This window comes from Eschrichtius robustus, chromosome 10 (genome assembly GCF_028021215.1).
Source record: "Eschrichtius robustus isolate mEscRob2 chromosome 10, mEscRob2.pri, whole genome shotgun sequence".
NCBI classification, from domain to species: domain Eukaryota; kingdom Metazoa; phylum Chordata; class Mammalia; order Artiodactyla; family Eschrichtiidae; genus Eschrichtius; species Eschrichtius robustus.
Genome location: NC_090833.1, coordinates 56,607,485 through 56,679,573, shown reverse-complemented (window position 1 = coordinate 56,679,573; position 72,089 = coordinate 56,607,485). Strand labels below are relative to the sequence as shown.

At 37.5% G+C, this 72,089-nt stretch overlaps 1 protein-coding gene across 1 annotated transcript; it reads right to left on the bottom strand.

The window, feature by feature from the left end:
• Window positions 1-25,517: 25,517 nt before the first annotated feature.
• IL33 (interleukin 33) lies at window positions 25,518-70,271 on the bottom strand. The gene is made up of 7 exons (XM_068552891.1): window positions 70,243-70,271; window positions 31,624-31,749; window positions 30,928-31,068; window positions 29,678-29,785; window positions 28,712-28,762; window positions 27,720-27,817; window positions 25,518-26,336 (listed from the first exon to the last, which is right to left on the bottom strand). The coding sequence occupies exons 2-7, from the start codon at window positions 31,715-31,717 to the stop codon at window positions 26,130-26,132; spliced, it is 699 nt and encodes a 232-aa protein (XP_068408992.1). The 5' UTR covers window positions 31,718-31,749; window positions 70,243-70,271; the 3' UTR covers window positions 25,518-26,129.
• Between the last annotated feature and the right edge of the window lie 1,818 nt (window positions 70,272-72,089).

The following is a 72,089-nucleotide window of genomic DNA, read 5'->3' as shown; positions in this document are numbered from 1 at the left end:
TTCCTAATTCTCTATTCCATATGGTCTGCTCTATTTCCAGTGCTTTCTAATGCATTCTTCATCACATTTACTGAGTTGTTGAGCTCCAGAATTTTTCAGAATTTTGATCTATTTGGTAAAGTATTTGTTCTATTCATTAATTTTATTCCTAAGCCCATTGAACTGCCTTTCTGAGTTTTCTTGTAGCTCATTGAGTTTCTTCATGACAGCCATTTTGAATTCTCTATCACTTAGAGTACAGTCTTTTTTATTCTTTTCTCAATGGAGGAAAGAAGAATTTTATTTTATTTTATTTTATTTTTGTGATGCTGACAGTATATTAAAAAAATATATTTTAATTAAAAAAACTTTTATTGAAGTATAGTTGATTTACAATATTATATAAGTTTCAGGTGTACAGCACAATGATTCAGTTATACATCTATATACACACATATATACACATATATACATATATACACATATATATGTATATATATATTCTTTTTCAGATTCTTTTTCCTTATTGGTTATTACATAATATTGAGTATAGTTCCCTGTGCTATATAGTAGATCCTTGTTGGTTATCTGTTTTATACATAGTAGTATGTGTATGTTAATCCCAGTCAGCTAAGTTATCCCTCCCCCACCCCCTTTTACCTATGGTAACTGTAAGCTTGTTTTTTGTGTCTGTGAGTCTCTTTCTGTTAAAGAGAGAGACACAAATGAACATATTTCGAAAACACTTGTGTCTCTCTCTTTTTTTGAGATTCCACATATAAGTGATATCATATGATATTTGTCTTTGTCTGGCTTACTTCACTTAGTATGATAATATCTAGGTCCATCCATATTGCTGCAAATGGCATTCTTGCATTCTTTTTATGGCTAAGTAGTATTCCATTGCATATTTATACCATATCTTCTTTATCCCTTCATCTGTCAATGGACATTTAGCTTGTTTCTATGTCTTGGCTATTGTAAATAGTGCTGCTATGAATATTGGGGTGCATGTATCTTTTCAAATTATGGATTTCTCCAGATACATGCCCAGGAGTGGGATTGCAGGGTCATATGGTAGCTCTGCATTTAGTTTTGAGGAACCTTCATACTGTTCTGCATAGTGGCTGCCCCAATTTGCATAGCCACCAACAGTGGATGAAGAGTTCCTTTTTCTCCACACCCTCTCCAGCATTTATTATTTATTTTTAATATTTATTTATTTATTTATTTATTTATTTATTTATTTATTTATTTTTGGCTGCGTTGGGTCTTTGTTGCTGTGCATGGGCTTTCTCTAGTTGCGATGAGCAGGGGCTACTCTTCGTTGCAGTGCACAGGCCTCTCATTGCAGTGGCTTCTCTTGTTGCAGAGCACAGGTTCTAGGCACCCGGGCTTCAGAAGTTGTGGCTCATGGGCTCTGCAGAGCAGGCTCAGTAGTTGTGGCACATGGGCTTAGTTGCTCTGTGGCATGTGGGATCTTCCCGGACCAGGTCTCGAACCCGTGTCCCCTGCATTGGCAGGTGGATTCTTAAACACTGCGCCACCAGGGAAGCCCAGCATTTATTATATTTGTAGACTTTTTGATGATGGCCATTCTGACCAGTGTGAGGTGATACCTCACTGTAGTTTTTATTTGCATTTCTCTAATAATTAGTGATGTTGAGCATATTTTCACATGCTTTTTAGCCATCTGTATGTCTTCTTTGGAGAAATGTCTATTTAGATCTTCTGCCTATTTTTTGATTGGGTTGTTTGTTTTTTTGATTTGAGCTGCATGAGCTGTTTTTATGTTTTGGAGATTAATCCCTTGTCAGTCTCAGTGTGTGCAAAATTTTTCTCCCATTCTGTAGGTAGTCTTTTTGTTTTGTTTATGGTTTCCTTTGGTGTGTAATAGCTTTTAAGTTTAATTAGGTCCCATTTGTTTATTTTTGTTTTTATTTTCATTCCTCTAGGAGGTGGATTCAAAAAGATATTGCTCCGACTTATGTCAAAGAGTCTCTTGACTATGCTTTCCTCTAGGAGTTTTATAGTTATCTGGTCTTACATTTAGAACTTTAATCCATTTTGAGTTTATTTTTGTGTATGGTGTTAGTAAATGTTCTAATTTCATTCTTTACATGTAGCTGTCTGGTTTTCCCAGCACCACTTATGGAGGAGACTGTCTTTTCTCTATTGTATGTTCTTGCCTTGATCATAGATTAATTGACCATAGGTACATCGGTTTATTTCTGGGCTTTCTATCCTGTTCCACTGATCTTATTTCTGTTTTTGTGCCAGTACCATACTGTTCTGATGACTGTAACTCTGTAGTATAGTTTGAAGCTGGGTAGCCTGATTCTTCCAGCTCCGTTTTTCTTTCTCAAGATTGCTTTGGCTATTTGGGGTCTTCGGTGTTTCCATACAAATTAAAAATTTGTTTGTTTTAGTTCTGGGAAATATGCCATTGGTAATTTGATAGGGATTGCATTGAATCTGTAGATTGCCTTGGGTGGTATAATCATTTTGACAATATTGCTTCTTCCAATCTAAGAACATGGTATATCTTTTCATCTGTTTGTGGCTTTGATTTCTTTCATCAGCATCTTATAGTTTTCAGAGTACAGTTCTTTTGCCTCCTTAGGTAGGTTTATTCCTAGGTATTTTATTGTTCTTGGTGTGATGGTAAATGGGATTGTTTTCTTGATTTCTCTTTCTGACCTTTTGTTGTTAGTGTATAGAAATGTAACAGATTTCTGGGTATTAATTTTGTATCCTGCAACTTTACCAAATTCATTGATGCGCTCTAGTACTTTTTGAGCAGCATCTTTAGGATTTTCTACGTATAGATCATGTCACCTGCAAACAGTGACAATTTTACTTCTTTTCCAATTTGGATCCCTTTTATTTCTTTTAATTCTCTGATTGCTGTTTCTAGGACTTCCAAAACGATACTGAATAAAAGTGGTGAGAGTTGTTATCCTTGTCTTGTTCCTGACCTTAGAGCAGGGGTCCCCAACCCCCTGGACATGGACTGGTACCGGTCCACAGCCTTTAAGGAACTGGACCACACAGCAGGAGGTGAGAAGTGGGTGAGCGAGCAAAGCTTCATTTGCTGCTCCCCATCTCTCTCATTACCGCCTGAACCATCGTTTGCATTACCAGCTGAACCATCTCCCCATCGCTCACATTACCACTTAAACCATCTCCTCCATTGCTCAATTACCACCTGAATCATCCTCCTCACCCCCTGTCCATGGAAAAATTGTCCACAAATTTGTCCACAAAACTGGTCCCTGGTGCCAAAAAGGGTGGGGACTGCTGTCTTAGAGGAAATGCTCTCAGTTTTTCACTGTTGATTATGATGTTGGTTTTGGGTTTGTCATATATGGCCTTTATTATGTTGAGGTAGGTTCCCCCTATGCCCACTTTCTGGAGTTATTTTTTTTATCATAAATGGATGTTGAATTTTATCAAAAGCTTTTCTGCATCTATTGAGGTAATTATATAGTTTTTATTCTTTAATCACACTGATTGATTTGTGGATATTGAAAAACACTTGCATCCCTCGGATCAATCCCACTTGATCATGGTGTATGATCCTTTTAATATATTGTTGGATTCAGTTTGCTAGTTTTTTGCTGAGGATTTTTGTGTCTATGTTCATCAGTGATATTGGCCTATAACTTTCTTTCTTTGTGGTATCTTTGTCTGGTTTTGGTATCAGGGTGATGGTGGCCTCATTGAATGAGTTTGAAGTGTTCCTTCTTCTGCAATGTTTTGGAATAGTTTCGGAAGGATAGATGTTAATTCTTCTTTATTTTTTTTTAACAGCTTTATTGGGGTATAATTGCTTTACAATGGTGTGTTAGTTTCTGCTTTATAACAAAGTGAATCAGCTATACATATACATATATCCCCATATCTCCTCCCTCTTGTGTCTGCCTCCCACTCTCCCTATCCCACCCATCTAGGTGGTCACAGAGCACTGAACTGATCTCGCTGTGCTATGTGGCTGCTTCCCACTAGCTATCTATTTTACATTTGGTAGTATATATAAGTCTATGCCACTCTCTCACTTCATCCCAGCTTACCCTTCCCCCTCCCCGTGTCCTCAAGTCCATTCTCTACGTCTGCGTCCTTATTCCTGTCCTGCCCCTAGGTTCTTCAGAACCTTTCTTTTTTTTTTTTTGAGATTCCATGTATATGTGTTAGCATACGGTATTTGTTTTTCTCTTTCTGACTTACTTCACTCTGTATGACAGACTCTAGGTCGATCCACCTCACTACAAATAACTCAATTTCGTTTCTTTTTATGGCTGAGTAATATTCCATTGTATATATGTGCCACATCTTCTTTATGCATTCATCTGTCAATGGACACTTAGTTTGCTTCCATGTCCTGGCTATTGTAAATAGAGCTGCAATGAATATTGTGGTACATGACTCTTTTTGAAATATGGTTTTCTCAGGACATATGCCCAGTAGTGGGATTCCTGGGTCTTATGGTAGTTCTATTTTTGTTTTTTTAAGGAACCTCCATACTATTCTCCATAGTGAATGTATCAACTTACATTCCCACCAACAATGCAAGAGGGTTCCCTTTTCTCCACACCCTCTCCAGCATTTATTGTTTGTAGATTTTTTGATGATGGCCATTCTGACTGGTGTGAGATGATACCTCATTGTAGTTTTGATCTGCATTTCTCTAATGATTAGTGATGTTGAGCATCCTTTCATGTGTTTGTTGGTAATCTGTATATCTTCTGTGGAGAAATGTCTATTTAGGTCTTCTGCCCATTTTTGGATTGGGTTGTTTGTTTTTTTGATATTGAGCTGCATGAGCTGCTTATAAATTTTGGAGATTAATCCTTTGTCAGTTGCTTCATTGGCAAATATTTTCTCCCATTCTGAGGGTTGTCTTTTTGTCTTGTTTATGTTTTCCTTTGCTGTGCAAAAGCTTTTAAGTTTCATTAGGTCCCATTTGTCTATTTTTGTTTTTATTTCCATTTCTCTAGGAGGTGGGTCACAAAGGGTCTTGCTGTGATTTATGTCATATGGTGTTCTGCCTATGTTTTCCTCTAAGAGTTTGATAGTGTCTGGCCTTACATTTAGGTCTTTAATCCATTTTGAGTTTATTTTTGTGTATGATGTTAGGGAGTGTTCTAATTTCGTTCTTTTGCATGTAGCTCTCCAGTTTTCCCAGCACCACTTACTGAAAAGACTGTCTTTTCTCCATTGTATTTTCTTGCCTCCTTTATGAAAAATAAGGTGACCATATGTGCGTGGGTTTATCTCTGGGCTTTCTCTCTTCTTCCATTGATCTGTAGTTCTATTTTTGTGCCAGTACCATAATGTCTTGATTACTATAGCTCTGTAGTATAGTCTGAAGTCTGGGAGCCTGATTCCTCCAGCTCCGTTTTTCGTTCTCAAGATTGCTTTGGCTACTTGGGGTCTTTTGTGTTTCCATACAAATTGTGCAATTTTTTGTTCTAGTTCTGTGAAAAATGCCATTGGTAGTTTGATAGGGATTGCAATGAATCTGTAGATTGCTTTGGGTAGTAGAGTCATTTTCACAGTGTTGATTATTCCAATCCAAAAACATGGTATATCTCTCCATTTGTTTGTATCATCTTTAATTTCTTTCATCAGTGTCTTATAGTTTTCTGCATACAGGTCTTTTGTCTCCTTAGGTAGGTTTATTCCTAGGCATTTTATTCTTTTTGTTGCAATGGTAAATGGGAGTATTTCCTTATTTCTCTTTCAGATTTTCATCATTAGTGTATAGAAATGCAAGAGTTTTCTGTGCGTTAATTTTGTATCCTGCTACTTTACCTAATTCATTGATTAGCTCTAGTAGTTTTCTGGTGGCATCTTTAGGATTCTCTATGTATAGTATCCTGTCATCTGCAAACAGTGACAGCTTTACTTCTTCCTTTCTGATTTGAATTTCTTTTATTTCTTTTTCTTCTCTGGTTGCTGTGGCTAAAACTTCCAAAACTATGTTGAATGATAGTGGTGAGAGTGGGCAACCTTTTCTTGTTCCTGATCTTAGTGAAAATTGTTTCAGTTTTTCACCATTGAGAACAATGTTGGCTGTGGGTTTGTCACATATGGCCTTTATTATGTTGAGGTAAGTTCCCTCTATGCCTACTTTCTGGAGGGTTTTTAACATAAATGGGTGTTGAATTTTGTCGAAAGCTTTTTCTGCATCTATTGAGATGATCATATGGTTTTTATCCCTCATTTTGTTAATATGGTGGATCACATTGATTGATTTGCATGTATTGTAGAATCCTTGCATTCCTGGGATAAACCCCACTTGATCATTGTGCATCATCCTTTTAATGTGCTACTGGGTTCTCTTTGCTAGTATTTTGTTGAGGATTTTTGCATCTATGTTCCTCAGTGATATTGGCCTGTAGTTTTCTTTCTTTGTGACATCTTTGTCTGGTTTTGGTATAAGGGTGATGGTGGTCTCGTAGAATGAGTTTTGGAGTGTTCCTCCCTCTGCTATATTTTGGAAGAGTTTGAGAAGGATAAGTGTTAGCTCTTCTCTAAATGTTTGATAGAATTCGCCTGTGAAGCCATCTGGTCCTGGGCTTTTGTTTGTTGGAAGATTTTTAATCACAGTTTCAACTTCAGCGCTTGTGATTGGTCTGTTCATATTTTCTATTTCTTCCTGGTTCATTCTCAGAAGGTTGTGCTTTTCTAAGAATTTGTCCATTTCTTCAGGTTTTCCACTTTATTGGCATATAGTTGCTTGTAGTAATCTCTCATGATCCTTTGTATTTCTGCAGTGTCAGTTTTTACTTCTCCGTTTTCATTTCTAATTCTATGGATTTGAGTCTTCTCCCTTTATTTTCTTGATAAGTCTGGCTAATGGTTTATCAATTTTGTTTATCTTCTCAAAGAACCAGCTTTTAGTTTTATTGATCTTTGCTATTGTTTCCTTCATTTCTTTTTCATGTATTTCTGCTCTGATCTTTATGATTTCTTTCCTTCTGCTAACTTTGGGGGGTTTTTTTGTTTGTTTGTTTTTTGTTCTTCTTTCTCTAATTGCTTTAGGTGTAAGGTTAGGTTGTTTATTTGAGATTTTTCTTGTTTTCTGAGGTAGGATTGTATTGCTATGTACTTCCCTGTTAGAACTGCTTTTGCTGCGCCCCATAGGTTTTGGGTCATTGTGTTTTCATTGTCATTTGTTTATACGTATTTTTTGATTTCCTTTTGATTTCATCAGTGATCTCTTGGTTATTTTGTAGTGTATTGTTTAGCCTCCATGTGTTTGTATTTTTTACAGATTTTTCCTGTAATTGATATCTAGTCTCATAGTGTTGTGGTCAGAAAAGATACTTGATACGATTTCAATTTTCTTAAATTTACCAAGGCTTGATTTGTGACCCAAGATATGATCTGTCCTGGAGAATGTTCCATGAGCACTTGAGAAGAAAGTGTATTCTGTTGTTTTTGGGTGGATAGTCATATAAATATCAATTAACTCCATCTTGTTTAATGTGTCATTTAAAGCTTGTGTTTCCTTGTTTATTTTCATTTTGGATGATCTGTCCATTGGTGAAAGTGGGATGTTAAAGTCCCCTACTATGATTGTGTTGCGGTCGATTTCCCCTTTTATGGCTGTTAGTATTTGTCTTATATATTAAGGTGCTCCTATGTTGGGTTCATAAATATTTACAGTTTTTATATCTTCTTCTTGGATTAATCCCTTGATCATTGTGTAGTGTTCTTCTTTGTCTCTTGTAATAGTCTTTATTTTAAAGTCTATTTTGTCTGATATGAGAATTGCTAGTCCATCCTTCTTGTGATTTCCATTGGCATTGAATATCTTTTTTCCATCCCCTCACTTTCAGTCTGTATGTGTCCCTAGGTCTGAAGTAGGTCTGTTGTAGACAGCATATATGGGTCTTGTTTTTGTATCCATTCAGCCAGTCTATATCTTTTGGTTGGAGCATTTAATCCATTTACATTTAAGGTAATTATTGATATGTATGTTCCTATTACCATTTTCTTAATTGGTTTGGGTTTGTTATTGTAGTTCCCTTCCTTTATTTGTGTTTCCTGCCTAGAGAAGTTCCTTTAGCATTTGTTGTAAAGCTGGTTTGGTGTTGCTGAATTCTCTTAACTTTTGCTTGTTTGTAAAGGTTTTAATTTCTCCATCGAATCTGAATGAGATCCTTGCTGGGTGAAGTAATCTTGGTTGTAGGTTTTTCCCTTTCATCACTTTAAATATGTCCTGCCCTCCCTTCTGACTTGCAGAGTTTCTTCCGAAAGATCAACTGTTAACCTTATGGGGATTCCCTTGTATGTTTTTCCTTGCTTTTCCCTTGCTGCTTTTAATGTTTTTTCTTTGTATTTAATTTTTGGTAGTTTGTTTAATATGTGTCTTGGCGTGTTTCACATTGGATTTATCCTGTATGGGACTCTCTGCGCTTCCTGAACTTGACTCTTCCCTTTCCCATATTAGGGAAGTTTTCAACTATAATCTCTTCAAATATTTTCTCAGTCCCTTTCTTTTTCTCTTCTTCTTCTGGGATCCCTATATTTCGAATGTTGGTGCGTTTAATATTGTCCCAGAGGTCTCTGAGACTGTCCTCAATTCTTTTCATTCTTTTTTCTTTATTCTTCTCTGTGGTAGTTATTTCCACTATTTTATCTTCCAGGTCACTTATCCGTTCTTCTGCCTCAGTTATTCTGCTATTGACTCCTTCTAGAGAATTTTAAATTTCATTTATTGTGTTGTTCATCATTTTTGGTTTGCTCTTTAGTTCTTTTAGGTCCTTGTTAAACGTTTCTTGTATTTTCCCCATTCTGTTTCCAAGATTTTGGATCATGTTTACTATCATTACTCTGAATTCTTTTTCAGGTAGACTGCCTATTTCCTCTTCATTTGTTTGGTCTGGTAGGTTTTTACGTTGCTGCTTCATCTGCTGTGTGTTTCTCTGTCTTCTCATTTTGCTTAACTTACTGTGTTTGGGGGTCTCCTTTTCGCAGGCTGCAGGTTCATAGTTCCCATTGTTTTTGGTGTCTGCCTCCAGTGGCTAAGGTTGGTTCAGTGGGTTGTGAAGGCTTCCTGGTGGAGGGCACTGGTGCCTGTTTTCTGGTGGATGAGGCTGGATCTTGTCTTTCTGGTGGGCAGGACCATGTCTGGTGGTGTGTTTTGGGGTGTCTGTGACCTTATTATGCTTTTAGGCTGCCTCTCTGCTAATGGGTGGGGTTGTGTTCCTGTCTTGCTAGTTGTTTGACTTAGGGTTCCCAGCACTGTAGCCTGCTGGTCGTTGAGTAGAGCTGGGTCTTAGCGTTGAGATAGAGATCTCTGGGAGAGCTTTCTCCGTTTGATATTATGTGGAGCCAGGCGGTCTCTGGTGGACCAGTGTCCTGAACTCGGCTCTCTTACCTCAGAGGCACAGGCCTGACACCCGGCCAGAGCACCAAGACCCTGTCAGCCACACGGCTCAGAAGAAAAGGGAGAAAAAAAGAAAGAAAGAAAAAAAAAAGTAAAGTTATTAAAATAAAAAATTAAAAAATTAAAAAGTGATAAAAAAAAAAGAAAGAAAGAAGAGAGCAACCAAACCAAAAAACAAATCCACCAATGATAACAAGCACTAAAAAGTATACTAAAATAAGAAAAAAACAAAAAAACGGACAGACACAACCGTAGGACAAATGATAAAAGCGAAGCTATACAGACAAAATCACACAAAGAAGCATAAACATACACAGTCACAAAAAGAAGAAATATATGGTTGCTCCCGAAGTCCACTGCCTCAATTTTGGGATGATTCGTTGTCTATTCAGGTATTCCCCAGATACAATGTACATCAAGTTGATTGTGGAGATTTAATCCGCTGCTCCTGAGGCTGCTGGGAGATATTTCCCTTTCTCTTTGTTTGCACAGCTCCTGGGGTTCAGCTTTGGGTTTGGCCCCGCCTCTGCATGTAGGTTGCCTAAGGGCGTCCTTTCTTCGCTCAGACAGGATGGGGTTAAAGTAGCAGCTGATTAGGGGGGCTCTGGCTCACTCAGGCCGGGGGGAGGGAGCGGTGTGGAATGTGGGGTGAGCCTGTGGTGGCAGAGGCCAGCGTCACGTTGCAATAGGCTGAGGCATGCCGTGTGTTCTCCTGGGGAAGTTGTCCCTGGATCACGGGACCCTGGCAGTGGTGGGCTGCACAGGCTCCTGGGAGGGGAGGTGTGGATAGTGACCTGTGCTTGCACATAGGCTTCTTGGTGGCTGCAGCAGCAGCCTTAGCGTTTCATGCCTGTCTCTGTTGTCTGTGCTGATAGGCGTGGCTCATGCCCCTCTCAGGAGCTCGTTTAGGCGGTGCTCTGAATCCCCTCTCCTCACGCACCCCGAAACAATGGACTCTTGCCTCTTAGGTGGTTCCAGACTTTTTCCCGGACTCCCTCCTGGCTAGCTGTGGCACACTAGCCCCCTTCAGGCTTTGTTCACGCAGCCAACCCCAGTCTTCTCCCTGGGATCTGACCGAAGCCCGAGCCTCAGCTCCCAGCCCCCACCGGTCCTGGCTGGCGGGTGAGCAGACAAGCCTCTCGGGCTGGTGAGTGCTGGTAGCACCGATCCTCTGTGCGGGAATCTCTTAGCTTTGCCCTCTGCACCCCTGTTGCTACGCTGTCCTCCATGTCTCCGAAGCTTCCCCCCTGTCACCCCCGGTCTCTGCCAGTAAAGGGGTTTCCTAGTGTGTGGAAACTTTTCCTCCTTCACAGCTCCCTCCCAGTGGTGCTGGTCCCATACCTATTCTTTTGACCCTGTTTTTTCTTTTGCCCTACGTGGGGCAAAAGGTACATGGGGATTTTCTTGCCTTTTGGGAAGTCTGAGGTCTTCTGCCAGCATTCAGTAGGTGTTCTGTAGGAGTTGTTCCACATATAGATGTATTTCTGATGTATTTGTGGGGAGGAAGGTGATCTCCACGTCTTACTCTTCTGCCATCTTGAAGGTCTCTCCTCTTCTTTAAATGTTTGATAGAACTCGCCTGTGAGGCCATCTGGTCCTGCACTGTTGTTTGTTGGGAGTTTTTAAATCACAGTTTCAATTTCAGTACTTGTGATTATTCTGTTCATATTTTCTATTTCTTCCTGGTTTGGTCTTGGGAGATTGTACCTTTCTAAGAATTTGTCCATTTCCTCCAGGTTGTCCATTTTATTGGTATATAGCTGCTCATAGTAGTGTCTTATAATCCTTTGTATTTCTGTGGTGTCAGTTGTAATTTCTCCTTTTTCATTTCTGATTTTATTGATTTGGGCTCTCTCCCTTTTTTCTTGTTGAGTCTGACTAAAGGTTTATCAATTTTGTTTATCATTTCAAAGAACCAGCTTTTACTTGCATTGAACTTTTCTATTGTTTTCTTAGTCTCTATTTCATTTATTTCTGCTCTGATCTTTATGATTTCTTTCCTTCTACTAACTTTGGCTTTTGTTTGTTCTTCTTTAGTTGTAAGGGTGCGTTGTTTATTGAAATTTTTCTTGTTTCCTGTGGTAAGACTGTATTGCTATAAATTTCCCCCTTAGAACTGCTTTTCCCACATCCCATAGGGTTTGTATTGTCGTGTTTTCATTTTCATTTGTCTCTAGGTATTTTTAATTTCCTCTTTGATTTCTTCAGTGATCCATTGGTTGTTTAGTAGCACATTGCTTAGCCTCCACATGTTTGTGTTTTTTGAAGTTTTTTTTCCTTGTATTTGATTTCCAATCTCATAGCGCTATGGTTGGAAAAGATGCTTGATATGATTTCAGTTTTTTAAAATTTACCAGGACTTCTTTTGTGGCCCAGCATGTGATCTATTCTGGAGAATGGTCTATGTGAACTTGAAAGAATGTGTATTCTGCTGCTTTCAGATGGAATGCTCTATAAATATTAACTAAGCCCATCTGGTCTAACGTGTCTTTTAAGGCCTGTGTTTCCTTATTGATTTTCTGTCTGCATGATGTGTCTATTGATGTAAGTGAAGTATTAAAGTCTCCCACTATTATTGTGTTACTGTCAATTTATCCTTTTATGTCTGTTAACATTTTCCTTATATATTGAGGTGTTCCTATGTTCTGTGCATATATATTTATTACAAGTGTTATATCTTCTTCTTGGATTGATTCTGTGATCATTATGTAGTTTTGTTCTTTGTCTCCTGTAACAGTCTTTATTTTAAAGTCTATTTTGGGGAATTCCCTGGTGGTCCAGTGGTTAGGACTTGATGCTTTCACTGCCATGGCCTGGGTTCAATCCCTAGCTGGCGAACTAAGATCCTGCAAGCTGCACAGTGGCCAAAAATAAACAAACAGACAGACAAATAAAGTCTATTTTGTCTGATATGAGTATCACTACTCCAGCTTCCTTTGATTTCCATTTTCATGGAATACATTTTTCTATCCCCACACTTCCAGTCTGTATGTGTCTCTAGATATGAAGTGGGTCTCTTGTAGACAGCATCTTTACGGGTCTTGTTTTTGTATCCATTCAGCCAGTCTATGTCTTTTGATTGGAGCATTTAATCCGTTTATATTTAAGGTAATTATTGATATGTATGTTGTTATTGCCATTTTGGTAATTGTTTTAGATTTGTTTTTGTAGGTGTTTTTTTATTCCTTTCCTCTTTTGTTATCTTCTCTTGTGATTTATGACTATCTTTAATGTTGTGTTTGGATTCCTTTTTCTTTTTTGTGTGTATTATCTATTATAGATTTTTGTGGTTACCATGAGGTTTTGATATAGCAGTCTATATGTATACATGATTGTTTTAGGTTGCTGATCTCTTAGTTTCAATTGCATTTCAGCTATCCAGCATTTGTGCCAGAGGATCTCACAATTACTGGTTTTGATATCATATTTGTGTGTCGATGATTTCCTACCCTTACTGTATGTTTGCTTTACTAGTGAGCTCTCCCATTTTGTAATTTTCTTGTTTCTAGCTGTGGCTTTTTCTTTTCCACTTAAAGAAGTTCCTTTAGCATTTGTCATAACACTGGTTTGGTGGTGCTGAATTCCTTTAGCTTTCGTTTGTCTGTAAAGCTTTTGATTTCTCATAGAACCTGAATGAGAGCCTTGCTGGGTCGAGTATTTTTGGTTGTAGCTTTTTCCCTTTCATCACTTTAAATATATTTTTTCACTCCCTTCTGGCCTGTAGAGTTTCTGCTGAAAAATCAGCTGATAGTCTTATGGGGATTCCTTTGTATGTTATTTGTTGCTTTTTCCTTGTTGCTTTTAATATTTTCTCTTTGTCTTTAATTTTTGTCAATTTGATTACTATGTGTCTTGGCGTGTTCCTCCTTGGGTTAATTCTGTAAGGGACTCTGTGCTTCCTGGACTTGGGTGACTGTTTATCTCTTTGAATATTTTCTCAGGCTCTTTCTCTCCCTCTTCTCCTTCTGTGACCCCTATAATATGAATGTTGGTGTGTTTGCTGTTGTCCCAGATGTCTCTTAAACTGTCCTCATTTCTTTTCATTCTTTTTTCTTTATTCTGTTCCATAGCGGTGATATCCACCACTGTGTCTTCCAGTTCAATGATTCGTTCTTCTGCCTCATTCATTCTGCTATTGATTCCTTCTAGTGTGTTTTTCATTTCAGTTATTGTATTCTTCAACTCTGTTTGGTTGTTCTTTATATTTTCTATCTCTTTGCTAAGAACTTCTTGTGACTTCTCAATCTGTGCATCTGTTCTTTTTATGAGTTCTTGGATCATCTTTGTAGCCATTTCTTGGAACTCTTTCATGGGTAGGTTGCCTATCTCCACTTCACTTAGTTGTTCTTCTGGGGTTTTATCTTGTTCCTTTGTCTGGAACATATTCCTTTGCCATCTCATTTTTAAATTTCTATTTGTATTTTTATGTATGTACTAGCTTGGTTACATCTCTCAACCTTGGAGTAGCCTTCTGTAGGGGCTGTCCTGTGTGTCCCAGAAGTACACTCCCCTCTCGTCACCCAAGGGCCAGGGACCAGCTGGTTCCAGGGTAGATTCTGACCTGTGTTTGTGGACTCAGTTCCACAGGCTGCAGGCTTGTAGTTTCCTTCCTTCTGGTGTCTGCCCCCTGGTGGGTGAGGCTGGTCTAGAGGCTTGTGCAGGCTTCCTGGTGGGAGGGGTCAGTGCCTGCCCACTGGTGGGTAGAGCTGTTTCTTGGCCCTCTGGTGGGCAGGGCAGTGTCAAGGGACATGTCTTAGGCTGGCTGTGGGATCAGGAAGTCTTTAGGCAGCCTGTCTACTGATGGGTGGGCTTGTGTTCCCACCCTATTTGTTGTTTGGCCTTAGGTGTCCTAGCACTGGAGCTTACAGGCTATTGGGTGGGGCCAGGTCTCCATGCCAAGGAACCAAAATGTCTGCATTTAGTCAGAGGTCATGTAGGTCCTTGCTGTGTCCACCACCAGCTTTTTTGACCCCAGAGAGGGACACAGCCATCCCCTGTCTCCCCAGGAGACCCTTCAAGACCTGCAGGTAGGTCTGGGCTAGACTCCTATGGAGTCACTACTTTTGCACTGGGTCTTGGTGCATGTGAGACCTTGTGTACACCCTTTAAGAGTGGAGTCTCTGTTTCCTCCAGTCCTGTGGAGCTCCTGCAATCAACTCCTGCTGGCATTCAAAGCCAAATGCTCTGGGAGCTCCTCCTCCCAATTCTGGACCCCTAGGCTGGGGAGCCTGGCATGTGGCTCAGAGCTCTCACTCCTGTGGGAGAACTTCTGCAATATAATTATTCTCCAGTTTGTGGGTCACCCACCTGGGTGGTATGGAATTTGATTATATCAAGAGTGCACCCCCTCCTACTGTCTTGTGGTTTCTTCCTTGTATTTTTGGATATAGAATAACTTTTTTTGTGTGTAGATTCGTCCTTTTAATCGATGGTTGTTCAGCAGTTAGTTGTGATTTTGGTGTGTTCATGAGAGGAGGTGAGCTCAAGGTTCTTTTACTCTGCTATCTTGTCCTCACAGTCTTTCAAGATTTTAAGTTTGGTTTCTGGAGAATTGTCATTTTCTTTTTTTTTTTTTTTAACATCTTTATTGGAGTATAATTGCTTTACAGTGTTGTGTTAGTTTCTGTTGTATAACAAAGTGAATCAGCTATATGTATACATATATCCCCATATCCCCTCCCTCTTTCATTTTCTTTTTAAAATACTATGTCACTATGGTTTTTCATGGTGCTTGATGACTTGTTCCTCCACTGGTGTACTTGAAGTAGTGAACATCTTTCTTGTTTAGATAGAGCTTTTGTTCAATTTGATTTTAATTGTTCAACAGGTTGGTAATTAAGTCCTTCCTTTTGTGTTTTTTACTAGGTGGTGCTATAGCACAAGTTTTAGGTTTCTCTTGCTTGAGCTGGCTCTGGCTATATTTGAGAATCAGCACTCTGCTCCCTCTACCACCTCTGCCAGAGGTGTTACCAGTGCCCTTGTCATTGCTACTTGTGCTCCTGGGGTCACTGGTGTCTTGTTGTTGCTGGTGTCAGTGCTATTTCTGGCATTGCTGCTGGGGGCACCAGGATGGTGGGTGCCTCTGCTGTGTCCAGGTTCACCTGGGTTGTGGGCACTGCCACTGTGGCAGGGGGAGGGGGAAATTTGGGACAAGCCAGGATTATGGTTCCCTCTACCACTTCTGGCATTCTCATGTTCACGGGTGGCTGGAGTCATGGGTGCCACTGTGGCTGTAGGAACTATGATTGTGGGCCCTGATGCTACTGCTGCCCAGTTGCTTGTGGCTGTGGGTGCTGCTGCAGCTTAGAGGCCAGAGTTGTGTGCACCACCTCTGTTGCTGCTATCAGGTTCTCTGGGGCTGCAGGCTCAGCCACCATGGCCAGGAGGACCAGGATAGCTGTACTGCCTCCACTCTTCCCCCAGTTCTGCCTCTTCTATGAGTTCAAATCCACCCACCTTTAGATGTACAAATGTGTGGATCTCTCCAGCATCCTGATGTGTTGTGCAGCAGAGCCTTTGTTAAATTATGCATGTTTTACTAGTTATAGATAGAAGGGGAGAGGTAAAGGGACTGTCTCATACTACCATAATGCTGACATCACTGTGTCTTACTGTGTTTTAAGGGTTCTTCATATAGTCTAAATATGTCTTTTAGCAAATACATGTTTTGCAAATGTTTTCTTATGGTCTTTCGCTTGTCTTCTCACTCTTTTTAACACCATCTTTCTAAGAGCAAAAGTTTTTAATTTTGATGAATTCCAAAATATCAAATTTTAAAATTTTATGGATTATATTTTTGATATCCTATATAAAAAATCTTCATCTAACCCAGTGTCACATAGATTTTCTCTTATGTTTTCTTCTAGATTTATAGTTTTAGTTTACTTTTTATGTCTGTGATTCATCTTGAGGTTTCATATATAGTGCAAGGTATGGATTGAAGTTTAATGTTTTTTTTCTTTTCATTCTTTCTTTCTTTTTTTGTTTTTTGCATATGGATAGGCAATTTTTCCAACACCATTTGTTGAAAAGATTACCCTTTTTTTTTTTTTTCTATTGAATTGACTTCGCATCTTTGGGAATAATCTGTTGTATATATATGGTTGAGTCTATTTTTGAACTCTCTATGCTGTTCCACCGATGACTTTGTCTATCTTTATGGAAATACCACACTCTCAACATAAATGTAGCTTTATAATAAGTCTTGAAAGCAAGTAGTAGAGACCTCTAGTGTTGTTTTTCTTTTTAGAAATTGTTTTGGCTATTCTAGGTCCTCCGAATTTCTATGTAAATTTTAAAATCAGATTGGGATTTTGATTGGGATTGCACCAAACGTATATATCAACCTCAGGAGAATGGACATCTAACCATATTGAATCTTCTGACCCCTGAACAAGGTACGTCTTTCCATTTATTTAGGTCTTCTTTAATTTCTCTCTGTTGTGCTTGGTAGTTTTCAGTGAACAGGTCTTGCATATCTTTGTCAGATTTATCCCTAAGTACTTTAAAATACTTAATTGTATTATAAATGGTAAACATTTAAATTTCCAGTTGCCTTTTGTTATTATATTATATAGAAATAAAAGTGATTTTTGTGTATTGTAACATCTTGGATCTTTGTTAAACTCAATTTATAGTTCTATTAGCTTCTTTGCAAATTACATCAGACTTTCTACATGGATGATCATGTTATTTTTAAATACAGATAGTTTTACTTTTGTTTTCCAGTCTGGATTATTTATTTCTTTGTCTTGCCTTATTGCAATGGCTAGAAGCTCCAGTAAAATGCTAGATACAACTGGTGAGAGAAAAAGAAAAAAAGAGGTGGTGAGAGTGGACATCCGTTCATTGCTCTTGATCTTATACAGTCTGTTGCCATTAATTATGATGTTAGCTGTAAGTGTGCTTTGGTCTATGCCCTTTATCATGTTTAGAAGTTCCCTTTTATTTCTAGTTTATTGAGTGCTTTTATTAGGAATGGATATTAGATTTTGAACTGCTTTTTCTGCATCTATTGACATCATCATATTGTTTTTCTGTTTTAATTTGTTAATGTGGTAAATTACATTGATTGATTTTTGAATATTTAACCAACCTTGTATTCCTGGGATAAACCCCACTTGGTCATGATGCATTTTTATATCTTTTAAATATATGTTTGTGTGTGTGTATCCTTTGTATGTATTATATATCCTTTTTCTGTATTGTTGGGTTTGATTTGCTAAAATTTTATTTAGTATTCTTTTATCTTTGTTCATGAAAACTATTGGTCTGTAGTTTTCAATGTCTTTGGTTTTTAGTGTAACACTTGCTGCATAGAATTAGTTCAACAGAATTCCCTCAATTTTTTGATAGAGTTTGTTTAGAATTGATATTTCTTCCTTAAATATTTGGAAGAATTCACCAATGAAGACTGGAGTTTTTAATGAGAAGATTTTAAACTACAGATTCACTTTTTAAAAAAATTTTTATTGGAGTATAGTTGATTTACAATGTTGTGTTAGTTTCAGGTGTATAGCAAAGTGAATCAGTTATACATATACATATATCCACTCTTTTTAAGATTCTTTTCCCTTATAGGCCATTACAGAGTAATGAGTAAATCAATATAGGGCCATTCATATTGTCCGTTTCTTCTTGAGTAAGTCTTGATAGTTTGTGTCTTTCAAGTAATCTGTCTATTTTTATTAAAATTGCCAAGTATTGTCCATAATATTCCCTTTTTTATCCTTTTAATATCTTTAGAATCTATACTGATGACTACTCTCTTATTATTGATGTTGGTAATTTGTATCACCATTTTTTTCCTAATCAATCTGGCAAAAGATTTATCCATTTTATTGATTTTTCTGCAATATCGAGATTTTGTTTTCATTGATTTCTCTATTGTTTTTCTGATCTATTTAATATTAATAAATTATTATGTAATTTTTTAGTTATCCCATTTCTATATTTTGGAACATCTATGCTCTTATCCAATGATCTTTTGAAGGAATATGAGTCATTCTTTCATTTTTACTTTTAAATCTTTTTATATTTATAATGTAGTATTTGATGTATATGAAAGACTATATGTATCTTATTTGTAGGTTAAGAAGTATAATCAAATAAACCCCTATGAACTTAGTGGATTACTTCTATACCTGTAAGATCACATCCATTCTGATTCCATCCCCACCCCTGACCACCATACTTTATCTCTTAGAGGTTTTTTCTTAAAGTCATGGAGGGATTTGATTGTGCCTTTCTATATTCCAATTATACCTAAGAAAGATTGTTCTTGGGTTTGCCTGTCTTTCTAAACTAACATTCACTGAGTGGTTGCAATGTACAAGGCAAGTCTTATCAGTGTCCTAAGAAGCAGGTGTTACTGTCATCTCTTCTATGGATGAGTTTGCTTTAAGCCACATTCAACAGAAAACCCACCATTAGCTTAAGCAAACATGGTTTTATTTTTCTCTCTCAACAAGAAAGTCTGCAGTTAACACTACAAGACTAGTATGGCAGCAAAAAAATGTCACGTGTGACCTGGTGTCTTACATTAGTTTCCCCAGAAGTAGATTCTGATTAAGGGATTTATCAGCATGTGATTTACTAAGGAAGTGTTCCCAAGAAATACTGCTAAGGGAGTTGGGCAGGGCAGGGATGGACAGGAATCTAAACAAGAATGTGATCTCATGCTGAAGTCCAGCAGAGGGTAGCTTCCACATGAACCCTGTAGGGGGATTTTTGAGTGAAATTTAAGACAGAGTTGTTTCACCCAAAACAAGGGAGCTGGGCTTTCAGGAGCCTTATAAGGCTGGTGGAAGGAATGCAAACTCACAGAAACTTTTATCTCTCTGTGCAAGAAAGAAAAGCAGCATCAGTACTGTAAGTGCAGTCTTTGTAAGAAGAGCTGCAAGTGCTGGATACTGAAAGCACACAGAAAGTGGTGGTGGTGGTGGTGGTGGTGTGGGTGTATGGTACACACATAAATGTTATCAAAGAATCCGGTATAAAAAAACTCAAGGAGATTTGAGCAGAACACGAATATTGTTCTCTACACCAGAGTTCTCCCATTTTTCCCTCCTGCCATTTTTAATATGTAAGCCTTTGTCTCCTTGCTTACTGCTTCATGGTCAGAAGTTTTCTGCTGCACATTCAACCTCATACTTATGGTCTAGGTAGGAAGAAGCGGAGAGGGTGAAAGACTGAAAAAGGACATGCCAGCTGAATATGTCCCCTTTAAAAAGTTTTTCTCGGGGACTTCCCTGGTGGCACAGTGGTTAAGAATCCGCATGCCAATGGAGGGGGCATGGGTTTGAGCCCTGGTCTGGGAGAATCCCACATGCCGTGGAATGGCTGAGCCTGTGCGCCACAATTACTGCGCCTGAGCTCTAGAGCCCGCAAGCCACAACTACTGAGCCTACGTGCCACAACTACTGAAGCCCGTGCACCTAGAGCCTGTGCTTTGCAACAAGAGAAGCCACTGCAATGAGAGGCCTGTGAACCACAATGGAGAGAACAGAACAGTTTCAAATGGTTACTGTGTGGAAGTCTGGGATGGAGTGTATTTTTAGTTGGGCATATTGCTGCCCAGGTCAAAATGAGTTTCTGTGGGCAAGGAAGTAGGCGTGGTGGTGATAGATAGTAAGTGAACAACTACAATATTTGGTATCTCCTCATTTTTGCAGAGGATAAACTGAGATTGAGAGAGGTTATATATTTGCTGAAGTTGCACAGGCAGTAAGCAGTAAACCAAGCCTATGTTCTTTTTTTGTTTTTTTAATATTTATTTATTTAGCTGCATCGGGTTTTCGTTGTAGCATGCGGGTTCTTTTGCTGTGGGGCACGTGCTTCTCTCTAGTTGTGGCACGTGGGCTCTACAGCATGTGGGCTTTGGAACATGTGGGCTCTAGAGCATGCAGGCTCAGTAGTTGCAGTGCATGGGCTTAGTTGCCTCGCGGCATGTGGGATCTTAGTTCCCTGACCAGGGATGGAACTGGCGTCCCCTGCATTGGAAGGTGGATTCTTAACCATTGCGCCACCAGGGAAGTCCCAGCCTATGTTCTTAATATGCTAGGCAGTGATTCATGCATTCTCTTTTTTTTTTTTAATTCGGTGAAATAATGTAGTGCTTGTGATCTTTTTTTTTAAACTAATTAATTTATTTATTTTTGGCTGTGTTGGGTCCCCGCCTCTGCGCGAGGGCCCTCTCCAGTTGTGGCAAGCGGGGGCCACTCTTCATTGCGATGCGTGGGCCTCTCACTATTGCGGCCTTTCTTGTTGTGGAGCACAGGCTCCAGACGCGCAGGCTCAGCAACTGTGGCTCATGGGCCTAGCCGCTCGTGGCATGTGGGATCCTCCCAGACCAGGGCTCGAACCCGTGTGCCCTGCACTAGCAGGCAGACTCTCAACCACTGCACCACCAGGGAAGCCCTCTCTTTATGGGAGTGTCCTCTGGGTTAGGGACTGTAATTGGACTTGAGGAAGTGTTTCATCATCTTGGCATCTCAACAGGAAGTAGCTCATTGATACATCCAGTATATATGGCATGTATTTAAGGAGTATCTGCTAGAAGATGAGATTTCTGGGCTGTAGAGGTGATAGTATGAGGGGAGAAGGAGTTTTAGGATAAGCCTGTCCCAAACCCAACTGGAGTATCCCAGCTTAAGATTTCTCTATCCACCATGCAGTTTCTCAGCATGAGGCGCAAAGGTTGAAATTGGTGGGGTTTTTTTTTTTTTGGATTGGTTTTTTCTGCAGATATGGGGGTTGTGAATTAATCCTTTTAGACTTTAAACAAGCTGTTGCATTCTACTTAAATTAGGAATTTTCTTTCCCCAACTCCCCAAATTTCAACTCTTACTTAGTTTTCTTTTCCAATTCTAAGTCACTTTACTCATTCAAATAAAATTTTCCTGACAATATTTCAGGGTATCCAATAAATGCATAAAAATGTAAAGGATATAAATAAAATGAGGGAAAACTAAATTTTGACATAATTGTCATTTCTGATACAATGAAATGGGCAAATTCGTTCTGGTAATATGTGTTATACAACATCAAAACAAATGCAAGTTTGGAAGTTTTAGCCACAGCAATCAGAGAAGAAAAAGAAATAAAAGGAATCCAAATCAGAAAAGAAGAAGTAAAGCTGTCACTGTTTGCAGATGATATGATACTATACATAGAGAATCGTAAAGATGCTACCAGAAAACTACTAGAGCTAATCAATGAATCTGGTAAAGTAGCAGAATACAAAATTAATGCACAGAAATCTCTTGCATTCCTATACACTAACGATGAAAAATCAGAACAAAAATTAAGGGAACACTCCCATTTACCATTGCAACAAAAAGAATAAAATACCTAGAAATAAACCTACCTAAGGAGACAAAAAAAACCTATATACAGAAAACTATAAGACACTGATGAAAGAAATTAAAGACGATACAAACAGATGGAGAGATATACCATATTATTGGATTGGAAGAATCAAGATTGTGAAAATGACGAAACTACTCAAAATAATCTACAGATTCAGTGCAATCCCTATCAAACTACCAATGACATTTTTCACAGAACTAGAACAAAAAATTGCACAATTTGTATGGAAACAAAAGACACCAAATAGCCAAAGCAATCTTGAGAAAGAAAAACGGAGCTGGAGGAATCAGGCTCCCAGACTTCAGACTATACTACAAAGCTACAGTAATCAAGACATTTATGGTACTGGCACAAAAACAGAACTATAGATCAATGGAGCAGGATAGACAGCCCAGAGATAAACCCACGCACATATGGTCACCTTATCTTATTTATTTATTTATTATAATTAATTAATTAATTTATTTATTTTTATGGCTGTGTTGGGTCTTCGTTTCTGTGCGAGGGCTTCCTCTAGTTGTGGCAAGTGGGGGCCACTCTTCATCGCGGTTCGCGGGCCTCTCACTATCGCGGCGTCTCTTGTTGTGGAGCACAGGCTCCAGACGCGCAGGCTCAGTAATTGTGGCTCACGGGCCCAGCTGCTCCACGGCATGTGGGATCCTCCCAGACCAGGGCTCGAACCCGTGTCTCCTGCACTGACAGGCAGATTCTCAACCACTGCGCCACAGGGAAGCCCCCTGGTCACCTTATTTTTGATAAAGGAAGCAAGAATATACAATGGAGAAAACACAGCCTCTTCAATGAGTGGTGCTGGGAAAACTGGACAGCTACACGTAAAAGAATGAAATTAGAACACTCCCTAACACCATACACAAAAATAAACTCAAAATGGATTAAAGACCTAAATGTAAGGCCAGACACTCTAAAACTCTTAGAGGAAAACATAAGAAGAACACTCTATGACATAAATCACAGCAAGATCCTTTGTGACCCACCTCCTAGAGAAATGGAAATAAAAACAAAAGTAAACAAATGGGACCTAATGAAACTTAAAAGCTTTTGCACAGCAAAGGAAAACATAAATAAGACAAAAAGACAACCCTCAGAATGGTAGAAAATATTTGCTAATGAAGCAACTGACAAAGGATTAATCTCCAAAATCTACAAGCAGCTCATGCAGCTCAATATCAAAAAACCAAACAACCCAAACCAAAAATGGGCAGAAGGTCTAAACAGACATTTCTCCAAAGAAGATATACAGATTTCCAACAAACACATGAAAGGATGCTCAGCATCACTAATCATTAGAGAAATGCAAATCAAAACTACAATGAGGTATCACCTCACACCAGTCAGAATGGTCATCATCAAAAATTCTACAAACAATAAATGCTGGAGAGGGTGTGGAGAAAAGGGAACCCTATTGCACTGTTGGTGGGAATGGAAATTGATACAGCCACTATGGAGAACAGTATGGAGGCTCCTTAAAAAACTAAAAATAGAACGACCATATGACCCAGCAATCCCACTACTGGGCATATACCCTGAGAAGACCATAATTCAAAAAGAGTCATGTACCACAATGTTCATTGCAGCTCTATTTACAATAGCCAGGACATGGAAGCAACCTAAGTGTCCATCCACAGATGAATGGATAAAGAAGATGTGGCTCATATATACAATGGAATATTACTCAGCCATAAAAAGAAACGAAATTGAGTTATTTGTAGTGAGGTGGATGGACCTAGAGTTTGTCATACAGAGTGAAGTAAGTCAGAAAGAGAAAAACAAATACCGTATGCTAACACATATATATGGAATCTCAAAAAAAAGAAAGAAAGGTTCTGAAGAACCTAGGGGCAGGACAGGAATAAAGATGCAGATGTAGATAATGGACTTGAGGACACGGGGAGTGGGAAGGGTAAGCTGGGATGAAGTGAGAGAGTGGCATGGACGTATATACACTACCAAATGTAAAATAGATAGCTAGTGGGAAGCAGCCGCATAGCACAGGGAGATCAACTTGGTGCTTTGTGACCACCTAGAGGGGTGGGTTAGGGAGGGTGAGAGTGAGGTACAAGAGGGAGGAGATATGGGGACATATGTATATGTATAGCTGATTCACTTTGTTATAAAGCGGAAACTAACACACCATTGTAAAGCAATTATACTCCTGTAAAGATGTTAAAAAAAAATGCAAGTAAATGACAAAAAGCTACCATACATTTGAATATTTTAATCAAATAATACTGACTATAGTGATGGTGGAAAGTATTTTTTTTAAAAAAGGAAAATTAAACTGGTAAAATAAGATAACCAAATTGAAAGATATCTAAATAAGGAGTTGGAAGTCCCAGGTTAAAGTTTTAATGCAAGTATATGTTGGCTGTTTGATCTTGGGTAAAAGTCACTGAATACCTCCTTTGTACTGGCCACCATGATGGGCACTATGAGTACAAAGGTGAAAAAGACACAGTCTGTTCTCTGAAAAATCTTACTTAATTTTGAATCACCAAAAATATTAGACAAATGACCTACTCCATTTACCAACATTGATGGATTGGGATATGCTTACTTTCACTTAAGAATTTCACAATATGAGTCATTTTATGATAAAATCATTATGGTCTCACATACTTTTGAAAAATACAGTTTATTCAAGAATATGAACAATGTAATGGATATATTTGGTTACTGAATAGTAATCATTTAAGTATATCATACAGATACACATGGTCAACATTTAGTGTTTTTCAGAGGGAATGATATAGATTCTGCTTTTATTTTTGTCTCTATAGTAAAATTATTGACAAAGTAATGAAACAAAGATATATTGTTCTATAATTGTTTGTCCTCATACAGTAATTCTCAGCCTCTTTTATTTTATTTTCCACCAACAATTATATTCAATATATCTCAACAAATTAAAAAGCCTACACTTTCAGAAAAAGTCATATTTTTATAAGTATTCTGTCATTATGTTTGTCATTTATTATCAGTATTACACCTGTGAAGAATTACAGTAGAAATTGCTAAGGTTTTAAAATAAGCAAAAATTATTTAGTAGTTGAGAAATGTTATTATATGGTTGAGTATAAATTTTAGTACCTTAGTAGCAATAAAACACAAAGATGTTTAATGAAGAATATTGCCATAAATAGGTTTATGTAAAATTCTACACCATCAGGTAGAAAAAGCAGAATAAAGATGTTGACATCCAGAGGTCAGGTGATGTGGAAGTGAGGTCAGGCGGTGCAGAAGGACACAGATGGTCAAAAGAAATGGAGAAAGAACAGAAGTCAAGTGAATATTCCATAGTAAGCAGGGTTATTGGGAAGCTAAACAACAAAAGGCCTTGTGCACGTGGGAAGAAAGGATGAGAAGAAATTTTGTCCAAGGTAATGAATATATCAAAAGTCATAGATTCCTGGAAGCCAGGGTCAGAAGAACATATGAAGGATAACCAGTTATTGAAGTTGTAATGTTAATCCTATGTCCCGTCTAAGCTCTAGTAGGTTAGAGGACTTCTGGCCACACCATGGTACTTGGAACCCATGGTACTTGGATGCCCAAACATATATTGGGGCTCAGTGCTTTTAAAAATATTCTAGTTTGTTAGATATTCCTAATAATTTCAATTTCGTGTCTGAACTAAAATTTATTTCACTTTCTAATGTAAGAATGCCTTGCTTAAAGTTAACTCAGTCTATAAAAATCAGAATTTTAAAAGTGAGTTAGAGGTGAAATTATTCACTTTTAAAATACTAGATTTATTTTCCTTAATTTTTAAATTATCCTTGCCTTTTCACATATTTATGTTACCTGTCTAGCCATATAGGCATCTGAAGTTTCGGAATTTACAAACAAACTTGGTGTTTTATTCCAGTTGTGAAATGGTCAATCTGTGTTGCTTCCAGTTGTCTTTTTTATTAGTGGCTCTAGTGTTTGAGGCTATTATTTGGAACCAGGGAAAATTATGTCCTTATGTAGCTCTTTAAATTGATCCCTGTCTAAAACAAAACTGCGGATCAGCCCCTTCGCTTCTCCCCAGAGGTCTCAGCTCAAAATATGAAGAGGTTCTTTCAGCACTGAAAGTGGAAAAATGTAAAGGTCAGGCTGTATCTCTTCAGAATGTTGGCAAGTCTCTTTACCAATATGCTTTTTAATATACCAATACTTGTACTGAATATGCAGTGATACAGAGGGAAATAAAAAACAGAACTGAAGGATTATAAAAAAATTATTTTTATACATAATAAGGAAAACATTCCACAGCATACTAAACATTCCATTTCCCTTCGTGTTATCTGTCTCTTTATCGCTCATCCTTTCTCCAATGGTAGCTGTTTGGACTACTCAACCCAAGATCCGCAGCTTTCCGTCATATTAAGTTTGAGAGCTTAAATATGGTATTCTCTTCATTTGAATCCTCAGGGTGTTCCCCTCGTTTAATTAGAGCTAGGTGGTTATCCTTTACTCCTAGAAACACTCCAGGATTGCTCTTACATTCAAATGAAACACATTGAGAGGTCTCCTCATGAAGGACAAAGAAGGCCTGTTCTGGCAATGGGTTTTCACATTTTTGTAGCTGAGGAAGACAAGAGAGAAAGTAACCAATATGTGAGTTGGAAGTCCAGAGTCAACTTTACATTCCTGTATTGGAAACTAAAGGAGAATAATTATTCATAACTTGATATTTCTAGCAAGCCTGCTTACTGAGAAGGGGATGGGAGGTGGGGAAGAAATGAGCAGAGGGCCAAAGTAGGGGGATTTGATTTGATTCACTGATAGTATATTTTGAGAGACATGATGGCTTAGAATGACTTGATCTGGATGCAGTATTTCTGGATTCATACTTCTCTTTTGCCATGTAGTATCTCTGAGACCTGGACACTTTGCTTTACCTTTCAAGCCTCAGTTTTTTAGTGTAGCCAGTTTTCTAGATCGGTCAACCCCCAACTTACCCACAGATACATGAGTGATAGAAATGATTATTATTTTAAGTTATTAAGTGTTAGGGATGGTTTGTTACACAGCAAACCTAGCCAATACAATAACTTCATAAGAGAGTTACTGTGAGAATTAAATGAGATAGTACTTGTAAAACCTTTAGCACACTTCTTGGTATATAATAAAGCTCAGTAGGGGTCAGCACTTATTATTGAGTAGTTATATATGCCAAACACTATTATATATACTTAAGAATGTTTTGTTAAGGGAGATGCTGATTACCATCCAGAGTTTATATTAATACCTTGCATGGCTATATTAGTTAGCTCTATATATTGTATATTTATGTAATTTATCTTCTATATTAGACTTTCATGTTTTCTTCCTTGTGTCCACTTTGGCTTGTTTGTTCCTCAAGATGTTTATAATTCTTCATCATGACCAATATAATACTGCTATTTACTAACTGAAGAAGACAATGCAGTGAATCCTATGATTAAAATGTAGATTATTATGTTATCTATATATCTTGGCATATGGAAATGTTTATGACTCTCCCTTTAGCAGTCTCAGAGTATAAAATTAGTTTTTCAATTGCCTAAGAAAACCATATTTTACAAGGAAGTACTTCCTGGAAGAACATAGTAGTTCCTACAGCCAAATAGAAAGGATTCGAGTCATTCTATATAGCAGTGCTTCTCAAACTTTAATGTACCTATGAATCTCCTGGAGATTTGTTAAAATGCTGATTTTGATTCAGTTGTGAGGGAGCCTGAAAGTCTACATTTCTATAAAGCTCCCAGGCAATGCTGTACTGCTGGCAGAGATCAAACTTTCAGTAGCAAGGCTACACATGCCATTTCACTCCCTTCCATGTTGCAGAAGCAAGTTATTAATCATAACTGATTTTGTTTTATGTACAATAGCACAAACAAAACTTCTTCTTCAAAGTACCCCAAACACCCAAATCTGCACAGATGAGTAGAGTCAGTCATGACAGTTAGGTGCATATTTCTATTACCTCCACAGAATGCTCCTTACTGTTGGCATGCAGCAAGAAGTCTTTGTCTTTTGTGGGGCTCAGGTTTACCATTAACTTCCGATGATCACCACCACCATCTTGCAATTAAAAAATGCAAATTATAAAGTTAAGAATTGTAACTCATTTTAATTTAAATGAATTTAACACCCAGGAAAAGAGTCCAAGGTGTCATATAAAATAACTACTTCATTCAACAACACATCTCTTAGAAATACTTGTACCCAGATGAAACTAAAGAGTCATTGGACAGTAAGGGGTAATTCTAAGTCCCCTTAGGAGAGAGGTTAGTTTTCTTATATACTATTAGAATAATAGTAGAATTGTGACTCTAATGGGTATTTCTCTAGTTGTCAGCTTCCCTGTCTGCATAGAAAGCCACTGATGGTTGTCCCCCAATATCCAACTCATCTTTTTGTGTAATAATAGAATGTTTCCCACCCTGCCTTCTTGTAGCTAAGTGTAGCAATATGTCTAAGTTCTGAGCAACATAAGGTGAATAGAAATGTCAGGTGCAACTTCCAGGTTGCATCCTTAAAGGGAAATAGAACTCATATAATACATCTGTCTTCCTCTGTCCTGCTGAATGGATATTTTCATGGTGGCAGGGAATCTTGAACCATGTGGATGTTGGCAGAGCCACAAAGAGAAAAGGAGCTGGGTCTGGGCAACCTGTTGAGCAGAACTGCCATTCCAGCCCTGGCTAAAACAGAAATAAAGTTTTGTATAACTTAAGACACTATTATTCTGAATCTCTGTTAAATGTAGCCAAACATTTATCCTAAATGTTAAACTGCAAAATGGATGAGATGGAGTATATCCTTTTAGAATCTTAGATCCAAGATTTTTACCATGAGTTTGGGTTGGAGAGAACCTTCTGAGACTGCTTTCCTTTCCCATGGAGCATTTTTGGATTTGTCTTTACCCTAAATTTAAGAATTCAAGCACTAGATCTACCCAGCTTTCGAAATTACCTGTTTCACTTGAGGGGAATTGGGAATCATAGTAACGGAGTAACACCTTGTCTGAAAGAGAATGCATAAAATCCCTTTGGTGAGATACAATTTTATCAAATGGTTCAGTTTCAACATATATATAACATCGGAAAACATCCTCTTCTTTTATTGTATATCAATAAAAGCAAAACTTCTGTGGTTTTGAGAAAGGTCTTAAAAATGTATAAATATATTCTGAGGAATTCTCCAACAATGTTGGTATTAAAATATTTAAAATGTTGTTCATAGCATTGGTATATTCTTTTACTAGGGTTTATACTTTAGTGATACTGATAAAGCTGGAAAGACCTAGTAGATAATTTAGCGATAGCAAATATATGTGGTACCTCTTTCCACATTTCACAACAGATACCACTTCTCAGTATCATCCTTCTTCCCTGATGAATCCTGAATAAGCTTTTTTTTTTTTTAACTTATTTTATTTATTTATTTTTGGCTGCGTTGGGCTTTTGTTGCTGCACGGGCTTTTCTCTAGTTGTGGCGAGCGGGGGCTACCCTTCGTTGCAGTGCGCGGGCTTCTCATCGCGGTGGCCTCTGTTGTTGCGGAGCACGGGCTCTAGGCGTATGGACTTCAGTAGTTGTGGCTCGCGGGCTCTAGAGCGCAGACTCAGTGGTTGTGGCACACAGGCTTAGTTGCTCCGTGGCATGTGGGATCCTCCCGGACCAGGGCTCGAACCTATGTCCCCTGCATTGGCAGGCAGATTCTTAACCACTGCGCCACCAGAGAAGCCCCCTGAATAAGCTTCTGAATCCTCCTCAGTATAGTGATATTCAAGCATCCCCTGCCGATGCATTGGAGTTAGCACATAGCATGAAATCTATTTGCCATGTCTGAGTTAATCTATTGTTTATGGTTTGGTAAATTTATTTTTTTTACTTTACTAGTCATCATTATATCATTAAAGACAAAAAGAAATACTCTACCTTTCTCTTGGTCTTTTCCTAAGTCATCAACATAGATCTCATAATTTCCATCCTCGAAAACAAAAGTAATGGATTGATCATTGTATGTACTCAGGGAAGCAGAATGTTCTGTAACAAGTAAAAATCTTGTCATTAAGAATTCAAAAACCTTGTTTCCATGAAAAATCTTTTAGAAATTAAAAAAAAAGCCTTCTCAATGGGTTGTGTTTGTTTCTGCAATTTGAGCTGCACTTTGTCCATCACTGTTGGATAGATGAAAGCCTCTGGCCCAAGCTTAATGTAGCTAAAAGGCTGAGGTGTGCCACCTGAATGGGATTAAAGGTGCTAGCATCCTGCATGAAGGCCATGGTAGGCCATGTTAGTGTGCTTATGGGAGGGTTTAGTGGGGAGAAAGAAGCTGGAAAAGTTATAGACTTTGCCTGAGGAAACCTCTGCTTCCTGACTCCACATGATCTAGGGAACTATGGGCAAGAAGGGACTGTATTTTGATAGACATGGATAAGTGAATACCCATCTGTAAAGCATGGAGTTACTCAGAGACTTTCAACAGTCCTGGAGAATGCAGATGTGAGCCTCATTCTGTCTTCTGGCTAAATAACAGTGACACTTAAAGCAGTACTCTCAATTTTTTTTTAATATACGAGCACACATAGAAAATTATAATATTTCTACAGCATGCTGAGGTAAACTGGAGCAGATTTAGAGACTACATATATAGGTCCTGGAGGAAAAAATCATATTTTCTTTATAGTATAGAATTATGCTAAAGAAAATAATATATAAAAAATTAAGACTATTAAATATTGAATATTTGCACAAGTATGTGATATAATTTAAAACCATTTTAACAACTATTTAAAATACTTGAGTTGAAATTATATTTAAAAAATATAATAGCTCTTCCTTTTCTTTCATTGTCAAAATGTTGAAGTTTGGGGAGATAATGTGGTTTTTTTCCCCAAAGGATAATGTATTTTTCACAGGAATAATGTATATGAAATTCCAATCCATAGCAAGCATTTCAAAATAATAATGGAATGCTAACTATAGAACGCACATGCATTGTTAGAGCAACTACCCTGTACTTAGTTTGGATACCACTACATGGGCACATCAGCAACAAATGGACAGAAGTTTCTGATATATTTACATGAAATTGTAGACTTGGGGCTGCTTCCTGGAGTGGCACTTCCAAGGTCCGTGTCTTACCTCCCTCCTCACCCTCACACCACCCCTGTGACCAGTCTTACCTTTGATACTTGGAAGACCAGTTGCTGTAGTATATTTCTGGACCCTAGTTTTATCGAAGGTGAAGCTCTTCACAGACTGTCCAATGTGTTCCAGCTCCTGACAGGCAGCGAATACCAGACGTTGCTCTTTGTACTTTTTAGCTGCAGGACAGGTGTAGGAATAAGATTGGACTGTCAGTCCTCACTCTGTGCAGAACCCCTCTCCCATCTCTCCTTTGAGGATTTCCAGTCGAGGCTGCTTGCTGACAATGATGACTGACCCCAGGGTTTCAGTCACCCCATGGTCTGAAGGAATCAATACCTCCTATACACTTATATCCCAATAGGGCACACCCACTGGAGTCCAGGCAAAAGAAAACTAGTCACCCATGGTCTCAACACCCAAAAGGCAACCACTATTCATTTTAGTTTACTTCCTTTAAATGAAAGAAAAAAACACTTAAAAATATTGTAAATATATTTATAATTTTGTATCCTCTATTTTCACTTAATATTATAGCATAACCATTTCTCCCATCCTATTAAAAACTCTATATGCCCTTCTGAAAATGGCTAAAAAATAGTTCATCATCCTTACTCTTTTCCAGAAGGAATTTGGATGAGAAAAAAAATTATGTATCTTGATGTGGTAAGTGAAGGCAAATAGATGCCCATCATTATGTTGAAAAATTATCAGGAAATGCAGTTTCTCCTTACCTGTTCTTGGTGAATGCCTTTTGGTGGTTTCTTTCCTAAAGTAACAGGTCTTCTTTTCTATTTTAAGGCCAGAGCGTAGCTGCATAGAGTACATGGGGCAAACTTCTTCAGCCTTCTGTTGGGATTCTGAGCAATTGAAAAAATTGTGATACCATTTCATTCCATCCATCTTTATCCTTTTACAAACCCTGAGTGTACCAGACCAAGAAAGCAACTACAGGTCCACAGTATCTTATCAGAAACCTTGGGGCCAGTTGTGTTTCAAAATTCAGAGTTTATTAGATTTTAAGATTGTCATGTAGACCATATATTGTATATAACTAGAACACCCAGCAGGGACTAAGGCAGCACCTCATAATAAAAAGTTAATAATTTTATAGTGAAACAGGAAAATTTACATAAAGTGAAATAAATAAAGACCTCATGTGGTTCAGGTCAGGATTTAACTGTCAAATGAGTTCAGGTCGTATTTTGCTGTCAAACGATATACGAAAAACTTTAGGTCTTTAGAAAAGATTTTGATTTCAAAATTGGTTTAAGGGAGTGTGGATCTACATCCAACATATAGCAATTTTTGCCTAACTGAGGGGGAGCTCTTTGATCATATGAAATCTACAATCATTTCTACTTATCTAGAATATACTTTTAATAATTTTGGAGAGATGACTATAGTCTATAAAGGTTATTGATACTAAAAATAGCCAACCCATGTTAGGGAGCTTTCTGCCTATGTTTTCTTCTAGGAGTTTTGTGGTTTCAGGTCTTACATTTAAGTCTTTAATCCATTGGGTGTTAATTTTTGTGAGTGGTGTAGATAGGAGTTATGTTTCATTCTTTTACATGTTATTATCCAGTTTTCCCAGCACCATTTATTGAAGAGACCATCTTTTCTCCATTGAGTATTTTTGACTCCCTTGTCAAATATTATTGTGTCTACAGTGGGCCAAGCACTGTGCTGATAATTCTACATACTGTTTCCTTTAACCCTTCACAAATAATATTGCAAGGTAGGTATTATTCTCTTTGTTTTACAGATGATGATGTGAAGTTCTTAGCAGTCATGACACTTGCCCAAGGTTACAGGTCTGGTGAGAAGTTGTGACTCAAGTGTGTCTAATATCAAAGCTATGCTTCCATCTACCTCCATCTAAAAAAATGCTACACTACAACTTTAGGGAATAGCAAAATGCAAATTGAAATTAAATCAGTTGAAGTAAAAAAAATATAATCAGTTATTCAGTAATTCTTATTTCATTTATCCAAATAAAAATTAAAATCTCAAATAAAACATTAAATTTGTCACTTGGAAATCATAAAAAGGCTTTCAAAGTCAAATAGAAAAGAAAGTTATAACACTTGAGTCATAGGAACTCAATTTCCAACATTATAGTAAATGAATTATCAAGCAATTTATGCAATATAGCCAAATTTCAATTGTTGACAGTAATTCAGAAAATGAAAATAATTACTTGTGATTTGAGATCCATTCTATGATTTTTTTTTATTCTCAAGAAGATTTGCCTTCCTAATATGCTTTTCAAAGTTAAGTGGAATAAACTTTTGTTAGTTACTGTTTTGAATTATCTATATCTTACTTCCAATTCAGATGGGCATCTACCTTTAAGTATCTTCAACGGTCTGAACAGGGCAAGGCCATTAAATCATACTCATTCACCCTGAAAATCCCTAATATTCCTTTATAATACAGATATGTCAGCTATGGTATCTCACATTTATATAGTGCAAAGATAATTTACAAAGCTGTGCCAGAGCCAACACTGAACTTGGTCTCCTGACAACTAATTTAATACAATATGTCATTAATTGCATGTTTTGTGCTGGTCTTAGCCTGTCAATAACCAATGTTGTTTTTGGACTGGCTGTTAAGGTTCTTATTATGATTGCAAGATGACCTTCAGCAATAACCATCAGGAAACTGAAGAAATCAAGGTTAATTAATTATAGGATCTGTAAATTACACTGCATATCTGGGACCCCACAGAGAAGTCACAGGTAGAGAGGGTGCACGGGCGTGGGGTTCTGCTTTTATTGGAGTTGAGGGTGGGAGCCTAGGATAGCGAATTGGTGAATTTAAAACATAAAAGCAGGAATTTAAAGTGTGGGAAGAGAAAAAAAGAAAGTAGTCCAAATGGCCAGTTATGGAAATCAGCCAAGATCTCCTTTTCTTTATTTAGTCTTGTGGCTGGCCATGTATTTATTTGAGATAACCATCTTTGAAGTAGATGCCTCTTTGAAGTGGATACCTCTTTGAAGTGCATGCCTCAGCAATCAAAGCTTAAGTCGGGCACTTGCATTACAAAATAGAAAAACAAAATCCAGCTGTCAGGGTTTACACTATACTGTATCACATTGTCTCTTCAGAGTTAAAAGGCATAAGATGATGCTCTAAGCATGCTCATTCCTGTATGCTTCTCATTATGTGTAGCATCCCATGAGGTATCCCATGCCAGGTATGTCTAATATTGAGAGTGGACTCTTTGGGGAGGAGAATATGGGTCTTTGGTAGTTAGAAGTGAAGGTCATAGCACTGGGGAAATATTATGGATGTAGAAGAATAGAATTGGGGGCTAAATATGTGAATGTAAGGGCTAGCACCTAGTGAGACAAACACTGGGTATAATTCCTTGGGGGCTGACTGTGTTTGAAGTATTTAAAATACTTTACATTGGGAGAGTTTGGAAGAAGGTATACTTTGGTATTTGGGGCAGCTGAAACTGTGGTGTGAGGGTTGTGTTCTTGGGAGGAAAGCATGAAGCTGGCATGGCCATGGGAACTCTGTAGAAGAGAGTGTTCCACTAGGGTCAAAGAGCCAGCTCAAACTTATGAAAAGGCTGTTGCCATTTCCTATGTCTCCATCCTGCTTGATATCTGAAGGCAGTGTATTTATATGGCTTTTAAGGAAATTCTCACAAGCAATTTCTTCATAGCAACTGCATGATGAAATCCCTCAGGCATTTCTGGTGAGTAAATAGGAATGGGCTTGGAAATCTTTTTGTAGAGCTAGACCACAGCTGACAGGAACTACAGAAGGGAATCACTTCATCTTTCATTTTTTCCCCAAACACTAATTTTACCAAGGTCTCTTTGCAGTGTTTACTACCTTTGACCCATTTGTTGCATTTGACTTGGGGACCACATCCTTCTTTGAACCCTTCTTCCCTTATTGTTGTATCAGCTGTCTCCTTGGATTCTCCTTGTTTCCCTCTGATCAGTCCATCTCTGTCTCTTTGTTAGTTCTTCCTTCTCTGCCTGATCCTAAAATGTTGGTGTTCCTGAAGGTTTTGTCCTTTGCCTTTTTTTCTCACTCTAGGCTTTCTTTCTGGGCAATCTTGCTTGCTCCAATGACTTCAATCATCTTTTTATACATTGATGACTCCCCAAACTGTAACTCTACCTTTGGTCTGTCTCCTGAGCTTTATATCTGTTGCTCTTTCTCTACAGAAATTTTGATGCCACAGGGCATTTTGACTAAAGTTACCTTAAAGCATGTCTACTTCTGTCTATGTAGAGCCTTCTGAATTCTGGACATCTCTGCCTGAATGACCTACACATACCCCAAATGCAAATATACTCATAATAAAAAAACAACTTCTTTATCTTTTACCCCCAATATATTCCTCCAGAATTCCCTATCTTTAAAAGCAGTACCTCTATCTGCCATTATCTGCCCAATTTTTAAATCAGAAAGCTGAGAATTATCCATTTTCCCCCTCTCCATCCTTCAATTCATTCAGTTTACCTTACTGATTTCACTTTCTGAACGTATCTGAATTTTAGTCTTTCCATTCTGTCATCTTAGGTCAGGCCCTCATCACCAGACCCCTAAGATGAATGCAGTAGACCTCTGACCAGTTTCTATTTCTACTTTTGCCTCCTTGCTCTATCTTCACTACCACCAACATGATCTTTCCAAAATAAAAATGTCCTGTTTTTCCTCATTTAGACATTTTCAGTTGGTTCCCTTCTGTCCACAGGATAAAGTGAAAGCTCCTTCACTGTAACAGAAGATCTTCTGTGGAGAGCTGTAAACTAAAGGGGGTGATCCCTACTCAGTTCTACCTCCAACTATTGCCATGTAGGGATATGGGCCCATTTGTTGCTAGATCTTCAGATTTTTCGAGAGAAACCACACATTCAGATTTTTATGCAAAATCTCCCAATTTTAAAATGTTGTCTCAATTAAAAAACAACAGTAACACTATTCAGACCAACTAAAATACTCCTGCTGGATGGATATGTCCCAGGGCTCCCGTATTGTGACCTCTGGCTAGATACATAAGGACACTGTATTTTCAGGGCAGGGAAAGGGTTGATGGATGTGGGGGAGAGGAATTAACAGAGGAGAATGACCTGACCCTGAGGAGTAGCTTCCTAGAAACAGGGAAGTAGATGAGTTCGGGGAGAGGCTTTCCTCTAGCTCATGAAGTCCCGTACCCTGTTGGCACTAGAGGTGAAATGCCTTGGTGCTGACCAGAACTCATGTGGGACCTGACTGTGTGGATACCTGTAGTGGTTGGGTATTGCGTTTTATGGCTTTGTGATTGTGTAAGATCCTGCTAGCCCAGGGGAGGAGAAGGAATTAAAATGAACTTTGTTGTTTGGGGGCTCAGAGCAGTTTATTTAGAAAAATAAGATGTGACATTTCTTGCACCTTGAGTTTTGAAAAGCAGTTCATACCTGTCACACACCACACAGGTATCTGTTGAAATTTTAGCCAGGAGTGTTTAAATAATGACAATTATAGTATTAAACTGAGCCAATATTGTTGGGGAAAAAAATCTGGTAAGGAACCATAAAAATAATGTGATGAGATTTGGGATTATCTTTATCATTGTTTCTCTGAATGGTGTAAATAAGCTGTTAGGGCCACTGCACCCTGACAGGTGGGGTTATATTTTCATTTTCCATCAATGCCAGCAACTCTGGTGTATATTCCAGCCTGCTCCCTCCCTCATTCCAGTATCTACATAGAGCCCACATCTCCTAGGGTACAAAGAAAATTCATTCTTTATTAAGAGGGAATTTGGGGACACAGAGTCACTTCTAATGAGTCACTGTTCCTGCAAGGAGCATTTTGACTCAGACATAAATAAAAGAACTAACTTAGCTGTGATTTCCTGGTAATTCAGAAACCACAGTCCAATTACTGGTTTTCCTACTTACGAAAGAAGAGCATGGGTGGGCCAGAGCCTCAGGGAGACAGAAATGATATTCTTTAACACTGCTTTCTCTTCTGGCCTAAAATGTTCAGGGAAATGCAGAAGAGCACAAAGGACAAAGATATGCCAGTCCCCACTACCATTTCTCATGCTCTATTTTCTTTCTGGTCCACCAGAGCTCTGTTAATTCTTTTGTGTTACTGCTCTCAAATGAAAAACATGAGAATAAATTTGCATAATTCTTTTCTAGGATAAGTAATTTTAAGAATCAAAGATGTTAATAGTCCTTTGATCTTAAAACTAAGGCTACTACCTGACTTAGTTACCTTTCACCTTATTCCAAACCCTTTGAGTTTGCAATTGGACAGACTTGAGCATCATTTGGTCAATTCTGCTTTATTTGGGTCCTGGATTATTCAAATATCTTTACTTGTTATTCTCTCCTTTATCAGAAGTCTCAAGTCAAGACCACAAGCTTGATATACCAAAGGTCTTAATAAATGTTTGTTGAATAAAAGTGGGTCTGTTTAAATTTTTGTTAGGAAATCTGGGAAAAAGCTTTTGGGATTTGGTGGCAGGAGGTATGGGTAGAGAAGGGGTTAATATGAAGGGCCATAATTACGTTTATCACTATTAGCAGGTTTAAGTCATCTGAGCCACTCCTGTTCTGTGATACATCAAATAAGCAAAAGTTGGCTGGATATAGTCTGTTTAAAACCAGCACTGACTGTGTTACACATTTATGACCCATCCCTTTCAATTTCAGCTCTTGTATTCTTAGTAGTTTTTGGTAAGGTAGAATGTATAAACATTGGAATAATAAAGATTTGGTAACAGAGAAAAATAGTGTGTAAAACAATCAGAAAGGCTTAAGTCTTTACTTCTCAACTTGGGAGATTTTACCAAGGCTTTGCCTGCTGAGCTGTGCATCTTTGCTGGGGAAATTTTGGTGGTTGAATACTTCATTTTAGGCTTCATTTTTCAGGCTTCTGTTGGATTAACATATAACATTACTTCAATTGTCTCAACTTGAAAACAAACAGAAACAACTGTGGCTAACTCAATATAAAATTGATAACATAGCCACATAGAGAAAATAATAATTTCAGTAAAATTTGAACATCGTATTCTGAATATATATCTATACTAGAAATATAGTGAGAGGACAAAAAGAACTGTAAAGAAATCTTAAACTTTACTTTGTGGGTTTGTTGTTAGAGGAAATATTGGTATTGAAATTCTGAGATTGTTTTTGCTGTACTATGGAATAAAACAAATGTATTGGTGTTAAAGGATTTTCACTGCAGGGAAAAGGAGATATAAATATAAAATAAAAGAAGAAGGGAAAATCCCTGTAGTGTTAAATTTGAATTAGCAATATCAGTGTGCCCATATCTTAGTTTCTACATACTTTCTCCACTAAAAGGAACCAGGATTCTAGATCTGGGCTGGGAAAGTAGAAGTGAACATTGAGTATCTTGTGCCATAAAGCAAGTGAGTCATTAAAAAACTCGTGAGATTGTGTCAAAAGGACACAGGAGCCCCCTTGAAGGGTCTCCTGCTGGGCAAATTTGGCATAGTTTGTGCATCAAAAAAATGATGGTTTCTACCTGGGCTCTTTGGTGGGGCTAATGGCAGACTCTGGGAGGGCTCACGCCAAGGAGTACTTCCCAGAACTTCTGCTGCCAGTGTCCTTGTCCCCATGGTGAGCCACAGCCACCCCCCGCCTCTGCAGGAGACCCTCAACACTAGCAGTCATGTGGATGACAGGCTCTTGGTGCTCCAGCCGGGCATCAGGGCTGTGCCTCTGAGGTGGGAGAGCCAACTTCAGGACACTGGTCCACAAGAGGCCTCCCAGCTCCATGTAATATCAAATGGCGAAAATCTCCCAGAGATCTCCATCTCAACGCCAAGACCCAGCTCCACTCAATGACCAGCAAGCTACAGTGCTGGACACCCTATGCCAAACAACTAGTAAGACAGGAACACAAGCCCATCCATTAGCAGAGAGGCTGCCTAAAATCATAATAAGGCCACAGACACCCCAAAACACACCACCAGACGTGGACCTGCGCACCAGAAAGACAAGATCCAACCTCACCCACCAGAATACAGGCACTAGTCCCTTACACCAGGAAGCCTACACAACCCACTGAACCAACCTTAGCCACTGGGGACAGACAGCAAAAACAATGGGAACTACGAACCTGCAGCCTGCAAAAAGGAGACCAAAAACACAGTAAGTTAAGCAAAATAAGAAGACAGAGAAACACAGAGCAGATGAAGGAGCAAGGCAAAACCCACCAGACCTAACAAATGAAGAGGAAATAGGCAGTCTACCTGAAAAAGAATTCAGAATAATGATAGTAAAGATGATTCAAAATCTTGGAAATAGAATGGCGAAAATACAAGAAATGTTTAACAAGGACCTAGAAGAACTAGAGCAAACAGTGATGAACAACACAATAAATGAAATTAAAAATTCTCTAGAAGGGATCAATAGCAGAATAACTGAGGCAGAAGAACGGATGAGTAACCTGGAAGATAAAATAGTGGAAGTAACTACTGCAGAGCAGAGTAAAGAAAAAAGAATGAAAAGAATTGAGGACAGTCTCAGAGACCTCTGGGGCAACATTAAACGCACCAACATTCGAATTATAGGGGTCCCAGAAGAAGAAGAGAAAAAGAAAGGGACTGAGAAAATATTTGAAGAGATTATAGTTGAAAACTTCCCTAATATGGGAAAGGAAATAGTGAATCAAGTCCAGGAAGCACAGAGAGTCCCATACAGGTTAAATCCAAGGAGAAACACGCCAAGACACATATTAATCAAAGTATCAAGAATTAAATACAAAGAAAAACTATTAAAAGCAGCAAGGGAAAAACAACAAATAACACACAAGGCAATCCCCATACGGTTAACAGCTGATGTTTCAGCAGAAACTCTGCAAGCCAGAAGGGAGTGGCAGGACATATGTAAAGTGATGAAGGAGAAAAACCTACAACCAAGGTTACTCTACTCAGCAAGGATCTCATTCAGATTTGACGGAGAAATTAAAACCTTTACAGACAAGCAAAAGCTAAGAGAATTCAGCACCACCAAACCAGCTTTACAACAAATGCTAAAGAAACTTCTCTAGGCAGGAAACACAAGAGAAGGAAAAGACCTACAAAAACAAACCCAAAACAATTAAGAAAATGGTAATAGGAACATACATATCGGTAATTACCTTAAATGTAAAGGGATTAAATGCTCCAACCAAAAGACATAGACTGGCTGAATGGAAACAAAAGCAAGACCCATATATGTTCTGTCTACAAGAGACCCACTTCAGACCTAGGGACACATACAGACTCAAAGTGTGGGGATGGAAAAAGATATTCCATGCAAATGGAAATCAGAAGAAAGCTGGAGTAGCTATTCTCATAGCAGACATAATAGACTTTAAAATAAAAACTATTACAAGAGACAAAGAAAGACACTGCATAATGACCAAGGGATCAATCCAAGAGGAAGATATAACAATTGTAAATATTTATGCACCCAACATAGCGTTTCCCTTATGTATTGAGGTGCTCCTAACAGCCATAAAAGAGGAAATCGACAGTAACACAATAAGAGTAGGGGACTTTAACACCCCACTTTCACCAATGGACAGATCATCCAAAATGAAAATCAATAAGGAAACACAAGCTTTAAATGATACATTAAACAAGATGGACTTAATTGATATTTATAGGACATTCCATCCAAAAACAACAGAATACACATTCTTCTCAAGTGCTCATGGAACATTCTCCAGGATAGATCATATACTGGGTCACAAATAAAGCCTTGGTAAATTTAAGAAAATTGAAATCATATCAAGTATCTTTTCTGACCACAATGCTATGAGACTAGATATCAATTACAGGGAAAAAAATCTGTAAAAAATACAAACACATGGAGGCTAAACAATACATTACTAAATAACCAAGAGATCACTGAAGAAATCAAAGAGGAAATCAAAAAATACCTAGAAACAAATGACAATGAAAACACGATGACCGAAAACCTATGGGATGCAGCAACAGCAGTTCTAAGAGGGAACTTTATAGCAATATAATCCTGCTTTAAGAAACAAGAAACATCTCAATCAAACAACCTAACCTTACACCTAAAGCAATTAGAGAAAGAAGAACAAAAAAAATCCCGAAGTTAGCAGAAGGAAAGCAATCATAAAGATCAGATCAGAAATAAATGAAAAAGAAATGAAGGAAACGATAGCAAAGATCAATAAAACTAAAAGCTGGTTCTTTGAGAAGATAAACAAAATTAATAAACCACTAGCCAGACTCATCAAGAAAAAAAGGGAAAAGACTCAAATCAATAGAATGGGAAATGAAAAAGGAGAAGTAACAACTGACACTGCAGAAATACAAAGGATCATGAGAGATTACTACAAGCAACTCTATGCCAATAAAATGGACAACCTGGAAGAAATGGACAAATTCTTAGAAAGGCACAACCTGCTGAGACTGAACCAAGAAGAAATAGAAAATATGAACAGACCAATCACAAGCACTGAAGTTGAAACTGTGATTAAAAATCTTCCAACAAACAAAAGCCCAGGACCAGATGGCTTCACAGGCGAATGCTGTCAAACATTTAGAAAAGAGCTAACACCTATCCTTCTCAAACTCTTCCAAAATATAGCAGAGGGAGGAACACTCCCAAACTCATTCTACGAGGCCACCATCACCCTGATACCAAAACCAGACAAAGATGTCACAAAGAAAACTACAGGCCAATATCACTGATGAACATAGATGCAAAAATCCTCAACAAAGTACTTGCAAACAGAATCCAACAGCACATTAGAAGGATCATACACCATGATCAAGTGGGGTTTATCCCAGGAATGCAAGGATTCTTCAATATACGCAAATCAATCCATGTGATACACCATATTAACAAATTGAAGGGGAAAAAACCATATCATCGTCTCAATAGATGCAGAGAAACCTTTCAACAAAATCCAACATCCATTTATGATAAAAACCCTGCAGAAAGTAGGCATAGAGGGAACTTTCCTCAACATAATAAAGGCCATATATGACAAACCCACAGCCAACATCGTCCTCAATGGTGAAAAACTGAAACCATTTCCACTAAGATCAGGAACAAGACAAGGTTGCCCACTCTCACCGCTATAATTCAACGTAGTTTTGGAAGTTTTAGCCGCAGCAATCAGAGAAGAAAAAGAAATAAAAGGAATCCAAATTGGAAAAGAAGAAGTAAAGCTGTCACTGTTTGCAGATGACAGGATACTATACATAGAGAATCCTAAAGATACTACCAGAAAACTACTAGAGCTAATCAATGAATTTGGTAAAGTAGCAGGATACAAAATTAATGCACAGAAATCTCTTGCATTCCTATACACTAATGATGAAAAATCAGAACAAAAATTAAGGAAACACTCCCATTTACCATTGCAACAAAAAGAATAAAATATCTAGGAATAAACCTACGTAAGGAGACAAAAGACCTGTATGCAGAAATTTATAAGACACTGATGAAAGTAATTAAAGATGATACAAACAGATGGAGAGATATACCATGTTCTTGGAGTGGAAGAATTAACATTGTGAAAATGACTATACTACCCAAAGCAATCTACAGATTCACTGAAATCCCTATGAAACTACCACTGGCATTTTTCACAGAACTAGAACAAAAAATTTCACAATTTGTATGGAAACACAAAAGACTCCGAATAGCCAAAGCAATCTTGAGAAAGAAAAACGGAGCTGGAGGAATCAGGTTCCCTGACTTCAGACTCTACTACAAAGCTACAGTAATCAAGACAGTATGGTACTGGCACAAAAACAGAAATATAGATCCATGGAACAGGATTGAAAGCCCAGAGATAAACCCACGCACATATGGTCACCTTATCTTTGATAAAGGAGGCAAGACTATACAGTGGAGAAAAGACAGCCTCTTCAATAAGTGGTGCTGGGAAAACTGGACAGCTACATGTAAAAGAGTGAAATTAGAACACTCTCTAACACCATACACAAAAATAAACTCAAAATGGATTAAAGACCAAAATGTAAGGCCAGACACTATCAAACTCTTAGAGGAAAACTTAGGCAGAACACTCTATGACATAAATCACAGCAAGATCCTTTTTGACCCACTTCCTAGAGAAATGGAAATAAAAACAAAAATAAACAAATGGGATCTAAAACTTAAAAACGTTTGCACAGCAAAGGAAACCATAAACAAGATGAAAAGACAACTCTCAGAATGGGAGAAAATATTTACAAATGAAGCAACTGACAGAGGATCAATCTCCAAAATTTACAAGCAGCTCATGCAGATCAATATCAAAAAAAAACCAAACAACCCAATCCAAAAATGGGCAGAAGACCTAAATAGACATTTCTCCAAGGAAGATATACAGATTGCCAACAAACACATGAAAGAATGCTCAACATTCTCTAATCATTAGAGAAATGCAAATCAAAACTACAATGCGATATCATCTCACACCGGTCATAATGGCCATCATCAAAAAATCTACAAACAATAAATGCTGGAGAGGGTGTGGAGAAAGGGAACACTTATGCATTGTTGGTGGGAATGTAAACTGATACAGCCACTATGGAGAATAGTATGGAGATTCCTTTAAAAACTAAAAATAGAACTACCATATGACCCAGCAATCCCACTACTGGGCATATACCCTGAGAAGACCATAATTCAAAAAGAGTCGTGTACCACAATGTTCATTGCAGCTCTATTTACGATAGCCAGGACATGGAAGCAACCTAAGTGTCCATCATCGGATGAATGGATAAAGAAGATGTGGCACATATATACAATGGAATATTACTCAGCCATAAAAAGAAACGAAATTGAGTTATTTGTAGTGAGGTGGATGGACCTAGAGTCTGTCATACAGAGTGAAGTAAGTAAGAAAGAGAAAAACAAATACCATATGCTAACACATATATATGGAATCAAAAAAAAAAAAAAAGGTCATGAAGAACCTAGTGGCAAGACGGGAATAAAGACACAGACCTACTAGAGAATGGACTTGAGAATATGGGGAACGGGAAGGGTAAGCTGGCATGAAGTGAGAGAGTGGCATGGACATATATACACTACCAAACGTACAATAGATAGCTAGTGGGAAGCAGCCGCATAGCACAGGGAGGTCAGCTCGGTGCTTTGTGACCACCTAGAGGGGTGGGATAAGGAGGGTGGGAGGGAGGGAGACACAAGAGGGAAGAGATATGGGGACATATGTATATGTATAACTGATTCACTTTGTTATAAAGCAGAAACTAACACACCATTATAAAGCAATTATACTCCAATAAAGATGTTAAAAAAATGATGGTAATTGACTATAAAGCATTTTATGAAAAAAGAAACCTGCAATTCCATAGCATTTCTCAAGAATGAATGAATGAGATTTATTCATTATAGAAGGTATGATAGAATTAGGAAAATCACCATTTGCAGCCCCCAATTTAATGCTTGACTCAGGCAAGGATCATCAGTGATGCTGTTCCTCGATTATCAAGCTGGGTTGTAGTACCATATTGAAAGAATATGGAGTTCTCTTATAAATTGCAGAAAACTATGTATTCTTTCAGTAGGGTACTACAAGCTGGCTTCATCATCAAGGTAAGACGCTGGAGCTGTGGTTTGTGGAGGGAGCAAGACTGCTCCTCCAGTCTTAAATTCTAATATTGCCTGTAATTCTATAATAGTTAATGCTTCTTTTATTAAGCATTGCCCTCTTTTTGCTAGATTAAAAAATATTAAATCCAAATTATCCCAGGAGTGGTTACTACTTAAGTCTCTTATAAACTTCATTAGGATCAGTCTTCTAGCAGAGTAAAGGAGGAGCATTGAGTTCCTGGGTTAGAGGACTCATTGGAAGATGAACTTCATGCACCTTTATTTTTGCCCCTTGCCAAACCCCCAATATTCTGAACTTCCAAATTTTCTTGTTTAGATGGAACTAGAATCTCACACATAGCCATTCTATTTACAGCCAGTCTCATGAGCAAAATCCTTCAATGATAACATAGTTGAGATTCCCTACTCTCCCCCTGGGAATGAATGTTATCTTCCATGGGAGTGAATATTGTCCTCACAGAGAATGAGGACCTCACATCAATCCTTACCTTCTTCCTCTGATTCTCCCTCCTTTATTGATTAACAACACTTAGAAGCAGAGAACTTTAGACATCATTTACTGAGCCCCTAACTCTATAGATAAGTAAGCTAGGACTGAAAGGTTAAGTGCCTTGCCCAGGATCACAAAAGCAGAACCAGGACCAGAATCTAGTCTCCTGATTTCCATCTCTATGCCAGAGCTTCCTGATCCTGTCTCCTCTGTTCTCCCTCCAAATGTAGAAAGAAAATAATCAGAACTGGGAATTTAACTTGAAATGCTCATGCAATTGTCCAACTTCTTTTAAATACTAAATTTCAGAATACGGTATTTAATTTGTAACCATAATGTGGGGTAGTGCAGTTAGGTAACCTTATTGTGCTAAATTTTAAATTTTACAGAAAATAGTACCCTGCACACAGTAGGCGTTCAGGTAATATTTTACTGATAACATTAAAATTGCATTGCTGGATTTGTTTGTTTGTTTTTCTCTTTTATTCAAGAATCCTTATGTCCTAGAAAAAAGTTCTTCTGGAGAGACATTAAAAAAAAGTTGTATTTTCAAATAAATCTGGGAAATGTTTCAATCTATATGCCACTTCTTGGGAAATCAGAATTCATATTAGCATAGTAAAGGTGTTGACAGTCCCTCATTGAAAAATTGTGGGTACCTTTGTTTAACTAATTATTTTCAGTAATTATTTGATCTTGTAATCTCCTCAACTCCCTCTATTAACACTCCTGTGGCTAGTTTGAGAGAACACACTTCAAGGAACTCTACTCTAAACCAACATTAGCTTGCAGAGTTATGTAAGATAGATAAGAAACGGAAATATCACATTTAAAATGGAGTCACTGACGCAGAGAAAGACAGCTGCTTTTTAAGAATCACATGATGAGTCAAAAGCACAGTCAGGAAATATTTTCTAATCCTAGTCTAAAAAACAAAGCATTTTCTTTTAACAACCTACAAATCTTTTACTTTAAAAATATGATCACTCTTTTTATAATGTTTTCAGACTTAAAATTCAGTATTTATTCTCTTATTTTTAAATCAGAAATATTAGAGTAAATGGCAATGTAAACATTACTGGTTCTTTTGTGCTGCTTTTTCCGATAACATATGGCAAATATTCTCGCATACTGGTTATGATACTTACCTAAGTTATAAATGTGAAGGGCTGGTCTCAAATGATGAGGTCTCCTGTTATCCACACTTGGTGGTAGTTGATGCAATTATGTTCCAGCTCTACTTATATATACACAGACTTGGATTAAGCAACATCGGATGAATGAGGCAATGCAAATAGAGCTAGTTGAATGGGTTGAATGAGTGGGAACATATTCCCACAGCCAAATCCTAAACAGAGCTTTTAGATTGTTTTAGCTGTAGCACTTTCAATGAGTTGTACTCAGCCGTTAACTATTATAAAACGTCTATGACATGGACTCTTCGTAGTGTTTATTGCTCACTATAGAGCATGTAAGGACACAACTTTATCTACCAATGAACTTATAAAGGCTTACCAAGAATCACAACACACACGCAGCTGTCACTTGCAACATTGGTAATATTAGAAAAAAAAGAAAAGGGAAAAACTGGAAACAGCCAAAGAGTTAATCATTTAATTGCATTTTTCTTTTCTACAGAAAGTTAAAAACTTTTTAAGTAATTCTTTTCTTGTTATAAAAATGATGTACGTGCACCTAGAAAATGTGTAAATGACAGGAAACCATGTATACTGTAGATCCTGACATTCTTTTTTCAATGCAGATATACTATGCACATCTATTTTTTAAAAAAGTAGAATCATACTGCAAATGTTATTTTGTAAGCTGCTTTTTTCATTACACAATTAACTTACATCATAAACATTTCCACATGTCAAAATAATTTTTTTTTACAGGAAGCATTACAAATAGCATTCAATCATATAAATATACCACAAGCAATCTTGTATTGATTAACTCTTTGGCTGTTTCCAGTTTTGCCCTTTTCTTTTTTTTCTAATATCACCAATGTTGCAACTGACAGCTGTGTGTGTGTGTGTGTGTGTGTGTGTTATGATTCTTGGCAAGCCTTTGTAAGGTCATTGGTAGATAAATTCATAGTAGCAAGAATGCTGGATCAAAGGGTACGTGCATCTCATATTTTGATAGATATTATCCAATTGACTTCAAAAGGTTTGTATTGATTTATAATTTTTCAGCAATTCAGGTGAGTGCCCTTTTCTCCATTGCCTTAGCAGCAATGGGGAGTCATCACCTTTAAAATGTTTGCCTTTCAGAAGAGTGGGAAATATCTCATGGTTTTGAATTTTGTTTCTTTAATTATTTAGCGAGATTGAACATCTTTTTAAAAAACATATTTGTTGTGTCTGTAAATTAATGATTTATATGAACTCTTAAATTAAGAAATGAAACCGTTGTTGGTGAAAATTTATCCCCAGTACCATTTATTTTTAGACTTTCTTAATTGCATTTTTTAAATTTTTGACATAAGTTTTCAAATATTATGTGGTAAAATTTAATCACCGTTTTCTTAGAACTTCTGGATTTTGTGTCCTGCTTCAAAAGACCTTCCCTTCTCCAAGATTATAAATAAATTTATTATGCCACTTTCTAAAACTTTTATTCTTTACTATTACTATTTAATACCTAAATCTTTAATCTACTATTACTTTTATTATAAAGAGTAAGTTAGGTACCATACGACCCAGCAATCCCACTACTGGGCATATACCCTGAGAAAACCATAATTCAAAGAGTCATGTACCACAATGTTCATTGCAGCTCTATTTAGAGTAGCCAGGACCTGGAAGCAACCTAAGTGTCCATCGACAGATGACTGGATAAAGAAGATGTGGCACATATATACAATGGAATATTACTCAGCCATAAAAAGAAACGAAATTGAGTTATTTGTAGTGAGGTGGATGGACCTAGAGTCTGTCATACAGAGTGAAGTAAGTAAGAAAGAGAAAAACAAATACCATATGCTAACACATAAATATGGAATCTAAAAAAAAAAAAAGTTCTGATGAACCTAGGGGCAGGACATGAATAAAGACACAGATGTAGAGAATGGACTTGAGGGCACAGGGAGGGGGAAAGGTAAGCTGGGATGAAGAGAGTGGAATGGACATATATACACTACCAAATGTAAAATAGATAGCTAGTGGGAAGCAGCCGCATAGCACAGGGAGATCAACTTGGTGCTTTGTGACCACCTAGAAGGGTGGGATAGGGAGTGTGGGAGGGAGACACAAGAGGGAGGAGATATGAGGATATATGTATATGTATAGCTGATTCACTTTGTTATAAAGCAGAAACTAACACACCATTGTAAAGCAATTATACTCCAATAAAGATGTTAAAAAAAAAAAAAAAAGAGTAAGTTGGGGATTTTTTCCCCCCAAATGCTTATCCCAAACACACGTGTAAGCCAATTTAGATAAGGTGAAGTTTCATGTTATGTGGGGCATAGCATGCAGAGAGATGAGAATGTAACAGTAAGGAGTTTGAATTTTATTCTATAGCCAACAGGAATCTTTTGAAAGTTTTTTAAGCAGTTGAGAAATATCAAAGATGTGTTTTATGAATGTAATTTTATGGCTGTGTGAAGGACTAGAAGGAAGGAAAGAAGGCCATTTAGGAGGCCAATTAAATTACCCAGGCAAAAAGCAGTGAGGGCAGAGCTAGCACAATGTTAGTGAGACTAGTAAGGAGAGGATGTAGGTGATGAGTGCTGCAGGCATTTCATAAGAGTCCTTGAATGTTAGAGTGAGAAAGGGCTCCAGAGATCCCTGGTCCTAGCTCCACTAAGTCTCACAGCCCCTTAGTGGCTGAGTCAGTATTAGAATCCAACTTCATTCCCAGTTAGGGTTGTGTCCACCACAGAATCTGCATAATTCTTTTTGGATATGGGTATATCAGTTCTGGACTGGGGAAGGGGAGGTAAAGGGAAGTGAAAGTGGTACCAGTGGTTCAGGGTAGGAAACTCAGGTGGGGAGTTCATTGGCAGGAACAGGTAATGAGTGTAATGTGGGGCAAATGGTATCTCAAACTTGAGGAACAATTAAATGGAAATTTCAGCAGGGAGCTGGAACTGGGTTGTGGGTGGGGGAGGTCAGACTTAGCCATGTAGATTTGTTCATTTGTGAAAGCATAGGGGTTGATGGCGTGGGAGCAAATGAGATGGTCTCAGCTGAGTGTGGAGCAGGAGGAGAAAGCTGTGTCTAGACGGAACTATGGAGAATCTTAAATTTAAGGGGTAAGAGAAGAAAAGGAGTTAATAAAGAAGATCAGAAAGAGAAGCAGAAAAAAAGATGTCATATATGAAGGCTAAGAAGGAAGATCCTGGAACTTCCCTGGTGGTCCAGTGGTTAAGACTTTGCTTTCCAATGCAGGAGGTGTGGGTTCGATCCCTGGTCAGGGAGCTAAGATCCCACATGCCTTGTGGCCAAAAAGAAAAAAAAAACAAAACATAAAACAGAAGCAATATTGTAACAAATTCAATAAAGAATTTAAAAACGGTCCACATCAAAAAAAAATCTTTAAAAAAAAGAAAGAAAGGAGATCCTCTCAAAAAGGAACATTTGATGACGAGCACTGCAGAGACCTAACAGGAGATTAGAGACCTTGGAGAGAGTCCTTTAATTAATTTTTTTAAAAAATTTAAAAAACTTTCTGAAAAAAATAATGGCGGTCAGGATGAGGCTTTGTGAGTGAGCTGTGAAAGAGGACTAAAGAATCATTAAAACAGGCACTGAAGTCACTGAGGATGATGACAGCAGAGGCAACATCAAACAGAAAAGGATGTTGGGGTCCCAGGTAACCAGAATGGAAAGAAATTAACATAAGTAGTTGGGCCCAGGGTTGGGGTTACCAAGGGCAGTGGAAAATGAGAAATGTGCCACTTTCTTTATTGGCCATGTGACACGGGCACACAATGAAAGAGAGCGGGTTTTGAGAATAGTGGTGTCACCAGGGGAAAGCCATATTTTAGATAATAAAAGGAAATAGAAGGAGCTTTTTAAGAAAAAAGGAGGGAGGAGAGGGTAAGAGTGTGCATGTACTGGGAGGGGAACATTCCAGAGGAAATGACATACATTTAAATTACAAAAAAATAAAAATAATAACCTGGAAGGAGATTTTAATCAAGAAATAGTATCTTAAATAGAAATTCATTAGTTGGTAATTAATTTCTGAACAACAACAACAACAGAAATGTATGAGGTATAGTCATTTCCAAAGTTGCCATGTGTGTGATTGCTTCTTTGGCTGGAGAAGGCTTCAGGAACCTACATTTAACAAATACTGTGTGCCCATTACTTGCCAGGGACTATCTATTCCTTCAGCATTAACCCATGGGACACTGCACAGAAATTTTCATTTCACTTTGTCATGCTATCTATCGATACATCTGATCAACTAGAAAATTGTTTATTGAATCACTGACCTTCTCTTATGGCAATGCTCTTTGATTAGCAGTTTCCCTCTTTTAAAATACTGATATCCTTAAGAATGTTAAGTTGGCTGCTGGTCTTTCTTTCCTTATTGTGAATTTTACTTTTAAAATGAATTAATTTAATCAGATTGGTTTCTTGTGAGGAGTCTTGTTAAAATGCAGAGTTTACAAGAAATTTTTATTAAAAATACATTTTCATTATGGAAAATTTGGATGATATAGAAAATAGAAAGTTTCAACTTTGATGTCCTAGAAAGTAGTTAAATACATTGAAAAGAAACATGACTAGTAATCATTGTAGGGAAATCACAACCTCTCTAAGGTCCCAAGTTCACAAGTGGTGTGGATTTGTATCTGAACAGGGTGCTGCCTCATAATAACAAAAATAAATCAAACACTTGTTTAGTGCTGGGCTAGGTGCTGGGGATACAGTAGTGAACAAAGCAGACTTCTTCCTACCCTCCTGGAGTTTATTCGTTTTTGGGCGAGATACATTTTGAGCAAATAGTCACACAAATAAATCATTTATGAACATGATAAATAAGAATTAGGCTGGTAACGAAAATAAAGGAGTAGAGCGGTACTAAGGTAGTGTAGTCAGAGAATGTGGCATTTAAGCTGTACCCAAAGGGTGTGAAGAATATATGGCAGAGAGGGGACAGAGGATGCCTTCTGGACAGAGAAAACTCCGGGGGCAAAGGCCCTGACAGAACTTGTATTGTTTAGGGAACTAAGAGGGCCAGTGTGGCTGGAGAAGATTAGGCAATGGGAAGGGTATAATATAATGGGGTTGAAGATGGAAGTAGACAGAAGCCAGGTAGGGTTGGGCCCTGGAAGCCAGGGAAAGGAACTTGGATTTTATTCAAAGTGCAATGGTCCAAGAAGAAGACATAACATTGTAAATATCTATGCACCCAACATAGGAGCACCTCAATACATAAGGCAAATGCTAACAGCCATAACAGGGGAAATTGACAGTAACACAATAACAGTAGGTGACTTTAACACCCCACTTACACCAATGGACAGATCATCCAAATAGAAAATAAATAAGTTAACACAAGCTTTAAATGACACATTAGACCAGATGGACTTAATTGATATTTATAGGACATTGCATCCAAAACCAACAGAATACACTTTCTTCTCAAGTGCACAAGGAACATTCACCAGGATAGATCACATCTTGGGTCACAAATGAAGCCTTGGTAAATTTAAGAAAATTGAAATCATATCAAGCATCTTTTCCGACCAAAACACTATGAGACTAGTTATCAATTACAGGAAAAAAGACTGTAAAAAAATACAAACACATGGAGGCTAAACAATATGCTACTAAACAACCAAGATATCATGGAAGAAATCAAAGAGGAAATCAAAAAATACCTAGAAACAAATGACAATGAAAACACGATGACCCAAAATCTATGGGATGCAGCAAAAGCAGTCCTAAGAGTGAAGTTCATAGCAATGCAATCCTACATCAAGAAACAAGAAAAATCTCAAATAAACAACCTAACCTTACATCTAAAGCAATTAGAGAAAGAAGAACAACAACAAAAAAAACCCCCAAAGTTAGCACAAGGAAAGAAATTATAAAGATCAGATCAGAAATAAACGAAAAAGAAATGAAGGAAACAATAGCAAAGATCAATAAAACTAAAAGCTGGTTCTTTGAGAAGATAAACAAAATTGTTAAACCATTAGCCACACTCATCAGGAAAAAAAGGGAGAAGACTCAAATCATCAGAATTAGAAATGAAAAAAGAGAAGTAACAACTGACACCACAGAAATACAGAGGATCATGAGAGATTACTACAAGCAACTATATCCCAATAAAATGGACAACGTGGAAGAAATGGACAAATTCTTAGAAAAGTACAACCTTCCAAGACTGAACCAGGAAGAAATAGAAAATGTGAACAGACACATCACAAGCACTGCAATTGAAACTGTGATTAAAAATCTTCCAACAAACAAAAGCCCAGAGCCAGATGGCTTCATAGGAGAATCCTATCAAACATTTAGAGAAGAGCTAACACCTATCCTCTCAAACTCTTCCAAAATATAGCAGAGGGAGGAACACTCCCAAACTCATTCTACGAGACCACTATCACCCTGATACCAAAACCAGACAAAGATGTCACAAAGAAAGAAAACTACAGGCCAATATCACTGATGAACATAGATGCAAAAATCCTCAACAAAATACTCGCAAACAGAATCCAGCAGCACATTAAAAGGATCATACACCATGATCAAGTGGGGTTTATCCCAGGAATGCAAGGATTCTTCAATATATGCAAATCAAGCAATGTGATATATCATGTTAACAAATTGAAGGATGAAAACTGTATGATAATCTCAATAGTTGCAGAAAAAAGCTTTTGACAAAATTCAACTCCCATTTATGATTAAAAACTCTCCAGAGTTTTTAATCAAAATAAAAAATAAAAAAGCCAATAAAAGGCATATATGACAGACCCACAGCCAACATCATTCTCAATAGTGAAAAACTGAAACCATTTCCTCAAAATCAGGAACAAGACAAGGGTGCCCACTCTCAGAACTATTACTCAACATAGTTTTGGAAGGTTTAGCCACAGCAGTCAGAGAAGAAAAAGAAATAAAAGGAATCCAAATTGGAAAAGAAGAAGTAAAGCTGTCACTGTTTGCAGATGACATGATACTATACATAGAGAATCCTAAAGATGCTACCAGAAAACTACTAGAGCTAATTAATGAATTTGGTAAAGTAGTAGGATACAAAATTAATGCACAGAAATCTCTTGCATTCCTATACACTAATGATGAAAAATCAGAACAAAAATTAAGGAAACACTCTCATTTACCATTGCAACAAAAAGAATAAAATATCTAGGAATAAACCTACCTAAGGAGGCAAAAGACCTGTAAACAGAAAACTATAAGACACTGATGAAAGAAATCAAAGACGATACAAACAGATGGAAAGATATACCATGTTTTTGGATTGGAAGAATCAACATTGTGAAAATGACTATACTACCCAAAGCAATCTACAGATTCAATGCAGTTCCTATCAAATTACCAATGGCATTTTTCACAAAAGTAGAACAAAATATTGTACAATTTGTATGGAAACAGAAAAGACTCCAAATAGTGAAAGCAATTTTGAGAAAGAAAAACGGAGCTGGAGAAATCAGGCTCCCTGACTTCAGACTATACTACAAAGCTACAGTAATCAAGACAGTATGGTACTGGCACAAAAACAGAAATATAGATCCATGGAACAGGATAGAAAGCCCAGAGATAAACCCATGCACATATGGTCACCTTATCTTTGATAAAGGAGGCACAAATGTGCAATGGAGAAAGACAGCCTCTTCAATAAGTGGTGCTGGGAAAACTGGACAGCTACCTGTAAAAGAATGAAATTAGAACACTACTTCACACCATACACAAAGATAAGCTCAAAATGGATTAAAGACCTAAATGTAAGTCCAGTTATTACAAAATTCTTAGAGGAAAACATAGGCAGAACACTCTATGAAATAAATCACAGTAAGATCCTTCTGACCCACCTCCTAGAGTAATGGTAATAAAAGCAAAAATAAACAAATGGGACCTAATGAAACTTAAAACCTTTTGCACAGCAAGGGAAACTATAAACAAGATGAAAAGACAACCCTTAGAATGGGAGAAAATATTTGCAAATAAAACACTGACAAAGGATTAATCTCCAAAATATACAAGCAGCTCATGCAGCTCAGTATAAAAAAAAAAAAACAACCCAATCCCAAATTGGGTGGAAGACCTAAATAGACATTTCTCCAAAGTAGACATACAGATTGCCAACAAACACATGAAAAGATGCTCAACATCACTAATCATTAGGGAAATGCAAATCAAAACCACAATGAGGTATCATCTCACACCAGTCAGAATGGCCATTATCAAAAAATCTAGAAACAATAAATGCTGGAGAGGGTGTGGAGAAAAAGGAACCCTCCTGCACTGTTGGTGGGAATGTAAATTGATGCAGCCACTATGGAGAACAGTATGGAGGCTCCTTAAAAAACTAAAAATAGAACTACCATATGACCCAGCAATCCCACTACTGGGCATATACCCTGAGAAAACCATAATTCAAAAAGATATATGTACCACAATATTCATTGCACCCCTATTTACAATAACCAGGACATGGAAGGAACCTAAATGTCCATCGACAGATGAATGGATAAAGAAGATGTGGCACATATATACAATGGAATATTACTCAGCCATAAAAAAGAACGAAATTGAGTTGTTTGTAACGAGGTGGACGGACCTAGAGTCTGTCATACAGAGTGAAGTAAGTCAGAAAGAGAAAAATACCATATGCTAACGCACATATATGGAATCTAAAAAAAAATGGTACTGATGAATCTAGTAGCAGGGCAGGAATAAAGATGCAGATGTACAGAATGGACTTGAGGAAACAGAGGGGGAGGGGGAAGCTGAGAAGAAGTGAGAGAGCAGCCCTGACATGTATACAGTACCAAATGCAAAATGGATGGCTAGTGGGAAGCTGCTCCATAGCACAGGGAAATAAACTCGATGCTTTGTGATGACGTAGAGTGCTGGGATAGGGAGGGTGGGAGGGAGGCTCAAGAGGGAGGGGGTGTGGGAATATATGTATACATATAGCTGATTCACTTTGTTGTACAACAGAAAATAACACAACATTGTAAAGCAATTATACTCCAGTAAAGATTGACAAAACAAAACAAGAAAACAAAGTACAATGGGAAACCAAAGAAGGGTTTTAAGTAATATGGAATATTACTTAGTTTTTAAAAGAGTGCTCTGGCTGCCATTTTAGGAACAGATGGAGGGCAGTAAGAGGGTAGGAATGAAACCAGTAGGTAGTCTGCATTAGTGCAAACTCTTAATAATGATGGTGGTGGCGATAATGCTAACGGTTATAACAGTTACAGTATCTTGGGCATCTTCTGTGGGTCAGATGTTTTACATACATTATTTATAATTGTTACCATGACACTAGTATTTGAATATGATTGCCTCCATTTTAGAAGTGAGGAAATAGAGGCTCAGAGAGATTAAGTATCTTGGAAAAGGCCACATAGCTAATAAGTAACAAAGCCAGAATCTGAAATCGGGTCCATCTGGTTCTTTCTCTTATTCCATGGAAGTCATTGGTAGAATGAGGTAGAATTAAATTCCTGGGCCTTTAATTCCATTCACTGTCTCATCAAGATTGCATGTTCTTGTTTGTGCAGAGGGTCTCTGAGGGTGTGGTGGGATTACACAACCCATTGTTGGGTACCAGGAAATCACTGAAGGAAGTCAGCCTCCCAAAACTGGTCCTGGCTGGTAGGAGGAAGAAAAAATGGGGATTATGGCTAAGCTTGGCAACACTGTATGACTTAATTCTGAGAGATTTTGCAGGGAAGCAGAAGGGAGAAGGTAAGACAGGAGTGTGCTCACACTGACCCTCTACTCCCTTGGTTGTGGTGGCTTCACTTCTTTCTTGGGGGAGATCAGAATAAGTGATGTCGAAGAAAGGGAGGTTGAGTTTGGGGAACCATGAGAAAGCACTCAAACTGAATCACTTCCTGTCCCCCACTCCCCACTGCTCTGTAAGTTTCTACATGCCTCCTAGGGAGAGGAAACACTCTATTAAGAAACCTGGCAAATCAATCTATGACTCAAGCCAAACCTTTTGTTAGAGGAGGGGAAGGGTGGTATGAGTTTTTAGGGAAACTTTCTTTTATGTCTTTAAGGTAAATAACACAGTATTTGTAAAACACTTCTATGCTTTCTTACGGTCTTCCTGGATGCAGTCTTATCTAATCATTTTTGTACACTGGTACGACCTGCCCTTCAAACTTTGTAGCCTCATACAGCCCCTTCCTCCATGCCCTGTGCATTTTAGACCCACTGGACTATTTACTGTTCCTCAAGCTACCATGCACTTTCACATCTCCATGCCTTGCTCAAGTTGTTCCTCTTGCTAAAGTTGCCTCTTCCCCTTTACCTGGGAAACTTCTATTTAACCCTTAGAGCTCAATTCAAATTCCTTTGTCTCCCAATCAGCAGAATTTATTGCTTCCTCCCTTATTTGCAGAATTTATTGCTTCCTCCCTTATTTGCTTATCATATCCAACTTTGTTTAAATGCTTTTTCTAAAGCATTTAAAGAAGCTGACATTATGTTTGGCCTCTGGCCCTGTGGTTTTAGTGTGATCAACATTTTGAATTATTCAGTTCAGTGTGTTGTTTTATTCCCTTTGGTTGCCCCTCCCCATGCCTCACATACTTTGGAGACCCAGCTGTGTATTGGACCAAGTCTTTAGTAATTTTTGAAGAAGCAGAGGTAGAATGACCTCCCATTCTCGAGCTTAGACCCAGGATTTGCTCCCTCCCCACAGGACTTTTCAGCTCTCCAGGTCACAGTTTCCTCATCTCAAAATTGAAGAGGGTTCTTGAAAGCCAGGATCTTCTTATCCTTTTGACTCTCTTTCCTATGCTCCTATACAGGTTCCTGGTTCAGCCCCTTCTTTCCCCTCTCCCTAGGCTTGGTTCTATAACAGCAGCCACACCAGCCCCTTGACCACCCAAAAGATGCCATCCTCAGAGAAATGTACAAGCTCTGCCTCAGCCCTGTGCCCTTCTCCTCTCTTTTCACTAACCTTATAGCAGACAGGATGAGGCGGGTGGACAAGGGAGCATTAAGTAACCTAGATGTAATATCTTGGGTAGAGGTGGATCTGAAATCAAGGTACATAATGGACTTGGGTATGTTTTGTCTTAGAGCAAACTTAAGATGAAAAGGGAAGTCTGTAGAGTCTGTAGTGTAGATTTGTTTTTGTTTTTATGGATTCAGAGAGGCCTAAGTGCTAAAAGAAAGCAATGTATGGGAATGAAACAACATAGAATAAATAGGTCTTTGGTTTTAGTTTGACTCTGAAGTTTAAAGTTGAGATCACTTTTTTCTTTTACTTTGAAAATTCTTTTTAAGTAAAACTGGACAAGTAATATACAAATTATGAATTTTGTAAAAATTCAAAGGAGTATGAAAAATTCAATAGGATTTTTGAAGTTAAAAGTTCTGTATTTTAAAAAATTAACCTTTATATAGTGTTCACTCTGTGCCAATACTGTACTGTACTAAGTGCTTTATATATGTAACTCATTCCATCATCATAGCAGTTTTATCAGGGGGTACTATTATCTTCCCTATTTTACAGATGAGGAAACTGAAGCACAGAGACATCAAAGAACTTGCGTAAGGTCCCATAGCCTAAAACCTCAAGCAAACACTTTTAGAATTCATGAGGTACTCCAGAAAAGGGGTGGAGAAATTCAAATCTGTTGGATTTCAGACCTTCTTCCCTATTCCTGAGCCCAGACCAGAAACCTCTTTTCCATACTGGGCTTCTGCTTAAAGTTTCCTAGGTCAAAAAGGTTTCCCTACTAAGAAAACAAAATTAAAAGTTTGAAAATATGACATGCCACCTGGATTATTTGACCTTGTAAGGGAGAGTGAAACTGAGACTCTGTTCATACGCCATCAGTGGTGGTCTAGCTAGTGAATAGATTTAGCAACATCATAAGGAGAAATCACTATAATCATTACAGTTTGTGGGTGGAAGAGGAAATTTTCAAAACTTTATAAGAAGTAGAATCCTTTTCTGAAAAAGGAATATTGAATAGAACCCCCAAGAGACAAAAAAGAGAAAATCAGGAATTTGTTAATTTATTAATATAAATATGGTTTATATATTTAAGTTTATAATATTTGCTCATTATAAAGTCAATTAATCAGAGACTTCTGTTTCCGACTTAACAGTGGATTAGTTACCATGGCCAACCACCTGACAAAACAACTATAATGCTGTAAGAAATACTTTTTTTTTATTTGTATTTATTTGTTTATTTATTTATTTAATTTATGGCTGTGTTGTGTCTTCGTTTCTGTGCGAGGGCTTTCTCGAGTTGTGGCAAGCGGGGGCCACTCTTCATCGCGGTGCGCAGGCCTCTCAACATCGCGGCCTCTCTTGCTGCGGAGCACAAGCTCCAGACGTGCAGGCTCAGTAATTGTGGCTCACGGGCCCAGTTGCTCTGCGGCATGTGGGATCTTCCCAGACCAGGGCTCGAACCCGTGTCCCCTGCATTGGCAGGCAGATTCTCAACCACTGCGCCACCAGGGAAGCCCAGAAATATTTTTTAAAGTTTTTTCAAATTTATCGTTGAGCTGGAATGAAAGTAAAGAATGTATAGTAGGCATGCAAGCTTGGCTTTTTCCTAAAGTTGTCTGCTAAATGCTAGAGAGAGCAGACAACTACGTGAAGTGCGGGGGCCAGGAAATAAAGCCCAGGATGTGCCTAAGATGGGGATTCTAATAGGGAATTGCTGCACAAACCTGGATATCCAAAGGGCTACACTCACAGGATAAGGCTGATTGAGATAAATAAACCCCACCTGCAGAAGGGGATAGCTAGGAAGCTTGTTTGTCCGAGGGAAGGGAAACCATTGCTCTGAGAATTTATCTCCTCATGAAAAGTTAGCCCCCACAGGGGTTTGCAGCCTGAATTCACACTCACTACCTGTGTGCCTCCAAAAGCCTGAAATAGAGAATTAAACATAAAATGGTTTTAGGTTGGTAGTATCCCAAGGCATATTGGAAAGGAAAACTCAAGTCTTATCTTGATGAATTTTACCAGCTGCAACTCAAGCCACAGAATATTCACAGAGAAAAATTTGCAGGATCAATGAGTAATTTGCAGTCAAGATTTATAAAGCAAACAAGAATACTAGGCATCATGGTGAGAGCCCATGGAGGGAACAGACAGCAGAAACCAAACTGCAAAGGCTTCATGTATTAGAACAATCAGAAATGACATATAAAACAACTGATTTTTTTTTAAAACAACTGATTTTAATATGTTTAGGTAGAGTTCTAAAAAGATTGAAAACATGAACAAAGAACAAATGGATTTGAAAAAGATCCAAATAGAATATCTAGAAATGAAAAATATATTGTTGAAATTAAAGCTCCATGGATTGATTAAACAGATTAGACACATATGAAGAGAGTCAGTGAACTAGAAAATGTATCTGAAGATATTCCTTGGAATACAATCGAGGAACACTTAAAGATGAAAAATAGGGACTTCCCTGGCAGTCCAGACTTCTCCTTCCAATGCAGGGGTTGCGGGTTAGATCCCTGCTCAGGGAGCTAAGGTCCCACATGCCTCGCGGCCAAAAAACCAAAACATAAAACAGAAGCAATATTGTAACAAATTCAATAAAGGCTTTAAAAAACTAATAATTATTTTTTTAAAAAGATGAAAAATATAAAAAAGGGGGTAAGAGACTTCAAGGACAGAATGAGACAGTCTAATGTGTATCTATTTGGAATTTTAGAAGGAGATAGAATAGGAAAGGAGCAATATTTGAAGATATAAAGACTGAGAACTTTCCAGAATTATTGAAAGACCCCAATCCTCAGATCTAAAAATCCCAATGAATCCCAAGTAGGTTTAAAAAAAGAAAAAAAAAAGAAAAATATCTACATCTTGATATATTAATTATGAAACTGCAGAACATTTTTAAAAAGAGAGAAGATTGTAATGTCAGTCACTGAAGACAATGAAACTATTTGGATTAGCAGAAAGGAAATTTTGATTGGGTTTATGGATCGGTGTTTAGTCTTAGAGTAGCCCCAGAAACTGTGAAATTAGCATCAGATATTTATAGAACCACTAAAGCACATTTGCCGTCCACTGAGCACCATTAAAAACTGCAGGGCTGGCCTAAAACTCCTTATTTTACAGACGAGGGAAGTAACACTCAAAGCAGGTCTTAAGGTCACACAGCTAGTGAGTGAGTACATGGTGGAGGACCAGGACCAGAACTTAGGTCCCCAACTCACAGAGCAATAGCTATGACTGCTCTTTCCTCTATAACCTGCTAATGTTTCATTAAAATTTTAAGCAACAACAGCAAAGAAAAACAAAGTGTGAAGAAAATACAGGGAACTGTTCCATTTTATCAGGGAAACTTTTGATGCTGTCCTTTAGTCTCAAGTATGGAATTTAATAAATGTTTGAATACCTTCTTCCACAGTGCAATATCCCGTCTCTAGGAACCAATGAAACTGCTCACTTTTTTGGATGGGGATAAGGGCATGCAGCCTTGATTTGTTTCCTTCTAGCTTGTAAGACAATGTGAGGGAAGAGTGAGAAAGGTTTTAGAAGATGTGATTAAAACTGAATCACAGAAAATATTTCTGGCACAGCATTCCATAGAAGGTGGCAGGGGAACAAGGAGTGGGGGCAAAATCTCAGTCTGGATAAAGGCTTTGCTGAGAAATACACAAGGTAAAAGCAGGTGCCAAGCCACAGCATGTGAACATACCTGAGTCACTAGGTCATAAAATCAGCACTCAAAACTGGAGATAAAAATCCAATCTGTTTTGCTTCAGTTCGTTGTTTTAGACCTGCCTTGTTTTGCTTTCTAAAAGTTTATACCTAGATCCACAAAGGAAAACAACTTGCAAGGGTAGGCAATGAAGCTATATCAAACTCTATCATCCCTGTTTATTCATAAAAAAGGTAGTAATTGCATCTATGTGTATGTATGTTTGGAAGAATTATTTCTGGATCTTGCCTATTCTCCACAAATACATACCGAGAAGCGTGAGAGCATTTGGAATTGGCAACAATACAACCAAAACAGATTGCTTAACCAAAGATGAGAACTTGCCCATTAATATTAGCTTTGACTCTGGAAATAGTGCCCAGATTCCAAAGCCTAGAGTGGTTTAATATTTGCACAATTCCAAATCCTAACAAGGATATGGTTCTTTGGGCAGCATCCGAAATTCTAGCAGGTGACTTGCTGTTTGTTTTTTAAGAGAAACATCAGATTTTAGACAGGAAAAGCTTTAGATTTTGAAGTGCATCTTCAAAGTAGAATGCAATATATATCTTTAAATTTCTAAAGGAGCAGACTGATTTGGGTATGGTACATTTCTTAACTACATAAAACATTGATAAGAAGAGTTTATTCCAGATACTATGTATATATATATATATATATATATATATTTAAAGCCAGTGAAAGTATACCTAACTTCCATTCCCAGTGCATAGGGATGCCACTAGATATTTCTGGAATTGATCCTGGAGGCTAGTAGGCTTCATTTGAAGGCAGATTTGAAAAATTGAGGAATAACAAGAGGAGCTTCCGAAAGGGTGAGCCAGATGTTTATGGTAATGGGGAAATAAGGACTCTAATGCCTAAAATTTAGGACCAAGAGGGACTTCCCTGGCGGTTCAGTGGTTAAGACTCTGCACTTCCACAGCAGCTGTACAGCCAAACAATAAAAAAATAAAATAAAATAAAATTTAGGACCACGAGAAGGCAGCCCAAAGCAGCAAAACTTTGCATTGGTAGAAGGTAATGTACCAGACCCGCTTTAAAAATAAAAACATTTAAGAAAAAAGTTTCCTCTTTAAGAATGGAAGTCAACTACTAGTTAGTGCTTGCTAGTTATATCATGAAGACTAAATATAAGCTCTAAAAATACCTTTGCTTTGTTTGAACTTAAGGCTTCTGACACCCAACCAGAAGATAAGAATTGGCCTTGTGCTTAAAAATAAACCCAAACCAGTCAGTCAGTCAGCCTTTAGTGCTTTGATGTCACATGTAGAACCTCTATATTACCTGGTTTATCAAATGCTTGTGATAAATTACATAAAGTAGATACTTTGTTAAATTGTATGTCATTTGGGCAATGTTTTAGTTAATAAAACATTGAGGGTGGATTATTATTAGCTCATAATGATTCAATAATAACTTGACTAAATTTCCTTAAAGTATGTTGTATTCAAAGTCTATAAATACTCCATTTGTGATCATGGGGTTAAGAGAATAATCCTTTCTTTCTACTATAGTGTAACATTTAAAAAAAGTGATTCCTGACTTTTTTTCTGAAACCCAAATACAATATGATGGTTTGTTTTCTTAATGTTTTCTTCTCTAACTAATGTTGCTTTGCAATTGGTACACAACAGAGGCATACCTCAACTCCAAAACTACAATCCTAGGGAAGAGATCTTTTTCTGAAGTGTGTTTGTCAGCTAACTTAAGTCTAGTTGCCCCAGACTGAAACAACATATTTCTAGGAAAAGTAAAGAAAATGCATGCATTAAAGTTGAAGGAGAACCACAATGCCTATCTATCAGACTGGCTAAAATGAGGAAGACAGGAAATACCAGGTATTTGCAAGGATTTGGGACAACTGGAATTCTTATACATGGCTTATGAGAGTGTAAATTGCTACAACCACTTTGGAAAATAATGTGGTAGTATCCACTAAAGCTGAACATATACATACATTTGGCCCAACAACTCTACTTGAAGGTATATATCCAACAGAAAGGCATAAAAATATTTGCCAAAAGATATGTAGTGGAATGTTCCTAGCAGTCCTAGTCATATAACTCCAAGCAGCAAACGATGCAAATGTCCGACTACACTATAATGGATAAATTGTGGCACATTCATTTAGAAGAATTCTAACCAGTAATGAGAGTAAACAAGCTACTTTGATGTGCAACAACACAGAGGCATCTCACAAACATAATCTTGAATGAATGAGGCTAGGCACAAAAAGATATAGAATGTATGAATTTATTTATAAATAGGTCAAAACCCCCAGAGGCAAATTGAATATATGATATTAGAAAACCTAATAATGGCTTTTCTTGAGGTAGAGAGAAGTGACAAGAAGAGGGCAGGAGGAGGATTCTGGAGTTCTTTACTCTGCTGTTTCTTTTTATGGTTGCATAGGTTTGTTCACATGATTTGTGCAATTTTCTGTGTGTATATGTTAATGAATTTTTTAAGTTAAAGGAAATAGAGACTGTCAGTGAATTCTAAAATATATGGATTCTACTTTCTCAAGTGTGGCGGTCAAAGAGACTCATTGACAGAATTAAGTAAGCAATCTATTTCATGCCTAAAAAAAAAAAAATTAAAGGAACATCAGCGTCTATATTTAAGAATGAATTGAGCTGACTAGAAAATGGTCAGATGGGAAATGGACACATTCCTCTCTTCACTTAGTATGGAAGAAGTGCTTCTGATATGTCTGATTAAAGACTTAGTTTTCTGTCCTGAAAGAACTGAAAATCAGATTAAAGACAATTTTTGATGTGTTTTTCAGACTAAGGCAGAATCCTCAGGATGACTTTGAAAAGAATTTGGCTGCCCTTCTCAGCGATGGGCAAGAAGTCCTGAAAAACTAAAAATGGTTGGAGTTCTGCAGGAATGAGGGGATGCTGATAGTTTACCTAGCATGAATATTGTTTCTTAGCTGACAAATCTCTTTTCTTTCCCCAAAGAAGAAATTTAGATATGCAGAAACCTAAGCCATTCATGGCAATACTGTCTCCATCTACCAATAACAGGTCTAGGTATAGGCATGTGACAGAGATCTTACATTGAGACAAAGGGGAGGTGTGCCTGGGACTTCTGGGAAATTTTCTCTCCTTAGAAGTAAGTGCTGTTTGACTTCCACTCACTTGGCCTCTGTGAGGATGTGATGCGCAAAGCTGGGCCAGCCATCTTCTCCCATGAAGGGAGAGATCATGGACAGTCTGAGAATGGCAGAGCAGAAGGGTAAGAAGAGCCTGGGTCTTTTGGTAGTGTCCTTGATTCTTTGCACCAACTCTGGGGCTGCCAACTTCAGAACTTCTTGTTAAGTGAGCAGTGAGTGTCCTTATAATTTGAGCCATATTCAATTCATTATTCTTTTATTGCAGCTAAAGCATATCAAGTGATACAAATTATCTTTACATATTTTTTGTCTAAATGTACTCTACATTGACTTTTTCTAAATCCTAAAAAGAAATGGCTAACAACTAATGTATTCTGGACATTGACTTAATAATATCTCTAAATACAGTTGGGCTGTTTAAACATTCTCCCCCACCCCCTGCGCAAAGCCCTTCTTTTTTTAAACATTTTTAATTGTGGTAAAAAATAGATAATATAAAACGTACCATCTTAACCATTTTTAAGTGTACACTTCAGTAGTGTTAACTACATTCACATTATTGTGCAACAGATCTCTAGAACTTTTTCATCTTGCAAAGCTAAAACTATATCCATCATACAACTCGCCATTTCCCCCTTCCCAAAGCCCATGGCAACACCATTCCACTCTCTGTTTCTTGTGTTTGACTACTTTAATACCTCCTATAAGTGGGATCATATAGTATATACAGTATTTGTGTCTGGCTTATTTCACTTAGCATAATGTCCTCAAGGTTCATCCCTGTTGTAACACGTGACAGGATTTCCTCCTTTTTTTTAAGGCTGAATAATATTCCATTGTATGTATATACTATATTTTCTTTATCCATTCATTAGTGGACATTTGGGTTGATTCCACCTCTTGGCTATTTTGAATAATACTACAATGAACATAGGTGTGTAAATATCTCTTCAACATCCTGCTTTCGATTCTTTTGGATACATACACAAAAGTGGGATTGCTAGATCATATGGTGGTTCTTTTTTTAGTTTTTTGAGGAACCTTCATACTGTGTTCCATAGCAGCTAGTTTAAACATTTTAATATTTAAATAATGATATATTTTAAGCAAAATTTTAGTATAATAATATGAATACATAAATTGATATTTTAAAATCAATAAAAATATTTTATATGAGAGAAAAACATGATATGACAGAAACAGAATGGATAAACTGAAAATTTTTATATCAGGAAAAGATTTTGAAATTTATAAGTAACTATTTGAGATGTTCTTTTAAAAAAAAAATTCAGATTGCCAATAGTGGTACTATTATTACTAGTTTTACTATTAATTTTACAGATTGCCAATATAGTACTTTTATTGCTATTTTATTCTTGTAAAACACCAGTAGGATTTGTTCACCAAAAATTTATATATATATTAATTTGTGTATAAAATTGATTATGAAAGTCATATACATATAATCATGCATTAAGTCATTGTGGGTGGACACATAGTGACCAAATGAAATGACTTGTAAAGACATTGAAGATCAAACTTCAGTTAACATCCTATTTATAAAGTGAACTGTTAAGCAGGTTTCCATATCCTCCAGTAACTAATGCAGCAACCAAATTTTAAAAACTTTCAATTAATAGCACACCAACATTTTCAAAGTCAAAAAGAACTTAAACAATTGGACCAAAGTGTAAATCAAACAAACGTTTATATACTCATAACAAAATAAAATATTAAAAATAATTGTAAGAAGTATTTTGACGTATATCATAGAACTCCAGTGATAATACAAATATGAACTCATGATTTTAAGTGAACTGCTTTAATTTCAGTATTAAGATGATATAATCCAATGTATATCCCAGGGCCCAGATTTTGGTAGCCTAATAATGTTCTCCACTGGAGAAACTAGGGCTCTTTGGAGAATGGCTGATTTAATGTTTCAGATGGAAGAAATGCAGGGTGAGCCTGAATAACTTGTTGCCTGAAAGCAGTGATGCATATTTTAAAGTTCTGAGGTAGTTTTAAAAAAAGAGCCACTATGAAGGGGCTTCTGTGTGCTAAATTGTGACCAAGTGACTCAAGACAACAAAAAATTATAGCTAATCAAAACAAGTCTGAAAACGAGTTAATTACAACATCACCAAAAATCATGAGTCTGTAATGATGCTCAAAAGAGAAAAGCACTAAAAACTGTTTTCTGATTAAGATATTATTTTACATTACCTTCATTCAGAAGTTAATTGTAAACATGTTCTCATAATACGTGAAAGTATTTCCTTATACAAAGACTAAAGTTATTGCTAGCATAACTTTTATAGGAGTTTTCTCCTATATTTGGGATTTGCCTGTCGAATGGTAACAGAAACACTTGCCAGGTTGTTAAAAGTTCTGTAAACCTTTAGCTATTCCACAGCTCCTTCACTACCACATTATCCCAAATTAGTTGATAAAGGCCAAAGCCACAATGAGAGTCCCTTCCAGTGTTGGTATTCAGCTGGCATGCTCCACGTGGCTAGTTCCTTTCTCACTTATCTCTGCCATGTTATGATTATGATTTCACAAACCATATGGCACTTGAGAAAGTCAGTGAAGAAAAAAATATGCATGCTCTTTGATAAAGTAATGCTACATATACATTGAGGTAATATGGATCTTATACAGGTCATAATGAAGAAAAAAAAGGAAGCTAAAGATAGGCACCGAATTACACTAGAATGAATGTTGGCACCTAGGTCTGTGGCTCAAACTCTTAAAAATGACTAGAAAAAAAGAAATATTTACTCAAGGAAACAATACTACTGCTATTGATTTACCTGCATGAAGCAATCATGCTGACTACTGATAAAGTATTGTTTAAACAGGATTGCTAAAGAATGTGGACAATTAATATATAATATATGTACAAAAGATAATGGAAAAATAAAACCTTAGGTAGGAAAAATTTTGGAACTAATAAGTTCAGGTTAGAGGAAAGTTCATGTTTGGGTTTAACAAGCCCCCAAATGAAAGAACGTGGGGAAAAGTCATATCATTTCCTCTTTTAAAAGAAAATATAAACTACTTAAATAGCATTTCTTAAACAACTGCCACTGATAGAGCCAGCAGGCTAATAAGTTAGGGCTAAGAAGTTAGAGTGGTTGAGATTTGAACACAGCAGACATGCAAAACTATGAAGTTCTGTCCAACTCTTTAAGAAAATATCTAACCTTTGCTAGGAAATCCAAGAGAAGTAATGAGCAAAACATTCTTACAATTGCAAAAGGTCTCAGATTCATTAGCACTGCTGGGGAAAATTGTGATGATCATCCAATTTATGAGCTGTTCAAAGTGAAGGGGAACTAGGTGTAGACTGGTATGCTGGTTAAAAGTAAAGCCAAGTTTCTGTATGGATACTGTTGGTTCTGGCATTACCAGTGGGAATGACAAAAGAAAGTCACATAAGAGAACAGTGGCTGACAAGAACCCTTTCCCTCAGATGGTAATGAATGTAGCCCTAAAGAAAACAGGTGAAAGGTTTTAATGTTATCTCACTAAAATTTTTGTTTGAAAATTATGGAAAATTTGAATAGAAAGTGGCTTCACAAAGAGGATTAGAGACGCATTAAATTAAGTCATTTGGAATCCATTTTTCCTGTTGGGTCTTTCTCCTTCATGGAACTTAACTCTGGGTTTTAATTGCTGGTCTGAAATTTGCTGGTTGTGTCATGTTGGGTTAGTACGATCTTTCTAAATCTCACCTGCTTAATTTTATAAATGGAGAAGATAATATTTATTTCACAGAGGTACTGTGAAGATTAAATGGGAGAATGTGGAATGAATGTCTCACATTTAGTAAAATTTCAGTGATCATTAACAGTTACCTTTCATGACTGCTTCTGACTTGCTTTACCTTCATAAGCATCTCATCATCTCTCTAGGGTAGAGTGTTTTATTATTGTTTTGTTTTTGTTTTACATTTTACACAAGAGAAAAAAAATTCAGGCTCAGGAAAGTTAAGATCCAAAACCATACAGCTAATCAATGACAGATAATGGAGTTGAGGCCTATCTTACCCTAAAAATCTGTGTTTTTTACTATTATACTATACTGCACTCTTCACTTAAAGCAAAAAACAAAACAAAACAAAAAAATCAAAAACCTTCACAGATATAGCATGATTTACCAACAATAACAAGGACAGCATGTGAACATGTGCCAGGAGTCTGCTACAGGGAGGAAGTGCCCCAAACTCTTTATTCCCCCCTTTAACACCTCCAAAAATGAACTTTGCCTGTCCTCTAATGCTGTGTACCCTTAAAGGTTCCTTTTGCGTACAGATATCAGCACCAGAGAAACCATAGGGAAATTGAAAAGAGATTAGAGGTTCTACCAGGATTTCCTAAAGTCCTTGAACCAAGCATCATTTTTTAAAATGGAATTAAGATTTCTTTCTTCTGTTCAAGGAGATTATTTTTGGTCTTAATGTTTCCAAATGTCCCTGCTGCAAGTTGAGATATAAGAGAAGAATTCTATCACTCGATTCCCACCATGTTTGGCAAAATTTCAACTTGTTGAATGAAAGATACATTGATTTTGGCGCAGTTACACTCACATCTCCAAAAAAGACCTCATGCTATCAGATTTACTAGCATAAATATTCCCTGATGTATATATTTTTCTTCCCCCAATGCTGCCCCCTCTACAGTACTTCCATGTAATGATTTAACTTTGCACTCATATCTCCAAAACAGACCTCATGCTGTCAGATTTACTCACATAAACAATTCTTGGTGTTTATTTTTTTCTTCCCTCAATGCTGCACCCCAACCCCCCTCCTCACCTCCCACAGTATTTCCCTGTAATGATTTAATTCCTCCATGGAGCAGAACTTTTTACAGCTGAAACTCAGATACATTCTCTGAAGTTGGTTGAAAGCTGTTTCTTTAATCCTCTACAGACTCTGGCCAGAAGAGGCAGCTCCCATTTCTCAATCGCTTCCCTTACTTTTTAGACCTATTTCAACCCCTAAGTGAAAGTTTCCCTCAGGATTCTTCCCTCTCTATAAATGGGAAAGGAAAAGAGGTACATTCTTGCTTTAGATATTGTAAGTTAAACAGTGATGGGAAAGAGAAAAACATCTAGGTCAATACATTGCTGAGAAAATGAATTATGCAGCCACCAGTCAAAGATTGGTAGGAAATCCAGAATCCTTTCAGAGAAGCATGGAGAAGAAAATGTGAAATTTGAGTTGCAGAGAGTGATGCCCATGAGAGTTCTTTACAATTTAAGGACACTACCCAGCTGTGTGATTCAGCTCAAGCACCCACCCTAAACTTTAAGAAACAGAGGATTCTCAAGTTTTCTGAACACAGAGCTGTGCCTTTTCAGGGTTGAAATTAGAAGAAGAGCACTAAGTATTCAAAAGACAAATGTGAGAAGCAGTAGGTAGGGATGTAGGGAACAGCATAGGATGACATACAGGGATGCATACAGTGACATACAGGGATGATTCAAGCTGGAGAAGCACAATGCTGAGGAGTGAGTGAGCATCAAGACTATCCAGCCACACCTAGTCCTAGATACTCCACTCTCAAGTCTCCGAAGACCTTCTAGAATCAACTTGTGTACAGCCACAATACTTAGGACTTTGTGCCATTTTTTAAATTAAAATAGTCTGGAGGCAGGTATTCATGCAGGGAAAGATAAGGCAGAGGAAAGTGCAAGACAGCAAGAATTAAAGAGAACAAAAACAATTTTCACTCTAAATGAAGAATAGTAGCAAAACTAATGAGCTTTAAAATTTACTCATTTAGGATGTCAATTCCTTATTTTTTCACAAATTATTTTTGAGCAGATGTTTTTGAGGGAATGGCACCTTTCAGTTCTTATATTTGTCCTTTCTTGAAAACTGCTTGTAAACAATTGTGAGTATGTTTGTCTTGGATAAGCATTTCAGGAGTAGGAAATAGAATTATCAACTTGCTTTACGAAGTTTTGTGGTGGGGAAGGGGAACAGTACTATACAAACAATTTATTTTAGCAATTTATTAATAATTTTATAAATCACTCAAAGGAAAGCAAAATGGAATTTGAAGTTAGTAGCAACTATTATCATCAACTTTTACTTCTATTGGCAATAATAATAAATCGACCTAATCCTTTATAGAAATAAAACCATTTTTCCATGGTTCTCAAGATCTCACTTTGCAAGATGTGACTAAAAATCTACCAGAATATTGATTTCATTCTTACCTTGTGATCTGGTTTTGATTTCTCCCCTGAAAAGCTGCAGTTCTCTGTTCAGAGAGCTTGCAGGCTCTATTTATTAGCAAAAGTTTGGCAGAGAACCAAATTGCTGTAGAAGGGAGAGCTGAATGGGTGAGATTTTAACAGGTTTTAATAGCATGTAAAAAGCCAATAGTTACAATCCTGTCAACTAAGATTCACTGCTTTCTGTCTTCTCCCCATTTCCATCTTAAATTAATCCAGCAATTATGGATTTTATGTTCTGTGTTTTTATACTTCCAATTCACATCAGAATCATGTCACATGCAACACTTTCATTATCCCTAAGCCTGAGCAATTATCTGTTACAAGCTAAGTGTTGTGTTTGTGAGGAATGAAAGAAGAGGGCTGTATCTCCTCTTGAAATGAAGCAGTGAAGGAAGAAAGCAAGTAGGCAAGAAGCTAGATGATCCGTGCTGATTTGGAGTTGAGCTGTGTGCAGTAAATTGGAGGGAGAGATGACAGGTAACAACCAAGGGACTGTCATTATGCTCTACCCTGGTAATTCTTGCAAATACTAAGATTACAAAGGATTAACAGTGTGACTTTATGATGTACTCTGAACTCTGTTTTATTATAAAATGTTTCTTTATTTATTTAAGAAGTGTCTCTTATAAGCAGTATGTAGTTGGTTTTTGTTTTGTTTTGTTTTTAACCAGTTTGACTATCATTTGTCTTTGTACTGGACTATTTAGTCTACTTACATTTATTGTATTTACTGATATATTTGCATTTATGTCTACAATATTGCTTTATTTTTCTATATTTTGTCCTCCTGGTTTATGCCACATTTTCTTTCTTTCTTTGCTTCTTTTGGATTAATCAAATTTTTAAATTACGAAAATTTCCCCTAGCAGTCATGCACTATAACTTTTCTCTCCTCAGAAGAGTAAGATTGCAAAATATAACAAAAACTGCCAAAACTTCAGCTCTGTTTTAAGGGCTTTCTAATTTTTTTAAACCTCTGCCTCATGCAATTGCATAATTTGGCAAATGTTTTGAGGAGAAAACTCCTTGTATGTCAGGCTCAGTTCTCCCCAGCCCTTTTTTTTCACTAAGTTCTTGGCCCTTCAAGCCTCCAATTTTGTCTCTTCAGCCCCACAAGACAACCAAAGACTTTGCTGATTTCTCTGTTTCCTAGCGGTGGCCTTCTGCCCAGACAGAATCCAGATTGCCTGCCTCCTGGTGCACACATGGAATTGGCAAATGCCCATGGGAAAAAAGCAGCTGTAGCTTCAGCTTCCCTCTCCTTGGAATCTTGATTCCTCATCCTCAATGCTTCTTACCTTAAATGGGTTTTTGTTTGCTTGTTTTTTTGTTTGTTCATTTGTTTGTTTGTGATGCTTTATCAGCCCTTTTTGGTTATTCTTAATGGCGACATTGGACTGCCACAAGCTACTCCATTCTATTAGAAGTGAAAGTCCCTAGCTATCTGAGTTCAATACAAATGAAAACATGGCTCCAGAAGCCAGGAGGACTGCAGGTCATTTGGGCTTTATTCAAGTGACAGTAGAATTTATTATCCAAAGTGTAAAACTTTTTAGAATGAAAAAAGTGTTATTAATAATTAGTCCAGAGTAATAGGTGAACACTGAGATATGGTCACCCCAGTTTTATGACTTACATAGTTCTTTCTCCTCTCCTGTTCCTTCTCAAGTACCAACTGCCTCCTTTCAGGGTAGATACAAGGAGTCTGTCTGAAATTTTGCTGACCCACAGACACATACTAGATCTGGCAATGTTACTTTGTTCCTAAAAGAGAAAAAAAGCTAAAACTGAGGGTTTGCTACCAGCAGACTTTAAAAAATGAAATT

Coding starts and splice junctions, on each gene's coding strand:
- IL33 (XM_068552891.1), bottom strand. CDS start 31,717: ATGTACTCTATGCAGCTACGCTCTGGCCTTAAAATAGAAAAGAAGACC. Junction 29,786..30,927: donor TGGTCTTCCAAGTATCAAAG/GTAAGACTGGTC, acceptor TACTTGTTACAG/AACATTCTGCTTCCCTGAGT. Junction 28,763..29,677: donor AGGAAAAGACCAAGAGAAAG/GTAGAGTATTTC, acceptor ATTCTCTTTCAG/ACAAGGTGTTACTCCGTTAC.